The 72089-nt window shown below is 41.7% G+C and overlaps 1 protein-coding gene across 2 annotated transcripts; it reads left to right on the top strand.

The window, feature by feature from the left end:
• The first annotated feature begins 28606 nt into the window (after nt 1–28606).
• On the top strand, nt 28607–35441 carry Edn1 (endothelin 1). 2 transcript variants are annotated; one of them, XM_076939127.1, is made up of 6 exons: nt 28607–28912; nt 29106–29170; nt 30792–30960; nt 32315–32473; nt 32629–32742; nt 34147–35441. In XM_076939127.1, the coding sequence occupies exons 2-6, from the start codon at nt 29107–29109 to the stop codon at nt 34247–34249; spliced, it is 609 nt and encodes a 202-aa protein (XP_076795242.1). In that variant the 5' UTR covers nt 28607–28912; nt 29106; the 3' UTR covers nt 34250–35441. The 2 variants fall into 2 exon arrangements, with proteins under 2 accessions (XP_076795242.1, XP_034366418.1); XM_034510527.2 differs by having other exon boundaries at nt 28608–29170.
• The last annotated feature ends 36648 nt before the right edge of the window (nt 35442–72089 follow it).

Raw genomic sequence — 72089 nt, 5'->3', positions numbered from 1 at the left:
GAGCACATGTGTAGCATCTGCAGGGCCCTTCAAACCCCAGCATCTCTGAAGCATCACTGGCATCATGAAAGGCATCTCAATGCTATAGTTCAGGGTAGGAATGTCTTCCAAAAGTCCAGGTATTGAAGAATTGGTTCCCAGCCTGGATCCAGATTGAGAGGCAGTGAAAAAGCTTAAGAGGTAGAAGAGATTTTGAAGATTTTGAAGAGATTGAGTCCTATTTTCTTCCTCTTCATTTCTTGGAGACTGGGAGATAAGAAGTTTCCCGCACCATGCACTCCCACCATGTTATGCTGCCTTGCTACAAGCCCCAAACAACAGGGCCACTGACTATAGACTGAAACCTTCAAAACTTTGCCAAAGCAAACCTCTCTTGTTTTCAAAGCACTAACCCTATGAGTTATATTCCACCCATGGAAAGCTGAGCAACATGCTTGTGCACGTGTGTTCTATAGCTTCTGTATTTGTCACGGGGGCAAGCTGAACCCCTCTTCTTCTTTGCCCACTAGAAATCCTTGTAAACTCGACAGCCTGTTGAGTTTGTAATAATTTAGGTAAGTTTTGTCTATGTACTGGGGGATTTGGAGGCGTAAGTTGGAATTATATACTATAACAAGAAAGATAGGAGATTCCTCTAGTGTTATTTGCTGGATTTAACAAAGACAGGAAGCAATTGTATATATATACAGAATGATGAAAAAAATAACCCCTTAGTGGCACACGGTACTAATCTAGCTGGAAACTACTCACCAACTTTTTTTTTTTTTTTTTTTTTTTAAAGAAATACTAGTTTATAACTTGCCCTGGAATGAATCATACGGCCAAGTCTTAGGAGTGTGAGTATTTCTCACATGATTCCTGATGAGAAGGCAAATCTATCTCTGATACAGAAGAAAAGAACACAGTACAGTTACTATCCAGGCATTGAAAACTGAGATGAAGACAGAAATATCAGAGACAGTTCTGTTATCCTGGAAGCAAACACTTTTATTTATTTATTTATTTATTTATTTAATCACTTCTACATCCAAATATGGAATATGTGGGTTTTTAAAAATTGAGTAACGTTTTTGAATGGAGATTATTTAATAAGTCAAAGGGTAAGTGATAGAAAGATGGTCAGTGTGCTGCTGAATACCTTCTGTGAGTGCATTACTCCAGCGCTGCACACACCTTGTGTGAGTGGGGCCGTGCCAGGGAAGTAACACCATCACTGACCACATCTTCACACAGAGCTTAGATGATAATCTCTTCCCTTTCTTTATTTCTAGGAAGGGTTGCTTGCTGCGGGCATCTTCATCTGCATGTTCTCCCTTGGTAATACTAGCCCAAACATCTCTCTCTTCCTCCAACCTTCATGAAGTGGAACTCTCATTTAATATTGCCAACATGTAGTGACTTAGCTAGTGATGGGACACTTTCAGGGATTGCTGGTTCTCAACTGTAATATCAATTTTTAAGAATTAGATTACTGAGATTTTTATTGGTTAAATCCTACAGTAGCTCCTTGACTTAAAATGGGTATCCTTCCTGTCTACTCACCACTGATTAAAAACATCCTAGGTTGAAAATGTAGTTAACTCATCCTAGCTCAACCATACAGCAAGTTGCACACTGTGACTGTTTTCCCTCATGACCATGGGAACAGCTTGGAGCAATTAGGATTGGACCATATATGTAAGCCTGAGGAGAGATACAACTTCTGGCATCTACTTGATGTGTATGGATTTTATGTCAGTGAAAAGTCAAAACTACAGTAATTTGAACCATTTTTAGTTGAGGAATACTTATAACCAGGATTAGGAATTTATGTTGTTTGTATTTCTGTTGTTCATTCTGTATTGATGACTAGTTAGTACTTCTGTACTTAGTAGGTGGTCTAAGAATACAAACTAAATACTTTCTCTGCATTAAATATTGAAACGTAACTCCTAAAAGATAAAAGAAAAATATTATTACAGATGACATGAATGCCCATCATTCATGCCCATCAGCTGAAAATGTCACAAGGTAAGTTCAATTTAAAGTGAAGCATTTGAATGGCAGTATCTGGAAAGGTGGAGGAAGCTGTTCCAAGAAGCCATAGGTCATTAAATGAAATTCCCAGTGCTTACAATGGCAACTTCCATCAGTTGTTGAGCAAGGAAGCCCCTGGGGACCTCACAACAATAAAGGCTATTGCACGATTATTAATTGCCCACCGGAATTAGGTAACAAAACCCTGTTGCTGAAGACATCACATGCTCTAGTCACAAGGAATAGAGAAATCAAGCTGGAATTGAATATGAAGCTTCTAGTACTCCCTGCTGGGTAACCACCAAACAGTGCTAAGGAGGCCATGGGTAAAACACTCATCAACAGTCTCACTAAGCTGTGGACCCTGTGTGCAATACTACCCACTGTTCAGACAAGATGCCCAACCTCAGAAATAGTGGTCAGTCTGTTATTGGGGTCATCAATACATGACTTCTGTTTGCTACTGGTCTCCTTTAAAAAATTAATCTTCCTCATGTATAATACATTTCATGCCTTCTGTTTGAAGTTGAGGCCTGCTCCCCATAAGAGGGAATTTATGTCTGATACAATATGTCCAATCAAAAGCCCATGACTAGAGAGGTCACAGGCGGGAAGCTACTGCTGTTGTTTGCTAGGTGACTATGATGGGCTTATCAAATTATCTTCTAAATAATTATGTTTATACCCATCAATTAGTGTTGTTATCAGCTTTAAAGCTTTTTTTTTTCCCAGAGGTCCATAGTAACTGCAGAGACTCTTAACTGGTCAAAGTGAATGCTTGGCCACATAGGGGCATTCATGTTCCCCCCTCCAAGGCCCAGGGGACATGATGGAAGAAGAAGCAAAGACAATGTAAGAGCCAGGGGAAAGAACTGAATATTGTGAAACACTGTCCTCCAGACATGACAAGGTCTTGTAGGCTTAAATTCATAGTAGCTATGATTTCCTGCACAAAACCTACAAAAAATAGGGTTAGCAAACATCTCATAGTGGAAAGGGGGAGGAACTCACAAGATTCCACCTTTCTCTGAGTGGACACACACACACACACCCCAAACAAACAAACAAACAAACAAAATAAAATAAAAACCAATAGTTGCTGGAGAGAGATAGAGAGAGAGAGATAGAGAGATAGAGAGAGAGAGAGACTGACTTAGCTCCTGTAAGTAACCTCAATAAAATTTATTACATCATTAATAGAGACAAACAGCAAATTAATTATTAGTGAGACAAATTAGCATGATAAACATATAAATATTTCTCAATATTTGTAGCTTAATAAACTCCTAGTTACAATTCCAATGTAATATATTTGGAAGATCACTGAAAACTTTCCAAGGATAAGCCGAGGAGTAAACACAAATGTATCCAAAACCTGTTGGTGAGTTTGTTTGTGTGTTTGTTTGTTTGAATTTTAATGTGATAACAAGAGAATTATTTTTTTTTCAGGCATTATCTATATTATACTCCCATTCAATACAAAAGTGATTTATAATAGATCTGAAACAAGATTGAAAGTCAAAATTAAATCCTAATCTTCTAAAGACGGTGTGAAATTTGGTATACATGAAGATTAGTTTTTAAGGGAGACCAGTAACAAACAGAAGTCATTGAATCAATATCTAAGAAAAACATATAAAACATATGGTACTAAGAGATATTTTAATTTTTGAAATAAAATATTTTTTAGAAATAAAGAAAGTATTAATGAATGCAAAACTCATTTGGATATTTCTGTTTAAAAGGGTTGATATATTTGGCTACATTTTGTAGAAACAAAATACCAAGCAAACAGCTACCTGGGTGAAGTGAAATATACATTAATCATATAAATTAATAAGAAACCAGCAATACCTGGAGATAAATGAAGTGCAGAAACAGGATGGTAAGAAAAGAAACATGTTATCAGAATATTCTGATAGATTTATGAAAGCAACAGCTACTCAAGATAATGCAAATGCTGAAAGGTTAATAAAGCCTCTGTATTGTAAGACAGTGCTAATTTGGAGGTAAAGGGCTCAAGATTGAGAGTCCATGATGCAATCAACAGGCTTGACACACTGTTCTGCTGCTTCCCACATTAATCTTCAGATCTCTGAGTAATCCGCTTCCATTGCTTTTGCTCTTTAATGAGTTTATACATTCGGCACAGCTGCCTACACCAACAGAGGAGATGTCTGTTCATTCCACACCCTCCTTCCCAACCTACTCAGACAATTGTATGACTTTTAAATCATTACATTATTATGACCGTGTAAATATTTTCCCCCTGCATGGCCCAGTAATGTTTTATGACCGTTTCTCTTTTATGGCATTTTGTCCTCTGTCTCTCTGACTCTTTAGCTGCTTTTATTTTTTTATAGCAGTCATTGCTTTTATGATATTTAAAAAGGACCCTTTATTGTGGTAGGGATACTAGAAACTCCTTCTTGGACTTGGATCACTGTCCCATAATCCTAGATCTTTCTGCTGGTCACACTGTTCATGTTTGCTGAAATGATTCTGTGGGTGTGGCGAGTCACTCGCCATTCAAAACCCATAGGTGGAATGTGAATTGTTACAGCCACCCCACAGAGCAGGTTGTAATCATATTGCCAAACCCGTGCACTCTCAAGGACTTCGACCCCATGTTTTTCCTGTAGAATGTCTTCCAAGAATAATCAGGAGTAGGTTTTAGATTGATGTGCAAGTATAATCACTGTTGGTGGGGTGTAAAAGACAAAAACCAGTAGACTGTGTGCTTAGTTGTGAGCTGTTAATCATCCCTGGAGACTGGAGGTTTCTGACCTACAGTAGCTCCATGTGATGACTTCTAACCTCAGTACAGCATGAAAGCCATATGCATTCAGTAGAAAACAAAACCCTTGGAATTTTATTGAATCTTCTCCTAGGCCAATGATGTGGAATGCGAGCCTCTTCCAAGATGCTGGACAGTTTCATCAGCAAACCACAGCTCTCAAGGGATCACAGAGTATATTAACCACCACTGCAGTCTATTGGACACTGCATTCAGTCAATTATGTGAGACAGTTAACGCCATATCATAAAACGAGCTTCATGTTTAATGGTTTTGCTACTGGCTAATATAAATATTCTGAGCACGCTGAAAATCAGCTAATCAGGCTACAGGTTAGTTAGAGTAAATATGCTTTTGACACAATACCTTTAATTTATGGAGGATTTCAGAGTGTATCTCCATTGTACACGGGGGATGATTAACTCTGGATTCATGGGAGAGTCATTGGCCCAGTGCCTTTTGAAGTCTGCCTCTGGGAAACAACACTGAAGCAGAAACAGTAATCTTTTAACCAGTGAAGACTGAGGTATAATGAAAGAAGTTCAAGGGTCTTAGGCATCAGAAGCGTGTTACCCACCTGGAAACAACATAGATACAGCAAACAGCCTGCTTTCAAAGTGATGTGCAAACTGAAAGGAACAAGTTTAAACATTTTGCATGTCTACACTTACAACACTGGCCACTGTAGCCCGCACTCAGACTCCAGATGGATCCCAGGCTACACCTATGAAAAAAAATGGGTATCAGAATTTAGGCAAAGCTTGTGACATTGAGAAGCACAGGAAGAGAAGCTAAAAGTTCACACAGGGGCCACAGGATGCTCGCCCTGGTTGTTAGGGCAAAAAGCGAAGGGGTGTGTGGAGAACAAATAGACCCACCTTGAGAATTGCAAAGATGTTATGTCATCAGGGGAAATCCAGGTTTCATCTGGGATGAGGCAGAGGAGGGATGTATTGCAAAGACAAGATTCCTACTGGCTGATGCTTCTTGAAGCAGAACAGGGCTCCAGAGGCTGTGGGGCATGGGTCAAGGGAGGGCCAAGATAGGAGGATGTGTCACAAAATGGTCTGGTTGCTCTTACCGAAACACACAGTGATTTTGACTAGAATAAAGCACTTGGAAATCAGGAAGGAGAAATTCTTCGATACAGGAATAGAGAAGAAGGAAAAGAGCAGAGCCAATGTGGTGACAGCGACCCTCCCACGTTTCAACTGTAACTTTAGAATAAACTTGGGACAATGCCTCCTCACCTATTGTTTCAACACTCTTGGGTCCACCTACTTGCCTTAGGCCTATCAAGATTTCTGTGGCTGATCTCATGCACACGTAATGTTGGGGAAAACCGCTATGGATAAATGAATGGTTTCTAAGAGAATGTAGCGAGGACAGACAGATGGATTTAGGATCACTTATGTGATTATGCTAAAAAACCAGGGATGAAACAAAGTATGAGTGTGTCATCGAAGGACCAAACATCTGATCTTAGTTAGAGACATCTGGGGCTGGCTATGTGTCCAGAAAGAAAAGGGGACTTCTGTTGGAGCACATGGGGACTGGGTAGAAACCTAGCTGAGTATGGACTTGGTGCTAAGTCTTGGGTTGAGACAGAGAAATAGGTGTGCATTTGGATGCAATGATATGGAGAATCAGCGAAGACCTACAGAGGAAATGGAAAGGATGCATGCTTCAGAAGATGCACAAAAGGTTCAATGCACTACCCAAGGGTCTTCTCCCACCTTGTTCTCTTAGGCCTTCGCATGTGCATTTCTAACCTAGGGCGTACTTCAACATGGGTGAGGCTGTGTGAGCTGAAGATGCTCGTGTGTGCTGTTTTCTTCCTGGGTAATTATGAGAAATGAATTCCACAATCGTCTTCAGAATAAAAAAAATACATTGGTAGATGAACCTACACCTCACATTCATTTTCATTTTTAAAAAATACTGGTTTGGCTGAGATTTGTTCTCTGTAGATAACAAAGAGTGCCCCGTGTACTATAATATAGATGGTTCAGAGAGATTCACTCTAGAAATGGCTCATGACCTCATTCCGGATTTCTAACCCACTTATTTCTACATAGTAGTTTCCGAATTTCATCTGCTGATCTCACTGTTTTGAGTAAGTCTAGAGAATGTGATTTGGCCAATCTTTAAAAAAAAATAATAATTATCTCAAATGTGTTCTGACATATACCTAACAAAACCCAAGAAAGTAACATCTTGATAAATTAGCATTCAAAATAATCTAGTCTAAAAGATGCATGAATGGAAATTATTAATGGAGAACAAAATCACACCTAAGACTTTGTGGTTGCCAGTGCCCTCATCTACGGATGCTGAACATTCACAAAAGAGCCTCATTTTTCACCCCATGATGTTTTCCAGCCCACTATGCTCTGTCTACAAGGAGACTTCGCTCTTCTTGATGCTGGGCTTCCATTGCCCATTCTCACAGAAAATTCTGTCCCCACCATAAATCACCTTGAGTGTTATTGATACTCGGCCTGAAGTTAGACAAACAGTGCAGGACCTTGGAAGTCAGGGTTAAGTAGATTACCCTGGACATCTTTCATGATCCTTATATTTTCAGACACCTCTCATTTCCTTGCCATGCATTTTCCATTTCAGACTGGCTTCTTTGTTTTAGTATCATTGTTTTCCTTATTCTTTCTGGCTTTCAGCTAATAAAAGAAGGAATACAGTTCTCAAAGGTCGTCTTCATGGGCTGACCTCTGCAATTCGAGATGATAGCTCCATCATCTCTATTTCCCTCCAGAGTAGAAAGAAGGGAGCAGAGGCAGGTTTAACTTGCCTTTGCTTTGGACACAAGCTCCTGGATTTCTCTTCTTCTAAGCTTCACTAAAATGGTGTAAAAATTGTTTCTGCGAAGAAGCCATGTTATTCTACTCGCAGAACTTGGATAACCATTTTACCTGTTATATTCAAGGCGTTCTAATGACTTCAAAGAAAGAGTAATCGTTTATCTGAACTTCAAATGCATTTCAAGCTCTGATAATAGTGTAGCTAGCCCCACGAGTCTTGTAACTGGATGCTTATGGTTCTAGAGGCAGAAGAAATCTAGATACCTGAAGCAGCTCATTAGGAGCAGGAACTCACAATTAGAGGCTGGTGTTCAGAAAAACACCCTAGGCTTGAATTTATAGCTCCAATAAAAAGCAAAATTTTGACAAAGTTTTTTTTTTTTACTTTCTTTGAGTTGCTGCTCTCTCTTCCCCCCCTCTGTGTGTGTGTCTGTGTGTCTGTGTGTATGTGTGTGTGTGTGTGTGTGTGTGTGTGTGTGTGTGAGAGAGAGAGAGAGAGAGAGAGAGAGAGAGAGAGAGAGAGACTTTTCCAAAGGCCTGCCCATCATTACCTTCTAAAGTTTCCAACACCTCTCTATTTCACAAGTTGGACACCCAACCTTTAACACATGAGCCTTAAAATACAGTCCATCAAAGCTAAAATACATATATAATAGGGTTGATCAGAAAGAAAAAAAATAGAACTGAAGCGATGGTGTTCTATATGGAAGGCAATGGAAGGCTTGGGAGAGTCCTCAAAGTCAGAAGACATGGTAAACCAGAGACAATGAGCTACAGGGTAGAAGGAGCTAAGAGAAGATGACAAAGACCATCTTCTCTGTCTGTGTCCAGAACTGTTAGCAGCAGCATCTTTGTACTAAATGCAGTATCCTGGGTGATTTCTTAACTGGGCATTTTCTTTATGAATGGTATTTTCAGCTTTGTGGATGCTGGCTTTCTAGTTATTTAAACAGATACTTCCAGTGTCAAGAAGAGAAAGAAAGAATAGACAGGGCAGCATCTAGTCTGATTACAAGTGTAAACAACCCACAGTAGAGGTGAGTGCGGAGTGGGGCTTTAGAGGGGGCTCCATAGATGCCAACAGCAGCAGAGGCCAGCTGTTAGGTCTGACCAGCTGGTAGGCAGCTTTGGGCTAGTTCTGGATAATGGCAAGTGAGGCTTGACAAGTCATAATTTTTGCTACTGAGTGAATGACAATGTAAAGTCTGGGGAGATGGCTCAGCGGATAAAGAGCTTGCTATACAAGTGTGAGGAGTGAGGTTTAAATATCAAGAACTCCCAGAAATGCTCGGTAGGAATGGTGGCCTGTCTTGAGTCTAGTGCTTGGATGATAGAGAAAGGGGATTCCCCAGAGCAAGCTGGCTAGCTACACAAGCTGTACCAGAGTCTGAGTTCAACAAGACATCTTGCCTTAATTTTAAAAAAAGGTGGAAAATGATCAGGGAACACTGTCAACATCAACCTCAGGCCTCCGCATATACACAAATGCATGCATGCCCATATATATGCAAATGCAGATACATGTATATCATGAACATACATAGAAAACTATGAAAAAGGAAACTATGACCCTATTATTATGTGTAGAGCTGTGTCCTCCTCTTTTCCTAAGTTAAAAGTATTAACCTTTTCTGCTCTCTACTAGGATGCATTTGAGGTAAAATTTTAAGGAGGTGACTAAGTCAAAACAGGGTCACCAGGATGGGTCCTAACCTAGTGAGTAGGGACCTTATAAGAAGAAGAGATAGGGCCGGAGGAGACATCTTAATCAATGATGTGAGAATGAGGACATGAGTTCAGATCACAGCACCACATAAAAATGAGGCATGAAAGCTTGTATCTGTGACCACAGCACTTTGGGTAGAGAGATACAGGCAGATTTGTTGTGATCATTGAGCAGCCAGCCTAACTCAATGGATGAGCTCCAGAATTACTGAGAGACACTCCTCCCCATCTCAAAAAATAAGGTGACAAATGATCAAGGAAGACACCAGAAGACAGTCCCCAGCCTCCATATGCACATGCAGCTGTATGCACACATGTACACACATGAGCAGCTGCAAACAGCACACACATGTATATGTAGAAAAAGCAGATGGGACACAGATTAGTGATACATGATACAAATATGCACAGAAAGATGCCCATCAGAGGTCAGAAGGAAGCGGTGGTCATCCATAAGCCAAGGAAAGAGACTTTCAGAAGACGAAGAACCCTGTTGGTATCATAAATGTGGGCTTCCTAAGGACACTGGTGTTGTGCAGGTCACTCAATCTCTGGTATTTTCTTATGCCAACCCTAACAAACAAATGTTAACATTTTCATTGGCTTCATTATCTTTTCCAACGACAACAGTGTTAGTTTTTTTGTTGTCTATTCCCATGGTAATAACTCAGATTTTTTTTTTAAAAAGCCCTGACTAAGCTAGGAGGAGAAAGGGACATAGCCTGGAGAAATGGCGGATGTAAGCAGAAGGGAACAGAAACCAAAGAGTCCTTGAAAGCCCCAGTGGGGGTGGTACAAAGTTATCATGAAACAAGATTAAGGGAGTCCACCCCTTTTTTTCCATTGAGTCACAGACTGGTCACTGCTTTAACAGAACTTTTCCCCAGAGAACCCACTAGTGTTGGAAGAGGAGGCGAAACCTCGGTCATTCATTGTTCCAGCTAGAGGCTAAGGGGTGAGGCACATGAGATGAGGAAGAGAAGCTGGGGAAGCTGGAATCTAGGTGTTGGTTATGGAAATGGGAGGAGCATGGGAAGAGCTTAGGAAAGAGACAATCATTTGCAGCCTCTTGCATCCTCAATGTGCAGAAATGAGCTGAGAACAAACGTGAAGAAAGAAGAAGATGGGAAAGTGTTGACTCATACTTCTGTAGAATATGCATCAAAGAGATCTTCGAAAATAAGTAGAGAGGATATCTCCAAATGTCTAAACTGAATACCAGGGGTAGCCAGAGGAAATTGAGGGGATGGAGTAGGGGGAGCGTAGAAGGCGGTAGAGGAAGAATACAATGGAGGTAGGTAGTCTAGCTGTAGTAAATGCCCTCCAAACGTCCTCATGAGCAATGGCTATCTAGAGAAGATGCATTCCATCCTGGTAAGGTTCTGCCAGTCCAATAGTGGATGCTGATAAGGAATGTGAAGGCTATCCCGTGTTCTAAGCAGTAAGATATGACATGTTCTACTCATGGGACTGGGGCATGGAGTCATACTCAAGGGAGGTAGAAAGCAGGGCTAGGCTGATGGCATGATGGGTAGAATTATGTTTTGAATACTGGAAATATGTGCTATGGGACAGCATGGTTCATTCCTGAACTACAGGTAAGTCCTTATGTAGGGCACAGAACGATATTCCTGAAACAGCATTTTTTTTTTCAGTAATGATAAAGGAGACACAGTGTCTCTCTTTCTTTCTCAAAATTTAAAACAAAAAAAATATGATAGAAGGCTAGAGAGATGGCTTAGCAGTTAGGGGTACTTGCTGCACTTGTAGAGAACTTAAGTTCAGTACTCAGGACTCACATAGTGGCTTACAATATTCTACAACTCCAGTTCCAGGAAATCCAGCACCTTCTTCTGGTATCTGTGAGAACTAGGCACTCTTGTGTTGCACACTCATGCAAGCTAACAAGCACTTATACATATAAGTCTGTCTTAAAATTATAAATCAACGGGCACATGTTAGGAAACATTGAGGTGCTTTGCATATATTCAAGAACTATTGTAATACAGGTAATTTAAGGCACCACATGACAAGTGTAATCTTTTCTTTAAAGGATATGTTTAAAGGATGTGACAGGAGATGCAGCTATGGTTGCAGGCAAGAGCTTTTTATTTTTAAGCTACTGTTTACCAGCATAGTCCCTCATGCTAACAGTAGCTCTGGCCTGTGCACATTTTGAAGGTCTGAGCTAATATTCAATTTATTCAACCTGGGCTGCACTTTGGTGGCTTCCTGTGGATCAAGGGATACTCCTGTGTTAGGATTTGTAGCACTAAGGGTTCTTCCTATCAGATCTACCCAGAAAACTGAGACTATGGAGAAAGTTTTGGGGGATAAAAAATGAAACTTAAACAATCACTGAGTTTAAGAGGAAGTATGAAGTGACCATACAACCAATGAACTTCTACCTGTCTCCCTAATGTCTATCTACCTTGAATGTGCCTGGTCCCTACAGGTACTGGAAGGGAGTTCTTGGGTCCCTAGAACTGAAGTTATAGAAAGTTTTGAGTCACTTTGTGGGGTACTGGGAACTGAACTTAAGTCTTCTGCAAGAATAGCAAGTGTTCTTTACTGTTGCCCTCCCTCACACACACATGCACACACACACACACACACACACACACACACACACACACACACACACAGCTTCTCTTTGGAGCAGTTATTTGGTGCATTTTCATTGTGACTAACAGGATCTGTCTTTTGTCTGGTAGATTTAAAGTATGTACACTGTATGCCCTAAGACTTACTGGGCCAACTAGAGTTGGACTTCGAGACACAATCTTTAACGAACTTCATTCAGATTCAAATATAGATAATTAATAACATTTGAAGGCTGGTGGGGTGATGAGCGACTTCAAACCTTCAGTTAAATGCTCAGGCTGATGAGAAGACTCTGCACTGGAGAAGGCAGGCTGTATGGTTAAGTTCATGTTAGCGAAGAGTCCCATGGTGTGTCAAAGCACATCAGGCATTGTCTTAGGGCGACTATTGCTGTGATGAAGCATCATGACAAAAGGCAGCTTGGGGAGGAAAGGATTGATTTTGCTCACAGCTCCATTATCAGTTCATCATCATCGGTCAAAAGCAGTGAGGCAGGAACTCAAACGGCACAAGAACCTGGAGCCAGAAGCTGGTGCAGAGGCCATGGAGGGGTGCTGCTTATTGGCTTGCTTCTCATGGCAAAGTCAGCCTGCTTTCTTATAGAACCAGGACCACCAGCCTAGGGATGAACCTGCCCACGATGGGCCGGGGCCCTCCCCTATCAATCACTAATTAAGAAAGCGCTCTATAGCTTTGCCTACAACCTAGTCTTAAGAGGGCATTTTTCACAGTTGGGGTTCCCTCATCTCAGGTGACTCTAGCCTGTATCACATTGAAATAACAATGGTCAGCACAAGCAGATTTAACATGTCATAGGACGTATTCAATAAGAGTAAAAAGCTCCATTCCCTGATGGAAAAGTAACAATTTACTCTGCAAATACTTACTTCATAGTGGCCCAAGTTCTTTAGTTTTTCTCCCAATAAGAACACAAGCCTGTGTTTTATTGTTTGCAACTATGCTGTCTCTAGAACACTGAATTGTCTTTAAAGGCTGTCCATTTCAAGAATGGACTGAAATCATGGACACTCCTGTCCTTGGGCAGCCGATTTAACATCTTTCTCATTTGGTTTCATCCTACCTTCTCCTGTGGGTATTGAAGCTCAGAGGTGATACGTCTCTAAGACAAAAGTCGCTAACATTAATCTGCCATGGGTTCTGTTTTCCAGAATCTCACCATTTTGGGGATTTACTAAGACATCATGCTCCTTCAAATCTTCTGCCCCACGTCACCTCCCGTGGTACCCATGGGTTTTCCCAAAGGACTCTTGCTCAAGATGGCCAGCTCATAGGGTGGTTTGTCACCTGCAGTCCCACTGTCTCTCATCTACACATGCTTCTTCCTGTCACATGGGCGGACAGAAAGCACTGTGCTAGTGAGTCACTTTTGGCTGTGAAGCCTCTTCTCACCCAGGAGGCAGGACAGGGATGAGATACAGTCTTGGCACAAGTTCTTGAAGGGAGAGGCTTGGCCTGGTTATGTGTATTTTTGTTGTTACAAATTCAAGATTAAAGCAGACATGTTTTGCTTGATTTAGATCTGCAGAATTATTTTGCTTTTCTCCTACTGTGATCAAAATTGTGTTTCCCTTAAACTTTGGACCTGACCATTTAGCACCACTCTGGGCTTGACTATTTTTATGCATTTATATACATACCATATTTTGTAAATGCTTAATGTCTCACTTTATTCAAAGGAAAATACTCTCTGGTAGGCTAAAGGAATGTTATTTTTGGAAGAGTTATGGTGACTATTTAATGGCTGGACAAAGGTCTTGACTCTGAGTCAGCCTTCTTCATTAGATAGCTAGACTGAAGCAGTGAGGATTTTCCAGAACGAGGCTGGCTAGAGTGTATGCACATAAGAGTATGTGCTCGTTCGTGCAAGCGCCCAAGTGGAAAGAAATGCAGCGCTTCAACATACAAGTAGTTATGTCATTCCCACGAAGATGCTGTTCACTTCTTGATCTTTCCAAGGAAGGAAAAACTTCATTCAGCTGAGGAAAGAGAAGGGGCCCGTGTAGCTGTTAGTACAGGCATTGAGCTGAGAGCCTTATGCATGCTGTGTATTCAGTTTAAATGTTGAGAGGTTTTCCTGTGAACTTCCCAAGAGCAAGTTTCTCTGCAGAAGTAGGGAGAACAGAGATGAATAATGTACATTCCTTTGCAGAGAGGAATTTACAGTCTAGAAGGTGAGGCAGTGAACAACGGGTGACCATGATCAGGTATAATGAGTGTTGTGCAAGACGTCTGTGCAGAGTTATTATGCAGGAGGACGTAGGAGGGGCTCCCACGCATTGTCTTAGTCAAAGATGACAAGGATTAGTAGCTGGACCAGGCCTGTTCACAACATAGATGGAAGGGTTTAGGGAGACTTCCTCAAAGAGGTCAAACCCATCTTCCATCTTCAAACATCGATGTAAAAGGGTAGGATGGACATCACTTTAGATAGAGACAAAAACATGTGGGGGCTCCCCCAGGCAAGAGCGAGCTGGACAAGTTCACGGACTTTGTTTACATACTTGGAGCTAAGTGGCAGGGCTGTTGATTTGAATGGCTGCAAAAGCAAGCAAGCAAACAAGCAAACAAGCAAACAAACAAACAAAAAACAAAACCACCATAACCAAACCAAACCAAACCAAACCAAACCAAACCAAACCAAACCAAAACTGGGTGAAGAATTTAAAAGCAGGAAGAAACAGAATTCATTTTATATTTTATAATTCTAGGTGTGTCAGCATTTTGAATGTAAGCATATGAATACTTTTGCTTGCTTTGGGGTGGGGCTTCCTATTAAAATGATAAGGGATTAATATGGGGCTTCAGATGATTGGACATTGGCATAATCTCTTCATTATTCCAATTGATTACTGTCTTCAAAACCACAGTATTCCCCCATTGAAATGTCTAATTAATTTCAGAGTTGGCGGACACAATTGTCAATCAGTAGACTGTGGAGAAAGGCATGCTAAAGGCAGGAAACCAGACCTTTTTTTTTCCTGAATAATCCCACGAGTGCAAACATACTCAGAGGATACCATTGACAGGACTGGGGAGTATTAGGGAGGGAGCTTAGCGGGAACACAGATGTCAAAGGTGGCTTGCAGATTTCTGGTTTGGCCAACTAGAAAAGTGTTCAAACAGCAACTAACATGAAATGAATAGGAACTGTGCGCCAATCCTGTGTCACAGGCTTTTGGGATGTGAGCGCATTCAGTCCTTCCAGCCATGTAATAGTGTAAGAATTTCCCTTTCATTTCTGCAAGAAATGAAACAGAAATAATGAATAAACAGCTCCCACAATGTATATATTTAGTAAGAAATGGACCTGAACATTGTGCCATCAGTTTATAAAGGTCTTAAAGCCCATAGCAAGGGAAGTAGATAGAATTTCCCAAGGCACATCTTCTTGGGAAGAAAGGATGGTGTCAAAGGCAGACTGGGGAAATCCCAGAACTCGGAATGGGCCTGTCTGGGAGGGAGACTAAGCTGGTGCTGCGGGAAGGGTGGTACCCTCAGAAGAGAAGAATGAAAGGTGCCAAGGCCTCAAGGTCAGGACTGCACCTGCCCTTTGCATACGAGGAAGCAGAGTCAGGATACTACAGCACCCCCGAGGCTGTAGTCTTCCCACAGCCCTGTTGTGGCTGAGGCGGCACTGAGAAGACAAACCCATGAGTCTTCCTTTTAACCTTTTTGTTTCTTGATAATCCGAAGGAATAAGGGTCTGAGACTCTGCTGAGTTCAAAGTTCACTACTGCCCTTGAGTCTAGTTGCCTACTTCCGTGAAATCTTTTACTAGAGGATTTGCAGAGTTAGAAAACTGTATGGTTGAAATGGTAGGTCCTCTTTCCACTAAGAACTCCCTACAAGGGATCTAGGAGAAATGGAAGATCTGATTTAGGTCTGAAATAGCCCATGTTCTGTCGAAACTGGGAACTTACAGTTCACGGGGCTTCTGAGAAAGCCTTATTCTTTATAGTGATAGCTAGAAGAGCCTTAGTGTTTTCCTAGGGCCACAACTCAGCAAATTGCACCAACTCTCACACATCTTTGATTCTCTCTGGCTAGTCCATAACTGGCTACTTCCTTCCAATTCTCCTAACAGGAGAAGCTGCAGGACAAAGCTTGTCCCTCCTTACAACAGCACAGGAACAGCCCAAGGGGGCTTCTTGGGGCTCTGTAACCCCTGTCCAGAGTTGCCTCTTAAACTAGTCCCCACCCATATATACCATTCAGATATCACATGCACTATACATTTCCTTCCCTGAATGACCTGTAGTAGAATTTGCATTCAAAATGCTCCCTCTGAAGCCCGTCAGAGTCCTTTATAAAATGTATAGCTCGGATTGTGTGTTCAAAAGCCATTACCATTCCACCTGAATTTTTATGTTTTTATTTTCTTGCTTTCCCTGGCCCTGCTTGCTGCCTAACTCCCTGTACAGTCATCAGGAGGTCATCATGGTTATAAAACCGACTTATATAGTCCTTAGCCATTCAGGTCAGTTTTTATTTGGATGTTTTTGTGTTGGTTGTTTCTCCCCTGAACTGAAGATCTAAGGAGATTAAGAATCATGCTTGCTTTAAAATTGACCACTGCAATCCCTGCTTGTATTTCAAGTTCATTGTTTTGTTTTTTTGGTTCCGTTTGCTTTTTTCACTCCCAGCATACCAGGACCAGAGACAGAGAAGGAAGTTCTGTTATTACATGTGGGGTTTTGGAAAAGAAGAGGAGGAGGAGGTGAGAACATGGGCCTATTCCTGAGACTAGCCAGAGAAGTGACCACCAAGGGGATAGCATGAGGAAAGAAACCTGGGCCTTTAAGGGGGTGATGAGCTCAGACTGAGAAGATGAGGAGGGGTCAAAGGTCAGGGTCAGAGTCTAGTAAGACAGACTTTGCTAAGTTGGGCTACTGTTTTGTCAACCATTTCTCTATCTTTCTTTATATTTTTTATGCTTTCTTGCAAACCCATATCTATAGGAAGATGTCATTAGGAACATAGAAACACATTAGGAAAAAAAACTGTCTAGAGAAGTGATATAATGATATAACTTCCTCTCCATCAAACCCTTCAATGAAATGCCTTATTCTCCACAGCCACAGGAAAAAACTCTACAGTCAAGGCAATGCACACCATGGATTCTTAGAAAGCAGACCACCAAATGAGGCAGAGTTTTCCAGAAAGAGATGTTTGAGGGAAGGGGTTCAAGAAGAATGACAAACTGAACACATGGCAAAATAAAGTCAGACTAGGTCTAGGGACACAAAGCCCTGGCTTCAGTTCCTGTACTGTATGATCTGGGTGTGATGGTGCATACCTACAATCCCAGAACTGGGGTGGTTGATTCAGGAGAATCAAAAGGTCATGATTTTCCTCAGCTACATCGTTAGTCTGAGACCTTTTCCTTCCTTCCTTCCTTCCTTCCTTCCTTCCTTCCTTCCTTCCTTCCTTCCTTCTTTCTTTCTCTCTTTCTTTCTCTCCTCCTCCTCCTCCTCCTCCTCCTCCTCCTCCTCCTCCTCCTCCTCCTCCTTCTAAATAAGTACAACCAGACAATTCTAATGAAAAATAGAAACCTACCTACAATATATAAGCCTGTGTAGCTGCAGGGAGAACTCTTCTAGTGCCGTTTATTTAAAGAATGTCAACAGAGGGGGGGTAGTATATGAATATTGCAAGGAGTGTGATGCAATCAAGTGCAGAGGTAAGGATGGCTTTAATCCGTTTGTAAACAAGTCATTCTGTAACAAAATGCAGAGAGGAAAGCTAGTTGCTACAGAAAGCTTGCAAGAAAACAGAAGTGGGACAATGAAAGACAATATATTTTTTTTTAAAAGAATTTAAGTTTTTAAGATTAAGTGTGTATCTATGTGTTTGTGTGTTTGTGTGTGCAAGCATTTATGGATGATGCTGGAAGTGGCCAGAGTCATTGGATCAGCCTTGGAGCTGGAGTTACAGGTGGTAACCTCACATAGGTGCTGGGAACTCAACTGGGGTCCTCTGCAAGAACAGAAAGTGGTCTTAACTGCTGAGCCATCTCTCCGGCCCCTCATTAAAGCATTTGAATCTTCTGATGTGTATATTATTGGTTTGATATCTCCATAGATTATTTTCCAATAGAAAAATCCAGACACTAATGTAAGTGTTGCACACCTACAATCCCAGAACTGGGGTGATTGAAACCCAAAGATCAGAAGTTCACGGTCCTCCTCAGGTATATGGTGAGTCTGAGGTCAGTTTGATATACATGAGACCTTGTTTTTTCTTTTCTTTTTTTTTTTTAAAGTACAACCAAACAATTCTATTGAAAAATGAAAATCTTTCTAATTGTTTCTAACAAGGAACCAATTACAGGTAACAGAATTGAGAGGCATTTATTTCCCTCAGACAGCTGCTTTGTTTTTATAATTTATTAACTCCACACAGGTGTGATAGAGAAACTTTTATTTAATTAAATTAATCTATTTCTTTTCGGGGCTGGGTATTATGAAATTCAGGGCCTCACACGTGCTAGGCAAATATAATAACAGAGCCTCTGTGACACACCTCGTAACGAGATTATGTTTGTACAGCATATGGCTAGATTCATAGTGGGCCGTGCCATCAAGGGTTGTCAGAGTGCACTCTGTGACATCTGAATCACGACCAAAGTCACAAAGAGCACATGTCGCAGAATCTTCCTCTCCCCACCAGCTCTGCCTCGTTCATAGATTAAGTACCACACACTGAGCCTGATTTAGGAAGTTTGATGAACCCAGCCTTGGAGCTGCTTCTTCCCTGTACCCTAACATTTCCTTTTCCAGACACCAGTGTTTTGGTCTATGACTTCAAATTGAGGGTCTCTGCTGGTTAGGTTTGCTTGTCCTTCAGTCGGCTTCAGGAATAAAGCCCGGACAAAGCTATTCTTTCTTCCTTGGCCCTTTTAGCTCTTCTATACCATACATTAGCTCTTTCCTCGTTTTCTGTATCCTTGACTTTAGAAGACCTTTATACATCCCCAGCTTAAATTGTTCAAGATGGGGCTGCGATCACTGGCCTCTGTCAAACAGCTGCAACTAAATGGTTTCATTATGGCATTTTAAGATAACTACTGTGCCACTGGGGGAAGCATTCAGTTTGGAAACATGAGAGCCCTGAGCTCCTACTATAACATTGGCGGTAGAGACAGGAGAATTAATTCTCTGAAGCTTGCTTGTCTATCAGCCGAGCTGCTGTATGCTGTGGTGAAGAAGAAACTGTTTCAAATAGGGTAAAAGGACACCAGAGGTTGTCCTCTGAACCACACACACACACAGACACACACAGACACACACTGACACACACAGACACACACTGACACACACAGACACACACTGACACACACAGACACACACACACAGACACACACTGACACACACAGACACACACTGACACACACAGACACACACTGACACACACAGACACACACAGACACACACTGACACACACACACAGACACACACAGACACACACTGACACACACACACAGACACACACAGAGACACATGCAGAGACATACACACAGACACACACATAGACACATACACACACAGACACATACACACATACAAACACACACAAACACACAATTCTAAGAATATGTAGCATAGCATTTTCCTTCATTTGTAATGGGAACAAGGAAAGAAGGGGAGGAGAGCGGCTGTTAAGGAGTGGATACTATTAGTTCCTGTTATGTTGGATAATCTATATTTGGACAATGTCCGTATTAAGAGTTTCACTTTCCTCAGAATTGAGTGTTATCATAATTTGACATTCTGTCTAAATTATAGGTGGTTCACCCTCTCTTGCTAAGTTCTATTTTTTGTTCTGACAGAATTTTCTATTTCCTCCACCCCCATATTCTAAGTAACCGGGCGGCATCCCTTGTTATATAGAGACAGACAACTGTTCTTCCTTCACGGACTTTCTCTGAAAGTGAGCAAACCCCTTTGAACTCTCTGAGATTTATTATTTATTAATCTTTCTTTCTTGGTATTTTATATTTAGGGTTTTAAACCAATGACATACAATCTTTAATTTAAAGACATAAAATTAAGTATAGCTCTTACTGAAAGAAGCTAAAAAGGATAGCTACAACAAGCAGGATGTGCTGATATTTATATTTTGGTCAATCTTTGAGAATAAGAAAAAAAATCTGTGTCTATTGTGTGTCCATACAGAAGATGGTAATCAGAGATGAAGGCTGGGGGCTAGGAGCATGGTGTGGGAAGATATGAGTTCAAATCCCTCAAACTCACATAAAGGCCAAGTCTGTATCCCCAGCATCCAGTCAGCCTAGCCCAAAAGGTCAGCTTCCTGTTCAGTGAGAGACCCTGTTTCCAGGGCAATAAAGCAGCAAGCAGCAGAGGAGGCCACCTGATGTCTTTCTGTGGCCTTCACATCGGTGACTGCTTCTTCACTCACGTGCTTGAATTACACACAGACATATCTCATGGGAGGGGAACTGGGGGTTGGTTGGATGGAAATTTTTGTGTTTGGGGACTTCTGCTCTTTGTCACATTTTGTTGTATGCGTAAGTCATCGCAAAGTCAGCTCTCTGAAAGGGGGTGGGGGTAAATGGAGCCGTGGGTGTAGCGACCTGTTCATTAGTCCCAAAAGATAATTTCTTCTAGATAGCTTATAAAAATAGAATGGATGTCGGGGGAGAGAGAACAGGCAGGGGGCGGGCAGATACAAAGCTGTAAAAATATTTTATCTAGGAAAATGTTATCCCTCCCTGACTAATCTTGAAACAAGTTTAGGGGGGAAAAATGTCAAAATAAGCCACTGCTGTCATGAGAGCGTTTCCACTTCGTCCCAAGATGCTGTGTCTCACACAAACAGCATCACTTTCAACATATTTTAAGGTACCCTTCTCTCTCACATCCCAGCAAGGAAGAGAGCTGGGGAGGGGTTCTGCATGGCTCATCCACTCTTCTCTCCTCCTTCTTTCTCTCTTCTACATCTTTCTCTTTCTCTTAAAGTGACTCTACAATGATAATTCCCTGAAGCCCCACAAGACCTCACATTCAGCCACAAATAAATTCCCTTTATGTTTTGCATTTTATTTCATTTGTTCTTTCCCATGTTGCTGTGGAGTGACTTGACATACCAGGATGGCACAGACACAATGAAGTCACTCTTCCCTCTGGCTCTTGCAAGGCCTGTGTGGGGAAGACATAGATTTGATGTCTTTTTGAATGACCTTGGTCAAAACTGCATGTAGGGAAACACTTTTAACCAATGAATGTTAAGTAATATTAACACAAGACAAGAGGTGCTTCAAGCTACAAAATAAATAAATACATAAATAAATCATAAAGACATCAATTTCCAGGAAAGTTCTTGCCACCCCAAAAGATTTTTTTTTCTGCTTTCTTTTATAAAAAGAACAAGTGGAGAGAGAGAGAGAGAGAGAGAGAGAGAGCGAGCCAGACAGACAGAGAAGCAAACACACCCCTTAGTGTTAAATGTTTTGGAGTTTATAGACTTAAATCTGCATTTTAAGTGAATCCAAATGTCCTGTTAAAGAAGTCATTCACTCTTTAGCCCATTTTTCTTCAATAATGACAACCAGTACAAAATATTCTCCTATTTTCCTCCTCATATTTATATTTGAGTTAAAAGCAATAATTTGAAGAGGAATTTTACTTTTTACCGATTTATGGCTTAGGCTGAGAGCAAAGCTTGAATTGCCTGTGGTAAAAACTATGTAGGAATTCTGAAATGAATCTTTTTCTTCTTCTTCTTCTTCTTCTTCTTCTTCTTCTTCTTCTTCTTCTTCTTCTTCTTCTTCTTCTTCTTCTTCTTCAAACTCTCTTCTTGTGAAGGGAAAAGAAGAGGAATGTTGGATGCTAGAGAACTTTCCTAAAATTCTATAGTAATTTTTTCCCCTACTACAAAAAGCTGACTCCAGGAATGGGATTTGCAAGACATGGGAGCCATTTTAAATCATTATTTTAAAACACAAATAAAATTCAGACTTCTGAAGGCCGACATGGTCTGCACAGAGAATGGTCAAGTTCTCCGAGATGACGCCTTGGAAAGGAGGTCCTCATTAAACTGTGCCTTGTTTTTTTCCCACCATCCTCTTTTCTTTTATGTTGGCCCCCACGATCATCCTTGGCCTTGAGAACTGCAGTGTGAGATGTACACAATAGAGACATTCTGCATCAACTGGGGCTGTACGGAACTTGTCAGTATGTAGACTCCATTCCTGATCATCACCACTGGCAGCTGTATGTTCTTACTGAAAGTGGAAACCCAGTAACCAAGCATTGTTAAAACTCCTCTTCCTCCCCACACTCTTCTCTTCCCTCCTCCTCCCTCCTCCTCTATCCTCCTACCTCCTCTCTTCTCCTCCCTTCTCTCTTCTCCTCCCTCATCCTTTTTTTGTGGTTTGGTTTGTCTGTTTTTATTCATTTTTTTTTACTCCTTCCTTCCTTCCTTCCTTCCTTCCTTCCTTCCTTCATTTATTTTTTTAAAGACAGGATCTCACAAACTTATTATGCAGTTCAGGACTGGCTTTGGACTTCTGATCCTCCTGCCTCCACCTCTCAAGTGCTTCTTCACAGCTATACATAATACCTGGCTTCTTCCTTATCCTTAATTTGTTTATTGACTGTTCCCTACCAAACCCTTCAACCCTCTTACTCTGAAGGTCTCCCCAGCTCTATGTTGCTTATGCTTGGCAGATTTAGTAACCCTCATCAGCTTCTTGACGTGCGAATACAAATGTGTCTTTCATTCTCATTGGAATATACGAAGAACTGAGAAGTACCCTGGTCACCAAGTTGTGGATCAAAAAACATCTATGCCTATGAAATTAGAGAAACTGAATAAGAGAAGCTTTCTTATTTTCAGCTTATAACAAGAAAAATGAATTTCAAAGGAATCAATTTTTTGCTACTTATCCTGGCCTGGTGATACAACATTTTATCGTGGTGCCAAGGCTTTTTACATTAAAAAAAAAAAAATCCTAAGAAAGATCGAAGATCTCTTGCTGTTTATTTTTTTACCACTCTGGATGAGAGATAAAATTTTTAAATATATACAATCATTAATAAAATGGCCTCCTTAAAAATGGGTATTAACTTGGTGTGACAACGTGTGGTAAGCTGAGGAAGAGAGGAAGATTGCCAATTAGAGGCCAGCCTGGGCTACACAGTGGAGTTGAATTTAGCCTTGGCTACATGAGAACCTGTCACAGTAAAAATAAAGCTAAAAATAGAAAAGGGAAACATAGAGTTTGGGGCTGAGTGGACTCAGAGACTGTGTTGAGTACCACCCAAATGTAGTTTGTTTAACATACATTGACGGTTCCTGTCTCACTTCTATGAAAACAGTTCAGAATCAGGCTTTGTGTTTGTTTGTTTTCTAGACCGGGTCTCATTAGGCAACTTTGGCTGGCCTGGAACTCTCTATGAAGACCAGGCTGGCCTTGAATTTATAGAGAGCCACTTTCCTCTGCCTCAGAGTATTGAGATTAAAGGTTGTATCCACCATGGCTGGCCAAATTCAGCTCTTGGTGTGTGGGCACACAGAAGTGATACCAGCACCTGGGAGGCAGAGGTGGAGGGGGGGAAGGTGTCAAGAGGTCAAGGTCATCCTACACTATATATAGCCAGTTTGAGGTCAGCCCAAGCTACATGAGATCCCATCTCCAAACCAAATGAAACAGTTTTGTTAGGCATCCTGTGTGTGGCTATAATACAGTAGCTGAGCGTGCGCTGCTTCATAAGACACAATTTTATTACGTTTATAGTCTTAAAGGTTCACAAGGCCAAGATCACGACACCAACATCTGTCAGGCTTCTCAGGAAGGCTCGGGACTGCATCATCTCACAGAGGAAGATAGAACATTGGGTCATGGAGGAAGGAGTTACACACTGGAGGAAGCCTGGCTGTAAAGCATCCTCATCTCTCCCCTCGAGAAAGGTCTGCTCTCTCTTAGTAGGCTAATCACCTACAAAATCCATCTCCTACTCCCACAAATAGAACTAAATAGCCTTATATTTTCAGAAAGGACAAACCATATCCTATTTGCATCACTTCTCCTTCACATTCATGGAGGAAAGCTGGCCAAAAATAACCCCACACGTTCCATTTAATGAAGGGACTCTTCTCCGTTCTACAGAAGACGTTTTCTCATTGTCTGCTGTATCAAAGTCCCTTTAGTTCTAAATGGCATAGGTGACATGAAAGCAAAAGCCAGCCAGTGGACACTGGCTGCCATTCTCTTCTGTGACGTGTGCACTTAGTAGACTCCCATTCAAATCTACAGATTTGTGTGTGCCTAAGTGTGCTTGAGAGCTAGCACGTGCATTGGATGCATAAGTTTAGGATGAGGATAGCAAGAGAGCTATATAAAATGAGCAACTATAAAACCCTGGTGGGATAAGTCACTAAACCACGAGACTTATTAGTTGGAAATATTTTAGATGTGAGTCTTTTGTTTTGCTCATTTCTGCCCAGAGCAACTGTTTGGGTGTTTTACCCCCTTTTGAGCTACACCACCCACCGTTGAGAGAGTTTTTGATGGATGATATTTGGTGTTTGTATGGAAAACAGAATTGGAGAGGTGTCTTAGTCAGGGTTTCTATTCCTGCATAAATATCATGACCAAGAAGCAAGTTGGGGAGGAAAGGGTTTATTCAGCTTATACTTCCACATTGCTGTTCATCATCAAAGGAAGTCAAGACTGGAACTCAAGCAGGTCAGGAAGCAGGAGCTGATGCAGAGGCCATGGAGGGGTGCTGCTTACTGGATTGCTTCCTCTGGCTTGCTCAGCTTGCCTTCTTACAGAACTCAAGACTACCAGCCCAGGGATGGCACCACTCACAATGGGCCCCTCCATCCTTGATTACTAATTGAGAAAATGCCTTACAGCTGGATGTCATGGAGGCATTTCCTCAAGGGAGGCTCCTTTCTGTGCTAACTCCAGCTTGTGTCAAGTTGACACAGAGCCAGTACAAGAGGAGGAACAAATTTAAGCCTCAGTAACACATAAGATATCTCGCTGGATGGGACAGTAATTCAGCAAGCATGGTGGGCATGCCACTGTGGGTCTAGTGGGACAAGGCTTGTGGATGCACATTTTTTCATCTTTTTAAAACCATAATGAACAGATAATCATCAAATATTCCATATGCATTAAACTATAACATCATGTGTATTATCACTAAGCATAGCATAAGTGGTACAAAAATTTTTTCTGGCCTGGGAAATGAATCAATTGGGAAAATGCTTGTATTTTGAAGCATGAGAACCTGAGTTTGGTGTTCTCAGGTTTCCTGTGGTGGCAAGGCTTGGAGGTTTGTGCTTGTAACCTTAGTTCTGAGGACCAGAGGTAAGTAGGTCTCAGGGCCTTGCTGGCCAGGCAGCCTAGCCAAAGGGTGAGATCTACGTTAGGCGAAAGACCTTGGGTCAGTAATGAATGCCGTGGAGAGTGACCAAGGAAGACACTAAGTATAAACTCTACCCTCTGCCCATGCATGCATGTAAACGACGCACATAAACACACACTCTCTAAAATTATTCACGGAAAAGAAGCAATTTCCCTAACAACAAAACATTTTTAAAAATCTACCCATGTCACACAAATGTGGCAAAGCAAATGAACAAAGCAAACTATTTTATTATTATTATTATTATTTGGATTAAAGGGAGAAAGAAACTTTGCCCACTCGCAGCTCCCACGTGTGTGCAGTGTGGCCTGGGCACAATGACTGTAATATATGGCGCCTCATTGTATAGCGCTCAGTCACCAACCCAGGCTCAGCGTCTTCATAGCTGCACCTCGCCCACAAGGGAGCTACTTTCCACTCCTCGTCCAGCAACCGCACGGCTCTTCTCTCCCCTGAGCAAAATGCAACATCTCACTCCAAATTTATTGGCTTGGCAAAGTTGCAAGTTTTGTTACGCAAAAGCTGAGAAAGACCAAAGTCGAGGAGTGCTAAAAACAGTACACTCTGCTACTGTGTAGACTCTGTATTTGAGGCTCAGGGTGTTTTATTTATAGCTATCTATTAATATGCAGCCAAAGATACAGAAAAGAAAAACATAAAAACAGCTTTATCAGGCGGTTTCCCGCATTTCAAGGGTACATCTTAAGCAGGAACAGCAAGGCTGACAGGGAGCTCTTGTGTGGCAGGGAAAAGCCATCTTCCTTGCCACTCTTAAGGATGATGGGTTGCAAAGAGCAGTTCCTTGGGAACTGTTTTGAGAAGTGGGATGGACTCGGGGAAGGCACCCTTGAAATTATAAAACTTCGGTACACTCTTTGAGTTTTACACTCTTAGTGGTTTAGTCCTTTCCTCGGGTCTTTAGCTCTCTAATAGTAATACCTTAAGTGGAGGTGGGTGGGGCTATCTAGCTTGTCAAACCGGTTTGCTGCTCTCCTCTCTCCTCCCCCCTGCTACTTGGCAAAATTTTATCTGGTGAAGCTGCCTAAAGTAGCCTAGAGATTCCCTCTCCAGGATTGAATGAGGACTCCTCCTTCCTTTCATGGGATGACAAGGGGGTGGGGGGCTGCTGTAAGGGACAGAGATGGAGAGATGGGCAGACAGGCAGAGCCTACTCTTTGTCCCAAGCACATAAAAAAGAGGCACAGGTGCACATGCATGTATACAATACATATACACACAGAGGCCCAGGGAATTCAGGACAAAACATAAAAGGTAAGATTATACCTGGAAAGATAGGTTGTGGTTTGTTATGACGGAGCTTTAGAAGAAGAAGGTCAGAGTGGATGGATGGCTGCCGAAGATTGAGAACCGGGTTGGTCCTGACAGTTCCTAGTGTTTATCCAAACTGGCCAGGAGGTCATAAAGGGGTGGGGGTTGGGGGGGAGGGGAGTATACATTTTTCCCAGTCAGCTTTCTCCTGCTGGTGGGAAGCTTGGACTTTGAGAAGGTGACATCAGCTCTTCTCTCCTCCAGGTCCCCTGAGGAGCTGAGCTGGGATGAGCTGGCTTCCTGTTGGGGCCCAGTTCTAGGGGCAGCTGTCACCTCCTGGCCCCCACCCTCTGGGGGGGTTGGGCTGAGGTAAGCAAAGCAGAGGCAGAGGCTTACCAGTGGCATTGGGCCTCAGGTGTGGGTGTGGGAGGGTTGTTGGTTCCTGCTTCTCCAATGTCTCCAGCTCTTAGTACAGAGTCTCCTAAGGGACAGAGTTCTTAATGACCTAAAGCTGATGCTGCTGTGTCGCCCCTACTGAGATTTCTAGAGAGGTCACTAGGCCCAAGCATGTCCCTGTCCACAGCTTGGGTATTGCTATTTAATCTGCCTTTTGATTGTAGAGGTGAAGAAATAAATGGTGGCATGGGGTGGATGCCTGTGTGGGTCCTGTATTTGTAGCGAGACTATCTTGGCATCGACTCTCAGGGAAAACTGGAGTAAAACAAGACGGGATGAAGGAGGGACCTTTCTGGTGGCGTCCTCACGTCTTGGTATAGATCCTTTAACCATGCTGAGTGGATCCTGTGCGTTTTTTCCAGCTTATGGGTATTCTGGGGTCCTCCCTCTCCTCACCTGAAAAGTGAAGCTTATTGAAAGAGCCAACGTGTTTTATGTGTGTTTTGCTTTATTCGTGAAGACATGTTGTCACTTGTGCCTTAATAACCCGTGGGCACCTGGGGGGAGGAAGTATTTCATGGTAAAATAGACAGGAAACTGTTTGGAAAATGTAAACACATTATTAAACGGTGAGGTATGATCTGATCCACATAGTCGGCATACACAGTCCTTTTTTTCCCCAGACACTCCTTGTAGCTTCCTAATCACGCACAGAACAATGGTTTGTCGAAGGTAAAGAAATAAAGCGGGGCAGAGGAGACTTGGGAAAGTCAGGGAAGGGAATAATGGAATGCCCTGAAGTTACCTCTCTTTCGTATGTGAGGCGCCCTTCTCTGCCCGGCCACAGCTTGTTTCTAATCATTTAGAAGTCGAGGCTTTAATTGCTTTATCTTATTAAAACATAAGCCCCTGCAGCTCTTTATCGCCCCCTGGTGTTCGTTCCTGCCATTTCTCCAGCTCCTTAGCGATAGCGGGGCAGTTCCCAGGGAGAGGCTGGGCACAAGGCATATTGGAGGGCGAGAGTGGTGGGTACTTCTGAGTAGCGATACTAGGGAGATAAGGATGTGCCCGACAAAACCATATTGTTGTTGTTATCATTATTATTGAGTTTTCCTTCCTTGCTAACTCCCGACGGAATCTTTCTCACCTCAGATTCGAAGAACTTTAGTTTTAAAAAGACTTGGGGAAGGGAGTTTGGAAACGTAGGCAGATCTTCCCAAATAATCTGCTTCCCCGCCCTCCCCAGTAGCAGAGAGTCAAGAGCGAAGTGGGGGGGACTGTCCCCTTGTTTGATCCCGACTAAGAATCAAAAATACATAAAAGAAAAATCAAGTGAACAATGATCAGCCCCACCCCCACCCCCCACCCCACCCCCCCGCGCGCGTACAATACAATCTATTTAATTGTACTTCATACTTTTCATTCCAATGGGGTGACTTTTCTTCTGGAGAACCTCTTTATTCTTGAACTCTGGGGCTGGCAGCTAGCAAAAGGGGAAGCGGGCTGCCGCTCGGTGCAGGTTTTGCAGAGGTCTCTGTCTAGTGGGTGTTTTCTTTTTCTTAGCCCTGCCCCTGGATTGTCAGACGGCCGGCGTCTGCCTCTGAAGTTAGCCGTGATTTCCTCTAGAGCCGGGTCTTATCTCCGGCTGCACGTTGCCTGTGGGTGACTAATCACACAATAACATTGTTTAGGGCTGGAATAAAGTCGGAGCTGTTTACCCCCACTCTATAGGGGTTCAATATAAAAAGGCGGCGGAGAGCTGTCCGAGTCAGACGCGTTCCTGCACCGGCGCTGCGAGACTGACCCGGTCTGCTCCGCTGTCCTTGCGCGCTGCTTCCCGGGCTGCCCGTGACACTTTCGCTCCGGTGAGAGGGCCACTTGCTGAGGACCGCGCCGATAACCCAAAAAAAAAAAAAAAAAAAAAAAAAAAAGAAAACCAGAGGCGATCAGAACGACCAGATACCTCTTCGTTTTTGCATTGAGTTCCATTTTGCAATTGAGTTTTCTTTTGTTTTTTCTTTTTTCTTTTTTCCCCTTCTTCTTCTGATCCCTTTGCAGAATGGATTATTTTCCCGTGATCTTCTCTCTGCTGTTTGTGGCTTTCCAAGGAGCTCCAGAAACAGGTAGGCGCCACTTGTGAATCTTTTTGCTTCAGCGCAGCGCTGTTCTCGCTTGTTTTCCACTTTTCTTTTTCTTTCTTTCCTTTTTTTTTTTTTTTTTAATTACTGCAGCTGGAGAAGCAAGTGCGCTGCAAATATATCTGTGTGAAGCGAAAGAAATAAACTCCTGTTTGACTACAACTGAATATCACATAGCTTCAAAATAACGTTGTAGCAGTATTGCTGAGTAGCTACAGCCGAGACAAAGATCTATTTGAAATGCTTGTGTTTAGGGTTACACCGTGCATTTAGGAGCTTATTCAAACGCTGTCTTGATAGTGTGCTAATGTGTAAAATATTGAAACACTCCAGCTTAAAGCCAAGGAATTTTATTCAGGTCATGCAGGCACAATGAGAGCAGCGAAATCACCTGCCGATCAACCGTGCGCTGAGTAACCCCGCAGGCGGTTTCAGGGCGAAGCACATGCTTTCTTTAAAATTTGTCACTATTGACTTAAGGTTTCATTTGGCAGGTTTTTGGCATCTTCAAACAGTGCGAGCTCTATTTCAGTTGTATTCACCTGTCCTGGGAGGGGAGCTGGGATCATTCCTAGCTGATTAAGGAATTAGACAGTATGGGCCCCATCAGGTTCTTTCTCCTCCCATCCTGTTTTTTGAGGGTCAATGCCCTCTTTTTGTCTTTTTATGACCCTAAGCAAGGAGAAAGGACGTCAAAGGATGAAAACCCTGGAATGTGTCTGATCGTTTGAAATGAACAAAATTGGGCAGATAAACTGCACAGCCAAATAGAAAGACGTCAAATAGAGGCGATGCTGTGTTGGGCCAGAGGGAGGTGTCATGTCCCATGCAAGCTCTGCTGCCCAAAGATTCTGAATTCTGAACCCACCGAGTACTTCCCTGGGTTCCCTGAGCTGGACTTTCTCTTCCTTCAGTGGCAACTTGTCACCCACCTGAAGTGACTATTGTAAAGTTAGTTTCTCTTTGGTGTCCAGGCCTTTTTTTTTTTTTTTTTTTTTTTTTTGAAGTTTTTGCTTTCTGCCTATTATAAAAAGGCATCCATATGCCACCTAGACCACTCTGTGCCCCTACACACGCTGGAATTGGGTGTGCACCCCTAAAGAGGTTATCCTGAGTAGAGAACGTGGTTCCAAAGCTAGGAATAGGCAGTCTATCTTATTTACTGGTGGTCACCACACAGCTTAATCTATGAGAGTTGTGCTATGCTAAGTCTCAGGTATGGACTCCCTCAAAATTCCATTAGACAGTATCTACTTCAAAGCATCTTCAGAAGGCTGGGGAGTCCTTTCTCCTCTCTCTCTCTCTCTCTCTCTCTCTCTCTCTCTCTCTCTCTCTCTCTCTCTCTCTCTGTGTGTGTGTGTGTGTGTGTGTGTGTGTAATCTCCCTGCAGGTGGATAAGCCAGCCAGGGTAAGGGTGAAGTCCTGTTAAGCATAGAGAACAAAGGAAGCTCTTTCTTTCTGTTTGTGTTTCTGGCTAAAGGCAGTTTTATGCCTTGTCTGCTTCTATTTGCGCTGCTAGATCTGGCCTGAATATTAGGATGCAGGTGCTCGCTCTGGACATCTGAAGAGAGATTCATACCAACCTGACCCTCTGTTCTCTTCGCAGCTGTCTTGGGAGCAGAACTCAGCACTCAAGCTGTGAGCGAAGTGCAGAGCCCCCCTCCCAGCACATCCTGGAGACCCCGAAGGTCCAAGCGCTGCTCCTGTTCTTCCTTGATGGACAAGGAGTGTGTCTATTTCTGCCACCTGGACATCATCTGGGTCAACACTCCCGAGTGAGTCTCTAGAGGGCATTGTAACCCTAGCCATCCCTTTACTACTGGGGCTTTCTGGAGCCAGGAGCCCAGGCTGGAGAGTTTCTGTTCTGGGAAGCTTCTGGCTTTTTTTTTTCTTCTTCTAAAGACAAAAAAGTGCCTCCCAAGGGAGGTGCTGACTGAGACAGGTGCTGACTGAGACAGGTCAGCTTAGTGGTAGCCATCTAGGAGTGGGTCTTCTGAGAGGCTGGGGGTCAAGCTGCTTACTGTGGGACAGATCGAAGGGGCTGAGGGCAAGCAGGAAGGGGCTGTGCATTTGAAGACAAGAAAGGGATAGAGGAAGTAGGCAGGAGGCTCAGGATGTAGGACCAAATGGCCCAGTTCCTAGGTAGGGTAGTCTACCTGTACTTCTCAGGGAGAAACACTGACATCTATTCCAGAGGAATAGATGCAGTGGAGACTTATATAGTTCCTTTCGTTTACTTATAGAAAAAACCAAGAAACAAGATGTTGAAGTCCCTTGTGCAGGAATGAGTTGGTAGCAGGGCTAGAGTGGGCTAATGAACTTCTTGCTTCTCTCCTTTGACTTTAGAAAACTATTGTTTCAAGGCAGAGATCAGAACTGTGCCCATAGGTTTCTCTTGTACCTTCCAAGGGAACAGGGGCTGTTTTACCCTCACCTCCCCCCCAAAAAAACCTAGCACACTCATTAGACGCAATCATCAGAAAGAACAAACACTTATAATCTGTCTACAATGGCTGGCCAAGTTCCAAATCAAACCAGACCCAAACCACTGCAGACCTAATCCTTAGTAGTGTTTCTACTAAGGGAAGGACTGCATTCCTTGTTGTGGGGATTGAAATGGATTCATTGCAAGTTATCAGAGAGCATTTGGACACTAAGTCCTTCACAGTCATTCAGTTTTACCAGTCTCTAGGAGCAATGTGCCAATATGCTGGGTTCCACCAGGCAGTGCGTCTAGCATTATCACACGTGACTGAATCAGAAAATCTTGTGTTTTGGTGTTGCCAGAGTCCTTCTGTTTTCTGGCCCCGCAACCCATATGACACCAGAAAAGAAAGAGAATACAAAGCAGAAACCCAAACAGAGGTTGTAACTTGGAACAAAACTGTCTAGAAGAAGTGGAATAGTGTTAAGTATTGAAATGGAATGTCATTGAATCAGAAGAAAAGCTGGTGTTTTCCCATTTGGGGACATTCATTGAGGACCGTTGATAGGTGGACATGCCAAAGGGCTCCCACATAACTTTGCTATCATGAGCTGTCCAAATGCTCTCTGACTTGTATGCCCAAAAAAATGTGTCATTAAAGGATGATTAAGCTAATGTCTTTTCCTTCTCTCTTTCCATAATAGGCGCGTCGTCCCATATGGACTGGGAAGCCCTTCCAGGTCCAAGCGTTCCTTGAAAGACTTACTACCCACAAAGGCCATGGAGCAGGGGAATAGATGTCAGTGTGCTCACCAAAAAGACAAGAAGTGCTGGAATTTCTGCCAAGCAGGAAAAGAACTCAGGTGAGTGGAAGCCCCTTTGACTTGTCCAGCCTGCTGGCCTTTCTCCCTCTGAGACTGCCTCTGACGTTAGAGAAAGGAGCAGAGACATGGAAAGGCAAGGTGAATCTCAACATACCATCACTAAAATGCTTCCCCCACCCCGTCTGTCTTCACAGAGCCCAAAGTACCATGCAGAAAGGCTTAAAAGACTCCAAGAAGGGAAAACCCTGCTCCAAGCTGGGAAAGAAGTGTCTCTATCAGCAGCTGGTGGAAGGAAGGAAACTAAGAAGGTAAGAGGCTCATACGGACTCCCAGCCTTGCACGCCAGTGCTATGGCTCCCTAGTCCTTCCTAGTGGGAGAAAGGCTTGAGTACCGCGACAGAGTCGTCATGGTCTGTGGACTTAAAAGAGCAAAGGACTCCTGGGATACTGGGGCCTTGAGTGCAGACACCTGCCCACTGTGTCTTAGCACACGCTGTTCAGTCTCTAGATGGAGCTTCTGCACTCAGAGGCCGCTTCAGCATTTTGAGCACATTCAGTCTTTTCTCCTCTGGATCTTTTATTTTCTGCTTGCCAAGAGAAACTAAAAATCATGTCAAGGGAAAGACATTTAAAACATGTATATAGGTTACTCAAAAAGTAGCAGTTGTTCGAATGGCCAAAGGGAAAGAAAGCCATTAGGTAAGGTTGGGGAGATTTAGAAAATGCTGTTTTTCAGGTTTATTCCATTACTATTGTTGCAATATGGAAGTTTAAAGAGGCAGGCATTACTTCGCTTGCTTCCTGTGGCACAGGAGAGGGCTAGAGTAGGCAACCCCACAGGGTGGCTATAAGCAGCTTTTTGACGGTCCTTCAAAAGTCTAAATACTTTTTGAAACTGAGAAGGTGGGGGTGGTAAAGGACCCTTGTTCAGACCTGTCATAGGATCACTCCTCTCTCTAGAAGTGTCTCCAAGAATCCAGGGTCAAGGTGTTCTGTGACCAAAGTGTTCTGAGCCCAATGTAGCTGTGGGGAGGGACTGCTGAGCTGGTTACTGCTCCTGTGTGGGGACAGCCACACTTACCTTCCTTCACACCTGCCACTTTGGGTTCTCTCTCCACCAGGTCACAGTTGCTAAGGATTAATACCATTTTTGCTACTTTGTCTTCCATTAACCACTAAATTGATACTCCAGTTCCTTATGTGTTCCTACACACACACACACACACACACACACACACACACACACACACTGAAATTGCACAACTCTTTTAACTGTCACTAAGTACTTTCTCAGGTCTTCTTGTAGGCTTCCTAATTTTCTCTCCATCCACTTGTTAGCTTCCATTCCTTATTTGATTTAGAAGGTACCAGTATGCCGTGGGAGTCGGGGATGCAGAGGCAGAGGGTGGGATGCAGAGGCAGAGGGTGGGATGAACCTGCTTAAGCATAGCATTTGGTTCTTAATTCCCCGTAGACATGCTCCTAGGCTTCCTCTCCACAGCACTCAGCATAAACAACAGGGTTTATTCACACAATCGTCATAGACACTGCTTGAGGATTTATCAAAGAGCACCACATTGCCTCTAAGAACTAAGATTTAGTGTGTTGGTGCCAAATTCTAATTTTAGACATTTCTTTAGCCAAGGAGTGATTTGTTTCTCCCTCTGTGAGTGTGTGTTTAAATAACGTTTATTTTCTCTTGTCTTGTTCAGGTTGGAGGCCATCAGCAACAGCATCAAGACATCTTTTCGTCTTGCGAAGTTGAAAGCTGAGCTCTATAGAGACCAGCAGTTGACACACAACCGGGCGCATTGACTACAGAGCTCCCTGGTGTTTTGGAAGCCATCCCTTATATAGAGCGAGCCCCATGGCCAACTCTGCTCTCTCCATGCTGGCTGGGATCTTAGCAAGAACATCTGTTCGGCTTCTACGGGGTTTTTGTTCAGACTGGCAGAGGCCCAGCATCCTTGTTCCAAACATTCCAAGAAAGGTTGAGGTGTTCCCTAACCTGTCTTCGTTTGCGTCCGCTGGTAGCAAGTGCTTTTCTGCCTCTTCTTGCTGGTTGGGAATGACTGTGGACCTCTCAGAGAGCAGAGACATCATGCCGTTCTAGAGTGGCATGGTCCAGAAAGCCTGGAGATTCCATGGCAGGGCGGAGTTTCTGTAGAAAGTCCTTAGGGAGTGTTCGTGTCTGACTCAGGCGCCTGGCACATTTCAGGGAGAAACTCCAAAGTCCATGCAAAAATTTTTCTGAGGAATGCACAAATTGAAAACATACCCCAAGGACAAACACTTGCGTTTATTAAAAAAGAGAGAGAGAAAAAAGAGAGAGAGAGAGAGAGAGAGAGAGAGAGAGAGAGAGAGAGAGAGAGGAAGAAAAAAAAGACAAAGACTTTTTTTAAAAGTTGTAAAATGCAAAACTCAAAGCAACTGTTACTACTGTACATTAGGATGTGTTTCATGAATATGAGTCTACCTCACCTTTCTGCACTGTTGTACTCATTCTCACCTTTAATTATTGCCTCCCTATACTCTCTCCTCTCCGCTATCCGGGTTCCCAATCCCCTATACTGGATCCTTGCCTCACAGAAATCGAGTCAGAAGTAGCTGAAACATTTCCACGCTCATCTGCTAGCTCTGATGTATGAGAAAAAGGATGATAGAATCCAGCCCCTGCCCTTGACCTTGGGAAACACAATGGTATAGAGTTGTTTGTGAACATGTTGAAAATCTGGTTGTGCTTTTTAGCAGTAAAGATATGTTCCCGTATATATTGTAACTGGCTAATGGAAGAGGTTAGATTGAATCTTGATGTACTTATTTTTTTATAGATATTTATATTCAAACAATTTATTCCTTATATTTACCATGTTAAATATATATCTGGGCAGGCCATATTGGTCTATGTATTTTTTTTTTAAATATATTTCTGAATGAAATTGAGAACATGCTTTTTTTGCCTGTCAAGGTAATGATTTTAGAAAATAAATATTTTTTCCCTACTGTACTGGCTTGTGAATTATTTCTGAAAACCTCAAGAGGTGATCATCCTGAGGGATAATGGTGTAAGATGTCTCTCTAGGAAGGTTAAACTTAGAAAGAAAGTAGGGTGTTGGCTTGATTTAAACAGGAAACTTGATACATTCTTTTAAAAATGCTTTTCTGGCTAGTTGACCTTGAAGGTCATATGATATGAAGGAAATAGAGACTTAGAAATAAGATACGTGATACTTAATAAAATATGCATTTGTACATAAAAAACTGCTTTTGGATTGTGTCAAGAAAACACAAAATAAAAGCTTTAAGTCTTGTCTCCCCATGGAGTGCAGCCTCTGCTGCTTGTTACTTGAAGATATCCCCAGGGAGACCATTCGTTAACTTTGCTTCTCCGGCCATTAGGCAGCGTCCAACAGTTTAAGCTGATGGTGTGGTGAGAGGTGCTTTCTCCAAAGTACTGGGCTGGAGGAAGTGATGGAAAGACAATCCTCTAACACTGCAGCTATTCACGGCGCCTCACCCAGTGGCTGCTATGAGAGAAAGGCCTGCTTGCTCCACGGAGGTTGCCAGTGCCTTTTATTTGTTCAGAGTAAGTATTTTGTTTATTAAGGAACACTGAGAACTGTTCTTCTGAGCTCAGGACTGGCTGAATGCCCCAGAAGTAGAGTCACCAGGAGCTGATTTTAAGACACTACCCTCTCTCAACCAACACACACACACACACACACACACACACATAGATACATAGACACACACACACCTTTCTCTTCTCTGGCTGGCCAAAACGGTATTACAAATGGTCCTATCAGCAAAGACTCATGGGAGTTTGATGGGCTTCTAGAGTCTTCACTGCCTTTCTCTAAGAGAGGCCCAGCATTTAACAAATATTAACTCTTGATGATTACTGTCATCCTAACTGAGACATGGTATGTCTGTCATATTACAGTCTTCTGGCCTGCACGGCCAACATCCTAGGCAACCGACTGCAGTTTTTTCTCACCCCCTGTACATTATTGAAATTTTAAAGTACTGTCTAAGTAAGGCATATGGGAAAAGTGTGTGTATGACTATTTTACTTCACCTAATGAAATTACTTGCCACTGTGTGACTGGTGGTGGCTGCAGGTTGGAGTTGGGGGTGAGGGTGGGGTGGGATGGGGTGAGGATATCTTAAAGCCCTGGTCACTTCCACATGGTACTTGGCCTGAACTTGGCTACCACTTCCTATTGAGCAAACTTTTCAACCTTCTGCCTCAGGATCTCCATCGTCTATCCAGTGAGAGGGAGGAGGAGGATGGGGGTCTGGGTCGGGGATTTTCTTTCTTCTTTTTTTAAGTCTTAAGAACAAGTCCAAAGGTGAAGATGTTGAGGTGGTACCAAGAAAATGAAGACCAGAGCTTAGAAACCACAAGTGCAATGCATTTAAGAGGTAGTGAGGATGGGAGAAGCCACTGAATCAAACAGTTCAGAGAATGCTGCAACTGGGGTGATGGAGTTGCCATTTCTCATAGGTTAAACTCTTCCATCCTTTTACTCCATGATTGCTGCTGCAGTGACTCACGAGAAAACAGAAAGACATGAAGCAGGCGGTCTCTCCTCTGGGATTCACAGCAGCAGTTAAGGAAGCTGGGGACTTGGTGGACAGCTCATTCCTTTCAAGCACCCAGAGGAAATGAACTGAGCTCCTAGGATGGTCAGTCAGGCTTCCTCCTGGGTTTCCAAAAAACATGTGCTTTCTAACAGTGTGCTTACAACAGATTTCTCTCTTTACTCTTAAGGAGCCAGCAGGGCTTTAATCTCCAGGGAGGGTAGAGATTGGGATGGGGCGGGGGACAGGGGGAGGGGATTGGTGACATTTGTCAGGGATGAGGAGAGAGGATCCCACTAATGAGTACTTCCTTTTCCCCAGGGATTAGCTTCCTTGCTGTTGAAAACCATTGGTTTTAATTCCACCTGTGCTTCTCCAGATTTATATTCAGATAGAGTTCCCTTGGAAAGAGAGAGACTTGCTAACATCATATCAGAACTTTGCTGGTTTTTCTTTTTCTTTTTTTTTCTTTTTTCTGTAAAGAAAAGAAAGCAGAGATGCAGAGTAGCAAGTGAAGTGAAGTCACACAGCAAGCAGGGGCTTCTGCATCATCGCTGGCAGGCCTGAGCACCAAAGAGCCCTCTGGTATTCAGGGATGTTATTCACAGTATTAAGTTGCCACTGGCATTAGATTAGGACAAATTGTAGAGGAAGCCCCAAATGAACTCCAACTGGACTAAGTATAAAGTCTACAGATGCTGGATTGGGAGGAGGGCATGTGGTCGAGGAAAATGGTTGGACTCTGTGAAATTTCTAGAATTCGTATGCCTATGATTATTGATCAAGCAGGATAAAATATTTTCAACATTTCACAAGTCATAGACATCTACCTGTCATGTCCCTGTGTGTGCGTACATGTGTGTATACATACATACATATACGTATATATGTGTATGTGTGTGTATGCATGTATGTATGTGTGTATGTATGTATGTATGTATGTATGTGTGTGTGTGTGTATGTATGTATGTATGTATGTATGTATGCCATTGTCTTTTCCAGCATCCCTGAGTGGCATGCCAGTGTCTCAGAGTTCGCAGGAGTCAGAGGCCCATCAGCTCATAGCTGTTCCTCTCACTGTGTGTGTCCCCTTGTTTATTCTGGATCTTTTGAAAGATGTAGAAATATTACGAGGTCTCCTTTTTCTCCTTGGAAACTTTTAGCAAACTGAAGCAAACCCAAGGCACTTGTGTAGACAGAGGCTTGATAAAGCCTGGTTCTGCTTTGGGAAGAACAGTGGGGAAGGTGTCACTTTAAAAGGTGAGTCTTTCCTTCTCAGGTCAACTTAGGTCATGAAAGAGTGGAGATGTGATTTATTATTTAAATAGGATGCATTTGAGGAATATTTGACAATGCTCTGAATTCTCTGAACCTATGGGCCCTGGTGGGAAACCAGAGGCACATGATCACTGTAGATCAGGATAACTCCTGAAGCAAGTCAGAGTTTCAGAATCACCTTAGTCTCACGGAAGTGTTCTGGACTTTGGCTTAACTCTAGAATCTTTATCTGCAGATCAGGCTGAAGTGTGGACCTTTCCTAGTGCCTCTAGCTTATAACATATCAACCAACAGATGCCTACTCAATGAATTTATAAACACATACATAGGTTCTGGGTTTTGATAAAGTAATGGAAGGAGGTGACATTCTTCCAACAGATGTAGTTAGACTACAGAAGATTTAAAAGAATTTTGTATGAAAATGTTGTATACTTCCTTTTCTGGGAAGTTTGTGTGGCCCAAATTTTCTTATTGAAGTTTATCCCCTGTGGTGACTACATGACTCAGAGAATTCTTTCTACATCTGTCTATTCCAACCTGTTCTATGCATCATTCTCACAATAATAATATTTATCCAAAACTTTAGTCAGTTAACACAAAGGCAAACTAAATTTTACAATGTTTCTAGTATCTTTCGTTCTCAGATGTCTTTCATCACTATCTTCTGCATGTGTGTGTGTGTGTGTGTGTGTGTGTGTGTGTGTGTGTGTGTGAATACCACCAATTGAGACAAAAACCATAAAAGAAGGATAGGAGTGAAAGGGAAAGATGGAAATTATTGAACTTCAACAGTGGGCATGCTCAATTTAAAATTTGTACTTACAGCATCTTCAACCATATCCTACATTAGCAAGATGAATATAATAAACGCGATGTACCACCTTACAGATTTAATAAGTGTCAAGCTATGATGGACATCATTTCATCTACCTACACCCTACATCCTGCTTGCCATTCTAGGTTACTTTGAAGCTACTCCCAGTTATCACTATCATAACATCTGTAAAGCTTAGAATGTAGATATAATGACTATGATTTGCCTTCTTCAACCCTCTAAAATGTTAAAACAGTCAATCAGATGTGTGTGCCTACAACTTAGAAGGCATAGAAAATGTTTGCAAGCCAACGGAATTCATAATAATGTCCAAGGCAAATGCACATGGTGGCTAACACAATCTAGTATCAGATGCTCTTTGGAGAGTTTTGCAATTACCAGTTCAAATTTGGAAATACCCCGTGGAAGCTGGTAGTTTAATTTGTACTATTTTGTTCATGAGGACACTCCTTGAGTTTAAACTTCTTGAAATTAAGGGCCAATTGATCTAATGCCAGGCAGTTAGTAAGAGTTACACATTCAAATACTTTACTCAGTAAGTTTTTTTTTTTTCCAGAAAAAAACCCCATGAAATTACAGAAGCTACTTCAGTGTAATAAACTCCTCTGTAGTAAAAGTAAAAGTGACAGGTGGGGGAAGGAGGGACAATATTACAGGAAGAAAGATTAATTGAGAAGTGTTTTTCAGATCCACTATCTTAGCAAGATCCCTTGAAAGAGATTCAAGACTAACTAGAAGGTATGAAGGCTTCTCAACAAACTGTTTTGTCTACAGATGACTCAATAAAAAGATCGGCCTGATATGCTCACACTATTGACTCATAGGGAAGGGAAGCAGGAATCTAGATCATTAAGAGGTGACTTATCATATTAGAATTCAACCGGGATAATGAATACAATAGCACTGGAGATCTTAAAGAAACAACCAAAACAAGCAATGGAAACAAGAAACTATAAGCTCTGTAAGCGGTGCTGGTTTTCTTTTTTAAGTTATCTTGGTAAAGACCAGAGAGAATAATTAATTTAATAAAAATAATTAATTTAATAATTAAATAATTAATTTAATCAAAATGGTATTGATTGAAATTTTTGTAACTTTGTTTTTTAATAAAAAGAAGGCATTTCCAACAGAGCTTAACTATATTTGAGGATTTTTAACTTGATTTCTACCCAGCACTATAAAATATGCAAAAGTCTGTTCTTAATCAAAAGTAAAATTATTTAATACTCAAAACCTCCACTATGGTCACAAATACCTCCTCAACAGATTTAGAGTTCCCATGTGAGTAAGGGAAATGAAGCACTTAATTTACACATCAATTTGGTTGCCCTTTGGGGCTGGACACTTTGCTGAAGTATGATTAGCAATAGGTATCACTGTGGATGTTGGTCTCTGGCTTGGCCCCTAAAGACTGGTTCATTTTGCTCTAGCTAATGGCCACTGAGTGCCCTGATGGGTGAAAGACAAAGTGTACTGGGCAGTTAAGAAGATTATTTTATTTAGACAGTTACAGCAGGAATATTGACCATTAATAAAGAGTGTTTCATGAAAAGAAAGGGGACCTGGACTTTAACAATGATGGATTCACAGGGGAGCCATCTATGAGTCTTTAGGGATCCCGAGGAAGGAGAGACATGGCCTCCTCCGTTCACTGTGAAAATATAGAAAGAAATGATGGGAACAGGCTGGCCCTTTTTGGCTCGCCGGTTTTTTTAGAACACAAAAAGCAGGTGATTTCTTGAGGATTGGTGCTCAGATGAGACTCAATCCTTTTTTTATGCTCAAGATGAATATCATTCACAAGATGAATGTCATTCAGCCCTGAAACATTCTGGGCTGCTCATCAACCTCCTGAGCAGTATGAAGTAAGGAAGGTCTCTGAATAGTTTCCCAGAGAAGTGATGTTGCTCCTGCTAAACCAGTTATAGCATCTGTGTGGCAGTGATGATGGCAAACGTCAGTGTCTCAGGGTTTAGTAGCTCAGGCACCTTATGAGAAAGATGCAGCTGGGCATAAGTAATGCTGGTGTATGCCTTTAATATTAGCACTTATGAGGCAGAGGCAGGCAGAACTCTTGAGTTTGAGACCAGCCTGCATTACTGAGTGAGTTCTAGGACAGGTCAGCCAGGACTAAACAGAGAAACTCTGAGTCAGAAAACCATAGAGGAGAGGGAAGAGGAAAAGGAGGAAGAAGGGGGAAAAAAAGGAGGGGGAAGAGGAGAAAGAAAGAAAGAAAGAAAGAAAGAAAGGAAGGAGGAAGGAAGGAAAGAAAGAGGGAGAGAAAGAGAAAGAGAAAGAGAAAGAGAAAGAGAAAGAGAAAGAGAAAGAGAAAGAGAAAGAGAAAGAGAAAGTATGCAAGCTTTCATGGGAAGGAAGCATTACTATAAAGGTATATGCAAAAACAGAGTTTGGAGTCAAATACTAAGGGCAAGCAGTCCAGTGGATTCTTAGAGGTCTCTGTGTTACTGGCTTATTGGAGGTGAGAACCTGGATCCTAGAAATCACAACAAGCCTGGCTTTGAACTCCTCCCCAATATGCTAGCTAAAGAGAACCAGAAGAGTAAAGAGACAAAGACAATTTCTTCAATGTGGCCACACTGGAAAGAGGAACAAATAAAACCATTGGGTGGCTCCCGAAGTCCAGAGTACTTAGACTTACTTACTTAGGTTTGATAGAATGCAAGAGATTTGTGTCATTAAGTAGCCATGATTGAGGCGTAGTCCTGCCTCATTATTGATCACCAGTATCTCCACTCAGACTGTTCTGGATGGTCACCTGGATAACTTGTCAAAACTATGTCAAATCCCTTCCCTGAGAGGGAGCTCTCTCCTTTGGCTGGGGCTGGGGCTTCAACCATTCCCTCGACATCTGTATGGGATTTCTGGGGCAAGGGAGATTTTAATTCCCAAGGGATGATTTCTTTCTACTGTCTGACAGCCAAAGCAACTGGCACAAGTGTTTTATCTTTAGAATACCTTCTTTCTTACCAGAATAGTTCTATGCCAAGGAACTCCCTTTTCTGTTAGAACTGTAGAACTTCCAGGTGAGGTTCACCGAGCCCCAGGCTGGATGTCTTGGATTATCCGGGTCTTCGGGTTTTTTTTTTTTTTCATCTGTGTATAATTCTTCTTTCTTGCTGACCCTCTTCAAGAAGAGTCAAAGTAGACAACAATAGCGAATCCTTGAAGGGCTAGATGTAAGGTCATACATAGGGCTAAACCTTGTAGTGCCTTTTCAGGAAAAAAGGAAAAAAAAAAAAAAAAGACTGGATCTGAGGTTAGCTATGACCTGGAGTTCCCATAGGAATCTAGGAACTAGGTCAAGTGGCAGAGAGAAACATTAGAAATGCCCGTTTGAAGGATTAAGGTTAAACCTTGAAAGGAACTGGAAAGGATTGAAAGTCAGATAAGGGTTGGCAACTTGAAATCTCAACAAGATGCAATCCAGTTGACAGATAGGTACCAAACCTGGTTTTCCCACAGCAAGCCAATTAAAATTTCACTAGACAAAACAGAGTTTGCATGTTTATCGGTTGTGTGCCATTTAAAAAGAGGTCTAGAATTCTGCAGAGCATCAAGTAGAATGACAAATGGATAGCCTGGAAGAGTGTATACCCAATGATTCTGATAAGAATTCCTGAGGCCATACACTTTCAATCAAATATATATATATATATATATATATATATATATATATATGACACTATTATTAGCCTCATTAGAAAACGAGAGTGGTACTGGGCTTCAGAGGCATTTAATTAGGCATGGCAAGAGTGATAATTCAACAGGCAGACATTTTGAACTAGCTCTTCAGAAATTCTCATAAGGAATTTCAGACTGGAATATATGTGATGGAAAGGTAAGCCAAAAGCTCACTGCTAGATTGTACCTGTAGTATCTGCAAGTTTAGAAAAAAAAATTCACTCTGGATCATACGATAATATGATGCTGAGTGGGCCAAAAGGAGACCCCCATATTCGGGTGTGAGGCTGAGGGTCTAAGCTAGAAATCAGGTCTGTTTGCCAGTGAGGGCCTTGTAGTGTCATCTCCCTAAAGCAAACCCAACTTCTTTAAAAGTTTCTGGTTCTATCTGAGCAACTAAACACTCTCAAGTGTGATATCAAGACAGTGTTCTTAGTTATTACTTATATGACTACACTGTCCAGTTAGAACACGGCAACAAGAAAGACAGATCCTTACCAAACTTATGCAAAGAATTATATTGCTATGAAAATTTAAAAAAAATTACTCAAGACTTCCCCAAATCCAGAGGAGTCTCAGGCAGAGAAAGAATTACTTATGAACAGCTCATCTCAGTTATTAAATTGCTGGGACTTATAGTAGCTTAAGATCCAAAACACAGGATATTAGAATGACCACATTCCAAACAGTTCCCATAGCACGCTGTCAGCTATTCCTTCCCTAGTAATGAATTCTTGTTCCACTAAGTCCTGAGTTAGCAGCCCTGTGCACCCATCTGCTCCCCAGCCGGAGGTCTGAACACATTAACTGGGCCTATTGCTATGTCCTCAGCTTCTAACGGACACCATCAGAAGAAGCCTGGACCCAGAGTGTCTGTCTGCCACAGTCCTTTTCTATCTTGAAGATCAAGAGGTCTTGCCCAGCAGCTGATTCTCAACACCTCCCTTGGATGCATCAGAGAAAAATGACAACAATCTGGATAGGTAAAGGTGTGACCCAGCCATGGTTAATTTATTACCAGTGAGAGTAGTTGACGGCTCAATATGAGAATAATGCAGCCAACAAGAAAAGCCGGTTGTTCCCGTGGCATACAAAACAAGGCAATAAAGCTAATAAAAAAAAATTGACAAAGCAGTCTTAGACATAGTAATTTCTACTTTCAAGAAAGAACTGATATTTTTAACTTGGGAAAAAAAATTAAGCATTATTCTTGGAGGCTTGGAGAGATGACTCCACGCTCTTGTGGAGGATCTGGGTTTAGTTCCCAGCACCCACATGGTAGCTCATGCCTGTAACCCCAGTTCCAGGGAATTTGACTCTGTCTTCTGGTGTCTGATACTTTGTGGTGTATGTAATGAATCCTATGTTGAAACTGTTGGGAAAGAAAAAAAAAACCCATGCTAGGTTTGCTAGTGTATGGCAGAGTGTAAAATTTATGACCACTGAACTTGATAAACACCAACCAAATTAGAAAAGGTATTCAATTGGGGGTCTTGGTATTACTTGACTACAGGCATCATCCAGGAATCTGGCAATGTTCCCCATAGCTAAGGGAGATCTGTTGTCGAGTGCTGTCTGCAGAGACAAGGCAGAGCTGGTACTATGATGAATACTTATACACCTTGGGCAGTGGTGGTATGAAAATTTCTCTGGGAACTTTGCATATAGATAACCTACATTTTTGGAAAGATTAATGACATTTTCTCAATTCTGATTTTTTCCCAAGAGAAGCCAAGTAAGTCTCCTAACTCTCCAATGACCTTGCAAAATTTCAGAGATAGTTTTAGGTATAAAAGATGTCATTAGATGTGATCTTAAAGTCTGGTGGGATAGCTCAGCAAGTAAAAGCACTTGCCACCCAAGTCTGAAAACCAGAGTCCAATCCTCTGAACCCATGGTGGAAGGAGAGAGCAGACTTCCACACAAGTAGCCCCACATACACATACACATACACATACACATACACATACACATACACATACACATACACATACACATACACATACACATACACATACACATACACATACACACACACACACACACACACACACACACACACACATACACATACACAATAATGGTAATAATGATACTAGTACTATTACTACCACCCCTACTAATACTAATACTAATATTATATCACAAGAAGAAAATATTAAAATTGTCATAAGATGTGACACTTAATTAAGCTAAGGTGATATGTTAGCTAAAAGCAGCGCTTGACTGCCTATTTATTTACAACAACAAACGAGTTCAAATGGAAAAATCGTAGCTAATGTGATTAAAGAGTCCAGCCCCATCCGAAGAAAAACATTTCTCTTAAGTATCTGAGGATGCTGCTGTGATCTGCATGCCTGTGTTCTCAAAATAGACCCCTATGTTAGAACTCAATGATCAATATGTGGGTATGAGGCAAAAGGGCCTTTGTGGGGGGTGAGGTCATGAGGGAGTGTTCCTCTGAGAAGGGTCCAGAGAACTGTCTTCTGCCAGGACCTGTGAGCATACAGAGAGAAGGTAGAGTCTAGGAATCAGCAAGGCAGCCAGTCACCAGACAGTGGCCCATCTTCACCTTGCTCTTGGACTTCTAGCCTCTAGGACAGTGGGAAGTACACATCTGTTATTTGCAAGCCACTCAGCTTATAGGCCTTTTCTTACATCAGCACCAGTGGATGAAGGCACGATAAGCATCATACAAACTGCAGCATGCTGTTCTGGAAAGCGCATTTCTCATCCTGGCAGGTTGCACAAAAGACAAAGAAATCGCCTTTCACAAGCTTACATTAGGAGAAAAACCAATCGTCCATGGATGGGGGGAACACCACTTATTTAACACAGAGAAAACTCAAACTCTTTCTTGAAAATCTCACAAGTAAATAGGAAAAAAAAAACCCAGCCAGACTAAGAACAACAATAAAGGTTCCCACTGAGAAGTTTCTACAATATTCTATGTCCATGTAATTCCTCTATGCTATGTTTCCTTAAAATTACAGACACATATTAATAAATATTTTGTCATATCTGGAGAGCAATCTTGCATTGACTCAACTACCAGCCCAAGGCTGAATTTCTTGAAGATCTTGAAAATTGTCTTTAAGCTGATATGCAGCAAAACATAATTACCACTGAAGGTACACTGTCAGTAGGACTCAAATTAGTTAAGCATAATTTATAGTTTTTATCATTTTGAACACTAAACAAAAACAATGCTAGCTTATTTATTATGTGAATCTAGCAAGCCTATGTGTAATCAAAGTCTATATGTCTACTATATTAATTCTGAAGAGTCAGAGAAGATTTGAGAACTTTTATTAAACTAAAATTATTAAAATAGTCTAACAGACAAAATTGTACCTGAAGTATGTAAATTTGAATGCTGAAATTGTTTCTGAATTATTTTCTATGTCTGATAGTATAGGACACAAGGGTACATGACTATAATCCTAGTTTGAGGCAGGCAAGATTCTTCAAGTCAGCCTGAACTATGTTATCTCAAGAAAAACAAAACAAAATCCTCAACCCCACCTCCCATGGTATTAAAGGTCAAGAATTCTGAATTTCTGACAAACTACAGGATAGTCAATTTTTATGTAAATGCCTATTTGTCATTCAAACAATTGTAATTTGGTTCATTAATACCATGAAGTGATTAGAAAAATACCACACAATTAGAGACAACTGGCTTTCTAAATTATCTCTCCATCAAAACACATGAAAGCATTTACAAAGAAAACTCACACTTTCAATTCTAAAATTTCTGTAATTTGTCTAGTGTAAGCCCTGGAAAACAAAATTCTCCCATTGAGACATTAACATCCATGCACATGCCGGGCGGTGGTGGCGCACGCCTTTAATCCCAGCACTAAGGAGGCAGAGGCAGGCGGATTTCTGAGTTCGAGGCCAGCCTGGTCTACAGAGTGAGGTCCAGGACAGCCAGGACTACACAGAGAAACCCTGTCTCGAAAAACCAAAAAAAAAAAAAAAATCCATGCATAATCACATCAGCAACACTTATCTCTAGAGTATGATTAAGACAAAGACTCAGCAAGAAAAATGGCTTCTGAAATTCACAATAGTTTTACCCAACCCACTTGTATCTGAATGCAATAAGACTAATTCTCAACTGATTTGACCTCAAAATAGATAAAAAGAAGGGCCTTAGACCAAATTTTCTGAAAATTTACACACCTGAGACTATCAGCTATTTACAAAGCCTGTCAAATAGCAAGACCATGAAATCAAAGGAAGGTATGACCAGAAACTAGGTGATCACAACAAACCAGAGTCAAATATCTGTTGCAAGAGTCAAATCTCTGTCGTGGGACTGCTGGACTGAAGTCCCAGGGACTGGAGTTCACTTGGCATTGATGATCCCCATGCCTCTAGTAAGGAACACAGAGGGCACAGTACTCCTGTGGAGAATGAGAGCCAAGCAAACCAAGTGGGAGCACTCAGTAGATGAGCTCTCGTTCATAGTCAGAACACACACACACACACACACACACACACACACACCCCAACAAACAAAACCAGAGCAGCACAGCTACTACGGGAATGTTGGACAAGGGTGGTTAGGAGGTTAAAATCATGGCCACTGTGTTGTATTCAGACGCACCTGGTTTCAATCATTGAATTGTCATCACTGTGACATGTGTAAGCTGATTTGCTTCCTGGGTCTTTCTCTATTCATCCATAATACATAGAAGGTAATGCCTACCACATGGTGAGATAGTGAAGATTAATATTCCATATAAACTCCAGATACATCCAGGCTCCTGTACATCCTAGAAACCCTTCCCCAAATGCCCCGACCTTACTTTCAGTTTTACTTCATCTTGTGTCTTTACCTCTATCTGTATTATTACTGTTGAGTACCATTCCTAAAGTTTCAAGTATAATAGGATCACCCAGAAAGATCGCCAAACTGAAGAGTTCCAGTCCCCAGTCTCAGAAATTAAAATCCAGTAGTGATGGATCCCAGGCCTGCTCTTTTTCAGCAAACATTCACATGGCACAGACATGTGTGTCTGTTACAATTGACAATACACTAATGTCAGCCATTTCACAACTTTGCTGTAAATTTATTCTGTTTTTTTTTTATTGCTACTTTTGTGGGGGTTTTGTTATTATTTTGTTTTTCACAATTCTGCTGGTGAAATCTTATTTCTGGAGCAAGATTCTTTTCAAAAGTTTTCTTTCATGCAAGGGAGGCTTCTTTGCACTCCTCAAGGCCAAGGGCTTTGCGTCGCCACCCTCGCCTTTGCTTACTTGTCTGTATCTTGCTTGACAGTGCAGTCTTTTACAAGATGGACTGGATTATATTTCTCTGTGTTCTCAGTAGCCGGAATGCATGCTTTAAATATGTCTGTTAATTGAACTGACGATCCCTACACTGTGTTGAAAGTGGAATGCTTGGAATCTCTCCTGTCCTTGACATTAGACTCATCTACAAATATGAACTGAGAATCTTGAGAGGCCTCAGATAGAAGAGAACAAGGTTTGTCAAGCTATAGGATAAAGAGCACTTTTGTGACACACATATCTGATAACAGACTGGGCATCTTTCTGGGTTACCAGCCAGAAATAAATGGTACTAACATGCTTCCTGTTAAGAACCAGGGGGAAGGCCTGTTAATTCAGATAACCACCATAATTCCTCTTATGACTAGGCAAAAAGGTTTGTTCTATATCTGTTAAAGTACACGGTGCTCTTGAGTACAATTAAAAGCAGCCCTTTCTTCCAACATCTATTTTTCACTCCTGACATGGACACAGTATACTCCCTCCTCCTCTGTTTTTCTCTTTCTGCAGACTCGTTTAGCCATAGGCAACCATAGTCTGAAAGTACTAAGGAGGAAACCACAGACACAGATTATTCAGAAGTCTTACATTGCTTGCCATTCTGAATGTAATAAAATCTCCACTCACCTTTATCCAAAATATCCCCCCTGTACACACACTTCCCTCATGTTACTTAGTAATTATCTTGGTTATGCTGGCATACCAATGCTTGCACTCAAGAGATGCTCATGTTACTTCAAAATGGTCCTGAAGTGGAATAATGATGTCAGCAATCTGTATATGTCAAAGAGAAGCTGAAAAGGAGCAAAGTCATATTAAGTCGTGACAAATGGGGAAAATGCATGCCAGCTTTGCTCTTGCACTCCAGAGTGCAAATGCATATGGACACAGCGTACAATCCCATGCCTAGACAAAATGGAGAAGACACTAAATTACAGATTTCTGCAATACCCACAGCCTCAGGCTTCCCCCAGAAGTATGAGAATATCCTCTACCGTACACAAGAGGAGACTAAGGTGTGTTATTAGGAATGACAGTATGCTACCGTCTATGTCCAGCCACTTGACAGTCACCCACATCATGAGCAAGCAGCCTGGCATTCTGAAATCAGATAAATGACAACACACTGCTGTACCTAGGGGACAATGGTTTACAGTCCATACTTGCTACTGTCCTCAAATTAAAAGTTTGCATAAGGATTCCTCTCTAGTTACAAAGAAACAAAACCAGCCATGTGTGAGGCAGCTCTCAGTGAGTTAAAAGATCATTTAGGAACCTGTAAACACGACGAAGAGCTTTAGAACTCACTGAATCAAAGCCAAACAGATGAGCTGAGTGGTGATGGCGCACACCTTTGGTCCCAGCACTTGGGAGGCAGAGGCAGGCAGATCTCTGAGTTCAAGGCTAGCCTGGTCTACAGAGCAGGTTACAGGACAGCAAGTGCTACACAGGAAAAACTCTGTCTCAGAAAACAAAACAAAACAAAACAAAACAAAACAAAAATATCAAATGGATTCAGCAGTAGAAACTAGCTGAGTGGAAGCCAAGGAAATTCTGATCTTCTCTTGCCTGCTATAGGTGCAGGAAAAATGGATATACTAATTTTCTGGGCGTCTTTTCAGCTATATGTTATGATATATGTTCTTTTTTGTACATCATGTGTTAGGCTTCAAGAAAGGTCACCTCTAGTCTTCCCCCCCCCACACACAAACAGCTGTTATTTTTTAACTGAATAAATACTGAAGAAGAATAATTTGATGGGCTTCCAGGACTTTAGCCTGCCTCAGGGAGCTGTGTGTCTTGGTCAGGCTGGGGCCATGGAAGTTTATGTTCAGTCTGAGTTCACATCACTGCCCATGGCCTTGCTTTTCTCCTCAGGTAAAGGCCTCACCAGCCTTTTTCTTGAGCAAGGCTCCTACTGTGCTGCATGCCGGAAGCTCTCTCTAGCACCACACGGTCTTGCCTTAAATTTGTTTCCTCATACTGGTTACCTGGCTTTGTCAGGTCTTGACGCCATCCCAAAGCTGGTAAAATGAGCCAAGTGACTTCATCTCTCATGGCACACACCTTGAGGACATTTCTTGGGCAAGAGCCAACGTACTGCTTACAACCCAAGAGACATTTTTTCCCACGAGCTAACTTACCTACCTCACTTGTACCGAGGACGACTTCCTCTATGGGAAAGGAGACATCAAAGAATATGGAGCATTGTAACTATGCTTGATGAGAGGAGCGAAATGCTGTCCCCACTCGTCACCCCACCCACCTTACACTGGTGTGTCAACTCATCGCTTACTAATGCTTGGGTTTCACTCCAAGTGCTCGCTGCTTGCTCATGCCCTTGAACAAAAATATCCAGGAAAAGAAAGTATCAGGGACCTATGTGTAAACAGTTCTTCGTGGTGGCTCACGAAGTGTCTCAAGCAGCTGCTGGAACATCACCCTTGGAACTGTGGAAAGGGGAATCCCCAAGAGAAAGCTTCCTCCACATGAAGCCTGGCAGGAACCAGGACCCAAATAAGTAGCAGTTGCTGGCACATGCTTGTTGACCTGTGTGTGACTTTACAAAGAAGCAGAACATATGTTTCAGTTACTGAATCCCACTGGTCCTTCTGCTCCAGTAGTCTTGTGACTGTCACCCAGGACCTGATGAGTACATGTGGCATCTTTACTAACGATACTGAAGACTTGGACTCAGTGCACAGGAAGGAGATGAAAGCCATCCTTCAGTCAGATAGGAAGGACTTCAAGCTACTTTTGTCAAAATGGTATTGCCTTCCATTCTTCCACTGGAAGTTTTTTTTTTTTTTTAAATGTTTTCATGAATTACAGATTGTTAAAAAATAGTTTAACAAAGTAACATTTAAATAGCAAAATAATTATATATAAGCTATCTAAACCCCTCTAGTTGTGTGAAATTTGACAATTATATACATATATATGACAATTACATATATAATCTATATATAATGTGTGTGTAAAATACATGTGTGTATGTGTGTTTGACATTTAAATCAATATGTAATCATATTGATTTAAATCAATATGCATCATCTAAGAGAAACCTATACATGTTTGACTGATTGATTACAGGTCTGGAAGCCTTGCTGAGGGCCAATCATGGACTGAAATCTCTGAATCATGAGTGTAAATAAAACTTTCCTCCTGTACATTATCTGTAAACACTTGGTCACAGCAGGGGAAAGTAAACACACATGTCTTTATTCTCTTTTATAGATATATTCTTGTTTTCTTTTTTTCAGAGTCTGGAGTTGTGATGAAAACTTCTAGGGGGCCACCAAGATGACTCAACAGGTAAAGGGACTTGCCCCTATGGTTTTATAACCTGAATTCAATCCTTCAAACTCACATGGTAAAGAGAACTGACTCTTAAAAGTTGTTTTCTAATTTCCAGGCACACAAACACAAAATCAATTACATACCAGAACTGAAATTCTGTGAAAACATCTCTGTCTGTGTCTCTCTGTCTCTCTCTTTGTCTCTGTCTCTCTCATTCTTTGAGTAAATATATAGGAAGAGAAAGAGGGGTGTTTTAAGTAGATTTGTGGTTAATTTAACATGAAGTCTCTCATTTTTTTTCTACACGGATTGCACCATTTTAAATTCTACCAGCAATGTGTGAAGCTTCCAGTTGCTTCAGATACAGCTTTACCAACATTTATTTTACTTACATTGACATTCACTATATTTGCCATTACCAATTATTTATTTAATTTAGCTATTATGATTTGTGTGCAATGACATCTTACTGTGACACTCATTGACACTTCCATGATGATCCATGATGCTGAGGACCTTTAGGTACTTTTAGGCCATTTCTTCATTCTGTGGCATGAATGCATTCAAATCTTTGGCTTACTTTTTATAAATCAGAATTTTTTTTAATTGTTGGTTTTTTTAGACCTTTTGAAGCTTAAGATGTATGATCTTTTATAAGTATTGAATTTGAATATAGTTTTTTCTACTTCAGGTCTGACAATTTATTTTTAATGACAGATTTTGATAGACCAAATGAGTAATTTTTATTGAACCTAACTTGTCAACTTTTTTCACTTCCAGTACATTTATGTCCTGTGTAAAAAATTATTACCTTCCCATATTCAGTTGCTTATGGACTGTGATAACAAGACTGTTCTATCTACTTTAACTAAGTAGATAGTAAATTATATTTTGTAAAAGCAGTATCTGAAATGGAAAGGGAGATGTATTAGGCAAGATTCCAGCCATGAGGAATGAGCAAAGGTGAAGCAGGGGTGGGACATGATCAAGACACAGTGGATGCACGTGTGGATTTCGAAAGAGTAAACAGAAATATTATTTAAAAATGTATTACCTTCCCAGAGGTTGCAATTTACTGCTAAGTTTTCTTTATAAACTGTAGGTTTTTGGTCTTTATGTTCAGGTCTATACTCAATATTTGATTAATTTTTTGTTACTACTATAAAGTAAGGAATCCATAATCTTTTTTTTAGATACCCAGATTTTCTGAAATTGTTTGTACAGATGCCTTTGATGCTTTGTTTGAAGATCAATTAGCACACGTACATGGAGGTCTCCAGATGGTTCTCAACTGTGGGCTGTGACCCCCTCAAAGACCACCAGAAAACACAGATATTTATATTTTGATTCATAATGGCAGCAAAATTATCCTTATGAAATAACAACAAAAATGTAAACAGTGGATGATATTCTTTTTTTTTTAACCCCCAGTGATGGAGGAAAGGGAGTCAAGTTATTACTTTGAGAGATGATGTATACCTGGAAAAAGATTTTTTTCCCTCCTGTTTTCGATTTGCTGATAATTGAATTTCACCAAGATTTCTGATCTGTTGTCATGACCCGTTCCTTATTTCCTTAATATGGAAATCATACTGAGTTATTTTCATATGTTACATCAACCTTACATATCTAGTTCTCACAACTTGAACTTTGTGTGTTTCTGATGTGATTTACCAATATGCCATTGAAGAGAAGGAGGAGGAAGAGGAGGATTAAAGGCTCTTTTGGACCATTTTGGAGTCTAGTTTACATTGACTCCATTGTTTGTTGTTCATCATGGATTTGTTAATCTCACATTAATTTCAGGCACTGTGCATATAAAAAAAGAATAAGAGAAAGGGATCTAGACAAGTATTATGTGTGTATGTAAAAAACAGTGTTTTTCATTTTCTATCAAACTATCTGCAGAAGGATTTGTCCAGCAGAGGCTGCAGTTGAGGTGTTTCTGTATAGTCACTTGAAAATACTCTCCGCTGGTATCATCAGAACCAGGCCATATTTCAGCTCTCCTGCTAAGTTCACAGACTCAGGAGCTCCTATGTCTCAATGCTTCAGGAGGGGTTGCTGCCTATATCTCCATCCTTCCTCTTGGGTCCTTGTCTGCTTCTTGGTGGTTGCCTTAGCGCCAGGCACATGGAAGGATTCCAGTGTCTTTATTCTCTATCGTTAGAACCATGTTTATGGTGGCTTCCTCAGAGGCCAACAGTAGTGCCTCATAGTTCACACACACTTCCTGATGTAAGACAATTTCTTTTGATTTTCCTTTCCTCATGCCCCCGAGGAGTCCCATGTCTCTGCAGGGACATCTCTCTGAGCTCTGACCATTTAGAAAGAGCTTGCTCTGAGCTCTGTCTAAGTCTTGGTGTACATTCTGCTGTGGGAATGGGTTTCTTCCAGTTCCTGTTTGGTCTTCCTTCTTATCCCTCTCATGAGAGGTCACTGTGTATTACTTTTCCATATGGAGGTTATTTCTGATATTTGGTGTAAGGCCTGGATGGTGGGAGAGTCTCTTCAATTTCTCTGCTTTTCTTCTTGTCTGGTAACTTGCATTCTTTGATTATTTTCTCCATCGGTTTTCAATCCTCCAGGCAAGAAAAGAAATTTTCATTCAGCAGGGCTTTTGACAGGAGCATCAGTCAGCCTCTAGAGAGCTTATTGTGCTTTAAAGATTGGCTTTCTAAACCTCAGGGCATTAGTATTTGCAGCTGCCTCTTTAGAGTAGATACCTTTCTCTGGCCACTGCTTCAGCTTTCTGCACCTTGTGATCTCTTTCTGCCCATCTTTGCCCTGTGCATAGAGTTGAGCAGTTACAGCTTGCTCATAGTGAAAGCCCTGTTTGCCTGGGTCTTGGCTTAACAGGTCCTGCTGCTTAGCCAAGGAGTGTAAGACTGTTCCTTTACCCATGGGGAGGCCAGAAGACAGCAGTTTTTTGTTGGGGATGATTATGTTCTTCTAGGGGACAGTTAATAATATCTGGAGGTGCTTTTGATCTTCAGAGATCGGTGTGATTGATATCTACAGCATAGAGATTAGAGATAATGATAAAGACCCTACTGTAAAGAAAGACAACCTTCAACAGGAATTGTCCGGTAGGAAAATATGGAGGGTTTATAACTCTGTTCTAAAAGAATGGAAATAAATGTCTATATAGAAGACTTAAGTTATTACCTTTCTACCCAAAATTTCTGATGCAACTAAACAACTATGAAAAGGACAAGAAGATCATGCATATAATTTTCTTGGTCCTGATCAGGCAGTGAGTTGATCTCCTGCTTTGCTATGTTACTGTCAATGATTTGTTACAGTAAGATTACCAATAAATACTTACTGAAGTAGAACATGAAAGAATAAGCAGGCTGCTGACTGTGAATAAAACCTAGTGAAGACCAAAGATAATTGCACTTGTTTTCACCTAATTAGGATGGAAATCTGGAAAAGCATAGATTCGATCTTGAAAATGCACTCTGATGTTTTATGACAACCTTATTGATGGCTTCCTATCACAAGAGAGGCTGCCAATGGTACCACTAGCTAATTGAACATCATGGCTGGGGAGGTGGAGAGATGGCTCATTGGTTAAGAGAGCTTTCTCCTCTTCCAGAGGACCAGTTTCAGCTCTCAGCACCCATACTTGGTGGCTCACAACCTCCTAAATCCACTTCCAGGAGAACTGATGCTCTGGGCACTTGCACACACATGATGCACAAACATACAACTCAAACCACACAAACAATCACAGAAAAATAATGTAGTCATAAAATTCAAAAGTAATAAATGAAAATAATAAAAATTAAAATAAGGTAGTTAATTCAAAATGTCATGGTTGATACTGGTAAGTATTAGAAACATTATGCTGTTTTAACAGAAGAGATTATATGTGGTCCTAGTTTTTAATTTTGGGGAAGTGATGTCACACCAAGGACAACACACAAAATTTCAAGGAAATATCTTTTCAAGTCCAAGGAGAGCTTGCATTTGAGATATGTGTTCTGAAGCTCAATTCAAAAGTTCAGCTTGTGTGTGTGTGTGTGTGTGTGTGAGAGAGAGAGAGAGAGAGAGAGAGAGAGAGAGAGAGAGAGAGACAGACAGAGACAGAGACAGAGACAGAGACAGAGACAGAGACAGAGACTAGAATTAGCATAGAATTAGCAATGCCTTTCTCTTCTACCTGAAATGCCCCCAGTGGATTTCCTCCATGATAGATCTCTCCTATCTTTCCCTGGGCATTCTTAGACCTGTTAAAGGGAGCATTAGAAATTTGTGTCTCAGGAGTCTTCTGCTTTTTGAAGCTAATACATCTAAGTATTTCCTCAATTTTCATGAGTAACCATCCATTCATTTCTACACTAGAATTTTCACTTTAACAACTATTCGATGTGGGCAGTTTCCAGAAGCACTTCTGGTATAGGATGCAAGGTTTGTACCATCTCCCACAGCAGAATCTGGAGTTGTTGGGTGATGGGGACTTGTGGCTTTTATTATCACTCAAGGTATCTAACACAAGTGTCCAAGTGAACAGTTTATTGATGTGCTTGCTTTCAGAGGACTTTTTTACGAACCCTTCAATGAGAATATCCCTTCCCCATATATTCAAATTAAACAATTTAAATAAGTAACTTCTGTGCATATATGTGGCCATAGACACATGTCATTCTAGAAATTTTCCTTTTTTTTCCCCCACAAAGTCTTTCAGGCTAGCAGGCAATAAAATCCATACAAATGAATCAAAAATATTTTCTTCAACCCAAATCTTCCCAGATTATTTTTAATAACTTAAATCATCTTTTAAGGTTATTTGTAATTTAAAAGTATTATATTTTTATTAATTCTTTAGAATTTCATACATCTAAACAATAAAATTTGATCATATTCATCTTTCACTCCTGTTCTTAGCCCCTCGCAGATCCATCCCCAACCTTATCCCTCCCAGCTCGACTTCAGAACTTCTTTTGTTCTTTAAATAACCCACTGACTCCAGTTTATAATCTCCAAATACTCATGGGTGTGAGGAGGCATCCACTAAAGCATGGGCAATCTTCTAAGGATTCCAGCCTTAAGGGAAACTGAGTCTCTCTCCCCTAGAAGCAGTCAGATGCTAGTAGCTCCTCAGCCGGGGAGAAGGTTCACAAGCCCTCCCCTTTTCTGTTCTGGAATACTGACTGGCTTGATCTGGTGCAGGTCTGATGCAGGCAACCACAGCTGCTTCGAGTTCATGAGTGCAGTGGTCCTGTCCTGTCCAATGACATTGTTTCAATCTGGTCCTTGATCCCTGGCTGGCAGAGATTTTTTCCCATGGCCTCTTTTGAGATGCTCCCTGGTCCTGGGCTGGATCTAGTATGATACAGGTGTTTCGGTTTTGTGGCTGAGCATTCGCAGCCACTTCGTCTCTGTGCTCTTCTAGCTCACTTTCCCCTTTATTTCTTCCTATGATGCCAACCCAGCCCCAGTCTAGGGAGGATTGATATTATCATCTAGTTCCACCATAGTTTGAAAAGTTTTCAAAGACAGCTCAGCACTGGGAGAAGCGCTTCCAACCAATGCATGCTGGACTTAAACTCCACCCCAGTCTTTCTGCTAGGAGTAGGGTTCCCTTGGTGACCATGTAAGTCAAAAGAGGAAACTCATCTCTAGTAAAGCCAGACTGTGTCAGAAGGAAGGAATACAGTGCACAGTGACTCTTCTCAGTGGAGCTGAGGGACGAGACATGGCCCAGCTATGACTCATGAGCATGGTATGCCTCAAACTAAGCAAGAAGGCACAGGGCTGTATCTCCCCAGAGTACAGGACCTTTCTTCAGCAGAAAGCCCCTTCCTCCAAGGGGGTGGGTGGGGTGCATGATTCTAAATATAAAAAGTATAATTCCTGTAGAAAAAGGCCAGATCTTTGTACATTATGGTCTATCTAGTGTCATGGATCATGGGTGACTAGTTTCCCTTTTACTTTTGTTTATTCAAAACATCTAGATTTAGAGATGTTGGCCTTTGAAACAGAAAATAAAACTCAGACTGACCTGTCTCCTATTAAAAATTCTATTCTCTCCAAAGTGATATTCTTTGCTTTTTAGCTTAACAAACTGGGTGTTTCTCTTCTGAGCTATTGCTATGCAATTGCCAAGAACCTAGCATTAGCAGATATAGGCTGAGTGCTTTGGACGGTTAATTGGGACTTCATCTCTCTCTTTGGCTTGTCCATGTCAAGGACACAGAGAGAACAAAGACAGAGTGGGAGCCCTCCTCCACAAGCTAGAAGGTAACCTAGTCACATCACCACTCTGGAGGTGGCTTTGACTTCTGCCTCTTCTGTTTGTATTCCCCCTGGGGGCAAGACATCTCCAGTGAGTTTGTCTATCACTTTCTGGGTGGTAGGAGCCCTGCCAGCTCACAGTGGGAGACTCACAGGCGTGGTGGGACCTTGTCAACATCCTGAGGGTGCTCAAGCAAGAGCTTACTCATTAAGTCTTTGTTTCAGAATCCAAGTATCTCATTAGGGTTTTTCTGTTGGAATTACAAATATTTTTCTTTTAAGTGGCTTAAAAACAACAAAACAAAACAGGAACCGAGTGACAAGGTGGCAATTTAAAATGTATTGTAGCCACTGAGACCTAGGAGAGAACATTAAAAACTTCCCACAGGAAATGTTACTAGGCACCAGGATGTTAAGACAGGATGGGATTTCATTCCCGGGCCATCCCAAAGGACATTAAGAAACATCATCTCTGTAAAGTTAGCAAGATGAAGTCAACCTGGAAGAAATACTCCAAGGCTGATTCATTCAGTCTCTAAAAGTTATCTATGCAACTTAGCACAAGATAGGCTGTTTGCAAGATTGTTCTGGAGAATGGAAAGACATATTTGACCCTGTCTTAACCTTCTGGCAACTCATATTCTACCTAACCTAGCAATTAGGGATGACCTCCTAAGAGTCTTTTTATTTTAATCTTATTTGTTATATACATACTTACATTAACAAACTAAATTCTAATGCTTGGTATTGCATATCCATCAAGTTAGATGCCAGAGACCTGGTAGGCATTTCCAGGTATCTTTCTATAACCCTATGTCATTTTGGTGGTTTTCTCACCTCCAACCCTACATCAATCACAAAGAGAAATAGCTGGGAAGATGGTGGAAATGCATTTTGTGAAAGCAATCCAAAACAGTTACTTCCCTATACCTGGTTATGTCCTATAACCAGATGCCCTAAGCTGGTGGAAACTATTGAATAAAGTCATTCAATCATTTTCTTCTCAGTGTGATCAGATGATCCCTGGGGAAAGTGCCTTTTCTGGAGTGATATCAGGAGTAGTACAGTACTCAGGCACTGAGAAGAGTTCAGAGAAACTGATCAGCATCCCAGAGAGGTTGCCATGGTCTGTGAAACTCTGATACTTCTGCTCTGAGAATACTGCATATAGACTCAGCAAGTTGGGTGCTCCCTATCAAAAGCATGTGGTTTATTATTGTCTCAGCAAAGATCTATTGGGATGTAAACTTGGGTGTTCTGTTCTGTAACCAGAGCCCCTAGTTGACCTTTGATGCCAAGTGAATACAAAATAATAATAATAATAATAATAATAATAATAATAATAAATCTATCAAGTTACCAAGCCCAAAACTCAACAGTCCCGAATCTATGTGATGTACTCGATTCCAAGGTACATTGATAAAGACGTCTGTCCATTTTGCTGATTCCATCAATGTTTGTTAGGTAGCAGAGTTTAGGTTAAGGGTGAAGGTGTTACGTTGGTGAGGTCACCTTTTGAGAAAACGTGACTACATTGGAGGACACCAGCAGCATGGTAGAGAACCACTGAAAGGGAAATGAGATGTTGGTGTAGAAAATTTTAGTGAGTGGAAGGGAGTGTGTGCATGTTCCAGTGTATGTGTGCAGAGCAAGGCCAGAGATTAATTAGCGCTCTTCTTTTACTATTTTCCACTTCAGTGTTTTGAGACAAAGTCTCTCCCTGATCCTGGAGTTTACGGATGGAGTTAGATTAGCTGTCAGAAAAGCCCCAGGACTCTCGGATCTCTGCCTCCCAGGTCGTGAGATTACAGATGTATGCCTAAATTTTCGTACAGGTATTAAGGATCTGAACTCAGACCCTCTGTGTACTCAGCAGGCACGCTTATTACCCACACCCCCTTTTTATTACGTACTTGTTTTTTTTTATTATCACCATATTTGCCTTTTCAATTGTCGTATAATAATTGTACACACTTATAGGTTATACTGTGATAGCCCTCCACTCCCTTCAGATAGCATCTCTTGTGGACCAATCTGGCCTTGAACACTTAATCTTCCTGCCTCCACCTCTACAGAGCTGAGATCACAGATACGTCCCACCATGCCTAGCTTGTTGTGATATTTCAATGCATGTAACAATTTACCACAGTTGAAGGGTGCATCATTTACGAGTCCATTGCTGTGATGAAACCCCATGGCCCAAAGCATCTTGTAGAAGAAAGAGTTGATTCTGACTTATAGTTTCAAAGACAGATTCCATAACGGCTGGGAAGGCATAGCATGGTAGCGAGTACGAGAAGCTGGCTGATCTTTACCTATACATAGGAAGAAGGGGTCAGAGAGAGAGAGAAGGAGCGGGCACAAGAGTGATCCACGTGCCAGCCGCGGCTCCTTCTCATTCATTTCTTTGTATTTGAGATCCTTCAAATTCTTTTCCTAGTTCTTCACAAAATAAGTAATGGTTTGGGACAGAGTGCTTTGTTGTTGTTCTTATTTATCACTTAGTAGCAATTGGTGGGCATTTAGCCTGTAATAGGTGAAGATTTTTTATATATGGTGAAAATTATCAATGTATATTAATTTTACACAATAGTGGCGGTTTTGTGGTAGCCCGTATACACATAGAACATGCCCGTTCACATGTATTCCACCTTCTTGCTACTGCTCCTTATTCTGATCTTTCCTCCCTACCCTGCCCAGTCCATAGGAATCCTTCTTCTAATTTCACATTCTCCTCATTTATTCTTATTTGCTATCATTTATTTATTTTCAACAATAGAATTATTTGTGGTAAAGTCTTTGGTTTGGATGAACTGTTGGATGTGTGGGAAAAAAGGCAAACAGACTCTTAAGGAACAAAGGATGGTTTCTACATTGTCGCAAAGGCGGCAGTAGATTTTGTTGATGGAAGACTTTTATTTTCCAAGTTCTTTGAGGCTTTTGATTGTGTCTGGGGTTACATATCTTTGCAGAGTAAAGAGCAGTCTGAAACATGGGGCAGTGGGGATGTAAGAAAAAGAGGAGGAAGAAGGGGGAAAAGGAGGAGGAAGAGGAGGAGAAAGAGGAGGAGGAGGAGGAGGGTCATGTATAAAATAGGCGCCGACGAGAGAGAAAAAAGGCAGACAAAGCTGTCAGTGTGTTTGTTGTAGAGTTTGTGACAGTAACTCATCCTCAGTCCTCACACAGAAGTCTGGAGTGAGGCACTCCGTGATTAACGTAGCTTTTGTGTGTGCTTTAGGGTAATGTGAGGTTCTGTGTGGGTAGAGCCGGGGTGTGAACCAAGCAGTCTGCATGGCATGATGCATTCCCAATGATATCACCCTCTACTGGGCTTTGGAAGTGGGTGTCTGCCTGCTCTTTGCCCTTTCACCTAAGTAGTTCAAATGATACATGTTAAGCCTTCTAAATTAAGCTGGGCCCCGTGGTGATGAAAACATGCCCACTCTTCTTCTGAAGACGTAGGAAGATGACAAGTTCAAGGCCAGCCTAGGCTACTTATATAAATAGGAGAACCTATTCCACAGTGAGAACAGGGCTGTGGCTGTAGCTCGCAGACCATTTGTGGAACACGCAGTAAGTCTTAGGTTGGTAGGGGTTGGTTTAAATCTACTTAAAACTTTCCCATAGCACTCAATTTGATTAAAACTACATCCCCCTTTCTAGCCATGGATGAGTTCCTAGGTGATAGATCCCTGGCTTCTCTGAGCTCTGACATTTCCCTTCCTTTCAAGCTGTACACACAGTTCTCTTCTTGGTTGTCTGAACAGCAGGGACTCTTGGTCATGCCAGACATCTGGACCTGTTACTTGCTTAGCTATGATCATCGGCCTCTGGATGCCCAACTAATTCACCTTTCCTTTCTTGCAAGTCGGTGTCAAATGATGTGGTTTAGGGATGCTAGCATGCTTGCTCCCCTTGCTGAAGAAGCCTTCCTCCTTGTACACCCTCCACCCACATCTGGCTCCCATCCATTCCCATAATTTGTATATCCACTCACTTTCTGCTTGCCCCTACTAGAATGTAAACCCCAGAGGCACTGGGTATTATCAGTGCAGTGTATTCTAGTACTAGAGCCTAGAGAATTCTCTGACACAAGGTAGGAAGTGGATACGTAAGATTGTATACGGAGGAATCATAGACCAAGGAAACAAATTTGCAATACAGAGAAAAGCCCAGCCAGCCACCAAGTTTCCTTGTGCAGATTCCTATCAATAATGACAGGGAGTTGTTTGCAAACAATATCCTTCATTTTCTTTTATCTCTGGCTTAAGAAGTATAAATACCTAATCAGTGACATATTTTATCAAATGAACCTTTGGAGACGGAGAGGAGGGCATGGGTCTGGCTCCTCCTCTGAGGCAAAGAATTAGATTTTGAACAGCTGGGGTTTCAAGTCACTGGAAACTGGGGAAGGCAATATGGGTGTGTGTGTGTGTGTGTGTGTGTGTGTGTGTGTTTGTGCATGTCTGTGTGCATGCACATGCATGTGCACGTCTGTCTGCCTGCCTGTCTGTCTGTCTGTCTGTGTGTCTGTGTTTGTGTGTGTGTTTGTGCATGTGTGCACGTCTGTCTGCCTGTCTGCCTGTCTGCCTGTCTGCCTGTCTGCCTGTCTGCCTGTCTGCCTGTCTGCCTGTCTGCCTGTCTGCCTGTCTGCCTGTCTGCCTGTCTGCCTGTCTGCCTGTCTGCCTGTCTGTCTGCCTGCCTGTCTGTCTGTCTGTGTGTCTGTGTTTCTGTGGAAGGCTCGTCTGTTGCTTGTATGACACAATGCCCAGGCACACAATCAGGTACTTAGGGCCACTTTAGGATGGAACAGTATAGAACAAAGTATAGTTACAAGACCCAGGGTGGAGTAAAGGATGAAGAACAGTAAGAAGAAAACAGGAAAGGATGTACAGCTAAGGATGGATCCTGGATTACATACAGCACACATAAATTTATATCCATCCATAAGTATATACCCATGCGCACACACGTGTGTGCTGTTTGCACACATGTGAGTGCAGTTGCCAGGCTGAACAACAATAGAAACCTATATTTGCTTGTGCACTCTGTGGCTCGGTTAGCTTTTGTTCTTGTCCCTCTCACATGTGTTTCCAGCTATGAAGAGAAACCAGAGCACTTGCTTAGAACTTTTGCTTGCTTCAACCACAACTTAAAACACAGGGGAAAAAAAGCCACAAAGACATGCACGAGAATGACTCTAACAAGAAAGTCACTAGCTGCTGAGTGCCTCAGCTCAAGAAACTCAGCAGGCCTTGTACTGTGCTACATAAAAAGAAAACACTAAGTGAATCTAGAACTTTCTACACCTTATAAATATTACGGTTTTTTTGTTTTGTCTTTCACAGAAACCCGTGTAGAGCCATGAGCAGAGTTGCTGATTCCTCTAGATAGAGATGAATTGAGGAAGAGTAGAAAAGCGACTGGACCAGATTCAGATTCTAATCATCTTTGACAGTGTAGCAGCACACAGCGTGGTGCTGCAATAAATCCCTGAAGTGTTAGGATGGAGACAGGCATTCAAGACAGCAATAGGAGGCATTCACAAATGTACCCTGAGTCTCATTTTAGAATGTTATATGTTTTGAAAGCGAATTGATAGAGTTAAGAGATTGTTTCTTTGGGGAATAGAGATCAAGTAGTCAGCCTACACAAGAAACCGTCTCCGTTCTTGTAGTCAGTTGATAGCTGAGAAAAAGGATGGAGGAAGTATATGAGCTCAAGGGGGTTGGGAGGAAGCAAACATCTCTTATACAACCAACTCGAATAAATCAAGAGAAAGCAGAAAAAAGGGACGTGCAGAGGAGTGCTCAAAACATCTTCATTCCCTCCATTAGACTTGCTTTGGAAGCTCTTACAAAATAGCTGCAGTTACAAGTTGTACTCCAGTTTCCTCTCTCTTAATATGGAAGTGAATGATGAGTTAGTTGGTACACGGGTGGGGATTGTAAAGAGGGACCTCAGTGATCCTGGAGTTGTATAATAGGTTTGGTTCCCACCTGAGGTAACGGGAGTCTGTTTTTCAGTATTCTGTGGGTGGTTCTGTGTGCTCCGGTAACAGGGGCTCACTAACTCATCCATAAAATATTTGTCAGCTTAACAGCCCACAGTGCATGCACTGCTCTGGTTTGCAGAGTAAAGAAGTCAAAACAAACACCAGTGGGGCTCATGGATGTGGGTCACTGGGATGAAAAGAAAGGAATGGTCTTCAGTGACTGGTTAGTGTTATCTCTTCCCAGGCTGTGCTCTTGGCGTTGACTGCCAGGAGGCCTAGAGGCCAGTGGAGTTTCCGCCATACATCATCGGCTCATCCCTTCTTTGAATTCCTTCTTCTCCCATTCATTCATCTGCCTCCGCTGATTTCCTCTGTAACTCTAGAAGTTGAGTCCAAAGAGCGTTTTAGAACAGGTCTCGAATCTTAGGTGAACAAGCTAACAACTACCTTTGCTCTTACTTTACTTCCAATGTAAAAGTGCTTGGTGCTGATGTAGCTGATAAGAGCCTGGCCTGCTGATATGAATGACACAGAAAGCCACAGCATCTGAGCCCAGTGTTTTCACATCCTTTATCCTTATCTCTCCTAATAGAAACGCCTATTTATTTGTCTGCCACTCAACAGTGAGCTTCTTGAGGCCCTGTATCCCAGCACCCAGCACTGTGCTTGGCAAACATGAGGAGCTCAACAACTATTTGTAGAGTAAATTGAATGAGATTATCTAGGTTCCCATGAGATCATCTCATGAAATTCGATGCCTAAGCAGCTCCTCAGGAACATTCTAGAAGGGCAAGAGAGAACCCCCGCCCCCCAAGCCCCCAGGATAGAGACTACATCTCATTCGACTGTGTATCCTGGAACACCATGTTTGCTTAAGGAATGAATGAAGGTCTGTCATCATTCAAAGGCTGGGGATGGGAGAGTCTCGTGCCATTTGTAGCTTGGCAGAGACTCAGAAGGCCAACACAGGGTTGTGTTAGGCGGTTGTTTCTGAAAGCATAAGAATGGAAACACTTTCTACTGTGCCTGTTGAGTTTCTAAATGGTTAACAAGAGCTAAATCATTCAAGGATTGGCCAAAAGGGCCAAGGACAATGCCTGATTAATCTGGATGCAGAATATCAAGGCATTGCAGGTATGTCTTAAGCAATAAGTTTATTTTGACTGCAGGAAAACTATCTAGGAGACCCATGACCAAATAATGATACTTCAGAAACAGGAAATGAACCTCAATAAAAAAAGATGAAAGACAAAAGGAGGAGTGAGGGGTTGTAGGTATAACTCAGTGGTTCCAGGAGCGTTTAGTATGTGTGAGGTCCAAGGTTCAATCTCCCTAACACACACACACACACACACACACACACACACACACACACACACAGAGCCCAAGACTTGTAAATATATGTGTCCTGTGACTCTGCTTCACATAGACTCTTGTTAAAACAAATTTGATCTGCATTCACATGTTAAGGATGAAAGCTAAACACACAACAGAATGACCAGGAAGTAATATATATGTATATATATATATATATATATATATATATATATATATATATATGCATATACATATATACGTGTATATATATGTATATATATATATATATATATATATATATATATATATATATATAAAAAATCTTTTTAAAATATCTGATCTCTTGGATGGGAAAACATTAGTAAGAACAAAAGCAGAAAGTCAGTTAGAAAAAGAAGACTGATTTTTTTTTTTCTCTTCAGAAGACATACAGACCTTTTTATTTCCTTCTGGAGCCTCTGCTGCTGTATTTTGTGTAATAACATCAGGAATGAACTAAAACAGGCTTTTAACAGTTAAACCAAAGTAAGCGCAACTGGATGTGTTCATTTCATAATATCTTGTATCAACAGATCCCAAACTTACTGAGGTCTCGGTACACCCTTGGGTGGGCTCTACCCCGCCTGGTGGTTATGTGTCCATCCTGACTTGGGTGGGCTCTACCCCGCTTGGCGGTTATGTGTCCACCCTGACTTTTTAAAGATAAATGACTTGGAGGACAAAGCAAGGCCAGGCAAGATTACTGTGCAATTTGGCTTTGATTCTGAGCTTCAAGGAAGAATCCATATTTCTAAGTGAACCCCATTCTCAATCATCCCGATTATGGATGATACACACAGACAATCAATTGAGTGCATTTGGATACGTGCATCTTGTTCTCTTTGCTTAGGTTTTTGTCTATTTTTCTTTTCCTAGTAGCGAACCTCATTTTTTAAATGGTTTTTAAAGAACCAACTCAGAAGTGATTCAAAAACTTTTCCTAACACTAGAGAGGTGCTCCTTTTCCTGTAGACCCAGAATTTAACAGTATCATCTTGTACCTGTTAGCTCAATAAGGACCCTGATTCAAGTGAAGGCCTCCTTATAGACAGAGACCACATGGAATCCATAACAATTTATCTTTTTACCACCAACATTCATGAAACACCTGGAACAGAATGCAGACTCGCTTGTTTCGTGAATGAATAAATGAATGGGTGGCACTGTGAAAAGGAAAACAAGAACCTGATTAAGTTTATCTAGCAAGACTCTTGCATTTGGGAAGGCAGAGTACATGAAACAGTCTCTTAGCAATTTGGTCTCAGAAATAATCCCTTCTTCATATCACATTTGTTTTATATCTTTAACCTTTCAGGCTTTGAAACCTAATAGGACTTAGATGAGAAGCATGGGATTTACCAAAATGCATCAAGAGGGAAGGTTGAGGGAACACACACACACACACACACACACACACACACACACACACACACTACTTCTTGATTCACATTCCCAGAACTACTTGGAAGTAAACCTCAATTGCTTCCCTTATTCATATGAACCGACATGGTTTTATGGGAATTATAATTAATTTGTGCCTGTGAACTGTGACCAGGGCTCCCTTTGTGTTAGGTTTTCAGTGAGCTGCTTACTTAGCGACAGAGTGGAAGCATCTATATGAATGGTCCTTGGTCAGATGGTGGTCCATGGGTAACTCTAATGGGGTTACGCAGTGCCTAACCCTGCCATCCTTCACATCCTTGCACCTTCAGTTATGGCTCTGTAAGGTGCCTTTTACTATTTTTACTTTCCTGTTACTGTTTTCACATAGTGCGAGAAAGCCTGAGGGCTGTAAGTGCATTTTCATGGCTCACTGGTATAGCCATATCTCAGGTGTTCCCACTACCTGAAGAAAGCAAGAGAGCTCTTATCCTCTGGGAGAACAAAATTCAGTGAACCAACAAGGGCAGCAATGGGCTATTATCAGCGCCCTTCAAGGCTCTTCAAAACACTGTACTCACAGTGAAAACGCAAATCCTTCTGACCCTTCAGGGCTTATAAGGGAAGTTCTGAGCTTCTTAAGGATCATCCAGGCAAAGATTCCTGTTAGCTCTCTTGTCAAAGTTTGAGAGCATGAGCACAGTGAAGAAAGGCCCCACTGGGCACCTATCCTGGGCAGGGAACACACAGCTGGCCTATGCTGTAGATAGCATATATATATATATATATATATATATATATATATATATATATATAGAGAGAGAGAGAGAGAGAGAGAGAGAGAGAGTTGTTTTCTTAGCAGCCCATGAGTTTGATAGATGTGAAAAACCAAATACTTGCAATCTCTACTACCCTCAAAATTACTTATTTGTATATTCCTTCCATTATACCTATTTAAGCTGAAATGAGAGTCCTCAGTCTAAATTTATGCCTGGATAGTTCCTGGCGGGTGAAGTGACCTATTACCTGGCAGCCATCAGGGGCAGAGCTTGCCTAAAGGCTGACATAATCTCACATGCCTCTTGACAAATGAATAAACAAAGGAGGAGCTTGGACCAGTAGCCATAACAAAAGAACACACCGAGAAGCAGCAGGAAGCTGCCAAACTACTGAAGAACATTTCTGTCCCACAGCCCTGCCTCCTACTCCTGGAGGCATCTAAAAACAGTCCTGGAATGTATAACAGGTAACTGAATTCCACCTGCTCTGTGGCAAGGCCAGGATGATGAGGACGAAGGACCCAAACACTGGAGAGGAAGACAAGATTGGTCCAGACCTTGCTCCAACATCTCTGTGCTGATAAGGCTGCTTCCTCATCACCTCCAGCAGAGAGGTTTGGCTTCTTGATAGGTAGAGTTAGAAGTCCTCCAGGGACATTGGAGTGGCCATACTTACTTTCTCCTACACAGGTTTGTTTCAGAGATTTTTCCCTTCCCAGTTAGAATTGAATTACTTCATCAAACCAACCCTTAGTGAGGGCTCAAGGAAGCCACTGCAGGCAGATAACACTGCCAACTATCAACATGGTCTGCTCATTCAGATGGATTAGTGGCCTACACCAATCCAAGGAGCATCATATAAATTGTAGTAAGGAACAATTTTTGAAGGCTTTCAACAGGCCAAGACTTTGGCTAGATTTTTTTGGGGAGGGGGTGTGTTATAACTACAATATCCTAACAGATATTTTATTAATTTCTTTTATTATTTTACATGTAAGGATAGTTTGCCTGAATACATGCCTGTGTACCAATTGTGTGCAATGCCCATAAAGGCCAGAATGACATCTCCTAAAACTGTTTTATTACAGATGACTATGAACTGCCATGTGGGTGCTGGGAGTTGAACCTGGGTCCCCTGGAAGAGTAGCCCGTGCCCTTAACAGCTGATCCAGCTCATCTCTCCAGGAGGTGGAGAAGTAGGCAGAAGCTGAGGGGTTAAAAACTATTTCCAAACCCATTTCTTCCAGCTTGTTCTAGCAGAATCCTTGTTTAATACTCTACAACCCTCTCAATTAAGCAGAAGCAAGAGGACTGCCTAAGGTCACACAGACAGTCGCCTGCAACCTAGCTGTAATCAACCAACTCAGTGAAGCAGACAGAGTTCTGCTATCTAAGCAAAGAAGGCACGGACATACATACTAGACACATCTAAGGTTGATACCAAGAGTCTGGGGTTTTGATTTCTTTTACAATCATCATAGAATTTTCAAAACCACTCATGGTGGGGATGATTTGCAAAGATGATGATGTAGCCAGAATCCCAATATCCATTCATTTTTCACAGGCACTTCCCAGATAATAAACTAAGCATGGGGTTTCTTTCCTCTAATTCTGCTCTTAGCTTCGATCTACTAAGGTAAGTCCCTCTTGGTATCTACTTCCATCTGCCTTGCAATTAGTTCTCCACTTGCCTGTTGAGAAGGGAAGTGGGGGTGGGGAGTGAGATCAGGATGGGTTAGGGCGTGGCTGTCTTTTGCTGCTTTTTGGATTCATCTTTCTTCTACCCTTTCAACCCCCTAACACTAGATTAGAGAGAAAGAAAAGATAGAGAGAAAAGGAAAGAGCTCCCCAAGTGAAGTTGTAGGTCAGAAAGGGAGTGATGTTATTACTTCTGCTTAGGGGCGTCAAGTTCCCTGGGGCAAGAATGATATTTCCTGTCACGATATATAGTTTCTTCTTGCTGTTGTTTCTTCTTTGTACATAACGACTTAACAAACTACAACCAATGATAGCCAACCAACAACAACCAACCAACAACTATCAACCTACCAACCCACCCTGCCTCTTGGGGTTCTAATATTCATATACTCTCTGAAAACACCACAGAAATCCGCAGAAACTATCTACAGCTGGCAAAGTTACACCTCTGGTAGAGCAGGAGACAAGTCATTGTCAGCTGTTACCGAGAGTCTGAAGCAGCCCCATATTTACACCTGGGATTAAAACAAAAACCTAACATTTCTGTGTTTTTCAAAGACATCAAAGTTCCAAAATTGTCACTATATTACTGTACTGGCTAACAGCATATAAATGACAACAGGGGAGGCAAGAATGATAATTTTTAGTGTTTCTTCTGAAAATCTTAGGTCAGAGACCTCATCCTTGAAAGGCAAAAAGACAATGATGATTACAATGATAAAAAATGTTGATGGAGGAGCTCCTGTGAATACTGAGGCACATGAGGGACAGCTCACGTGGAGCTCTAGTTTTTATGATCTGCACTTTCCCCTTTGCAAGCATTTATTGAACATCTATTTTGTCCAAGAATATATAAAGATCAACAATGAAAGACCTGTACTATTAAAAATCTTATAGTTGGGTGGTTGGGAAAAAAGCAAAGTATACTAAGAAACAGGTGTCTGTCTTCTACCTGAAATGATTGCTAGACCTTTGGTCACACTGGCTGTATGCCAGATGGACTTGCACGCAATAGGAAACAAAACAGAGGAAAATTTTTTTTTCAAGGTTCCTGATTTGGGAGGGGTAGACTGGGAACCACTAAATAAATAAATAAATAAATAAATAAATAAATAAATAAAGACAGGAATCAGGAGTGAGTGAACCCAAAGGCAATGAGTTTAGCTCTGTATTTTTTTTATATTACTTTTTATTTTATTTATATGAGTACTCTGTTGTTGTCTTCATACACACCAGAAGAGGGCAGGCATCAGATCCCATTACAGATGGTTGTGAGCCACCATGTAGTTGCTGGGAATTGAACTCAAGACCTCTGGAAGATCAGTCAGTGCTCTAACCGCTGAGCCATCTCTCCAGCCCTAGTCCTGTATTTTATAGATAAAGAAAATAAGGCTGAGGTGAAAATGACTAATGACTTGTGCAGGCTGCTGGGGCAGCAGGACCTCAAGATCAATCTGAATGACCGTTCCACCTCTCTCATTTAAACACAAGCCACACCACAGGTTAAGTAAAACACTAAACTCCCCTGGACTTCGTTTCCCTATCTACCAATAATTAACTATGTTGAGGCAGCCATGGTACATCATTATGAATTCCATGGTTAGGTTTGTGCAACCTCGGGAGCCCTCCATGTCAGAATCCACAGAGATACTTCTTTCAGTATCATGTATACCACATCCCAATATTCTGGTTGTAGTGTTCTGGAGTAAGCCTAGGTATCTGAAGGTTTGGTGAACTTCCACGACATTTGACATTTAAGTACAATTCTCTTCTCTCAGTCAAGGTTGTGGTGGTGACCTATACCCCTCCTTTCATTCAGTAACTGATCATGACATTTATTTGTTGTGTGGATTTCTTGACCAAGTGTGCCAACTCTAGAAAAGCCAGCCAGCATTGTATTTTCATGTTTTATTTTTTCAAAATCACTGAGCAGTGGAGATAGACTGAGAGGGGTCATTGGGAACCTACTGGGGTGACATAAATATTTGGGGTACAGGATCAGACAGTTTTTTCAAGACTTACTGAATTCTAAAACCATGATCTGTATGATGTGTATGATCCAAACATACTGAAATCAAATGAGTTAAAATTGAAAAGGAAAAGAGGAAAACCACTAACTCTGAATCCCCTCATAGGAAACACCTCGAACCAGAAGAGTTTCTTTGGATGGTGCTGGGTTTGAATGACACTGTCTCCCACAGGCTTATCTATTTGAACATGTAGCTTCCATTTGGTGGCCCTGTTTGGAGAGGTGGTGTGGCCTTGATGGAAGGAAGTGTGTCATCAGGGGTGGGCTTTAAGAGTTCATAGCCCCTTCCTACTTCCAGCTCCCTCTCTCTGCATTGTGTCTGAGGTTAAGGATGTGACCTCTCAGTGTGCCTCTCTACCTTCCCGCCACCAGCCCTATCAGTATAGGCTCTCCCCCAGGAGCCAGGAGCCCAAACTCCTGCTTCCATAAGCTGCTTTTGGCCATGGTGTTTTATCACAGCAACAAAAAAAGAAACTAATTTAGAGGAACTCTGCCAAAAGCCTCAGAATATCCTCTACTAGGGCCTGGGAAGTGACTCAGTCAATTGCCTGTCAAACAGAATTAGGATCTTAATTCAAATTCTTGGTATATTTGTAAAATACACAGATATGCATCTGTACCTATAGTACAGCAAAGTGGTGATAGAAGGATTCCTGGAGCTCACTCCACACTAACGCTAGTTAGTCAGTGAACAGAGAGAACCTCCTCTCAAAGCTAAGGAGATGAGCTATCAAGGAACACACAGTTAGCCTCCACATATATGTACCCGCATGCACACATGTGTACACACACAAAGAAACTCCTCTAATGCTAACAACTTCTACTTTCGAAAACCTTTTTCTTTTTTTAATTTTTTAAAATTAGAATTGTACATGTTTATGGAATACAATGCAGTACACAACACTTGCATCCAGCCTTTACTGATCAGATTGGGGAAATGGCACATCTGTTGCCTCAAACACTTATCAAATTCACTATAATTTCTAGTTTGAAACCTTTAATGTACTGCCAACCATGGAAATCTTACCTAGCTACAGAACTTATTCCAGAACTCTACCTCTAAGAGGAAGTGAATCTGATCATAGTTTCAGTAAATGTACAGAGGATAGAAAGAGATACTGCAATGGCCCAGGTATGTGGTCTTAGAGCAATTGTCCATCCATCTACACCTCAAT

The sequence above is a fragment of the Arvicanthis niloticus genome, chromosome 8, assembly GCF_011762505.2.
Source record: "Arvicanthis niloticus isolate mArvNil1 chromosome 8, mArvNil1.pat.X, whole genome shotgun sequence".
Lineage (NCBI taxonomy): Eukaryota > Metazoa > Chordata > Mammalia > Rodentia > Muridae > Arvicanthis > Arvicanthis niloticus.
Note: the sequence above shows the minus strand (reverse complement) of the source record. Positions and strands in the feature narration are given on the sequence as shown.

What these genes read in the sequence shown, in the direction of transcription:
- Edn1 (XM_076939127.1), top strand. Translation starts at nt 29,107, where the DNA reads ATGGATTATTTTCCCGTGATCTTCTCTCTGCTGTTTGTGGCTTTCCAA. An exon ending in ATCTGGGTCAACACTCCCGA is followed by an intron (nt 30,961 to 32,314) that starts GTGAGTCTCTAG and finishes TTTCCATAATAG; the next exon opens with GCGCGTCGTCCCATATGGAC. An exon ending in CAAGCAGGAAAAGAACTCAG is followed by an intron (nt 32,474 to 32,628) that starts GTGAGTGGAAGC and finishes CTGTCTTCACAG; the next exon opens with AGCCCAAAGTACCATGCAGA.